This window comes from Brachyhypopomus gauderio, chromosome 5, assembly GCF_052324685.1.
Source record: "Brachyhypopomus gauderio isolate BG-103 chromosome 5, BGAUD_0.2, whole genome shotgun sequence".
In the NCBI taxonomy this organism is placed as follows: domain Eukaryota; kingdom Metazoa; phylum Chordata; class Actinopteri; order Gymnotiformes; family Hypopomidae; genus Brachyhypopomus; species Brachyhypopomus gauderio.
This window is the reverse complement of record NC_135215.1, coordinates 15,550,723-15,622,236: the sequence shown is the minus strand read 5'-3', so window position 1 is coordinate 15,622,236 and position 71,514 is coordinate 15,550,723. Positions and strand designations below refer to the sequence as shown.

Genomic DNA, 71,514 nt, shown 5'->3' with positions numbered 1-71,514 from the left:
TTTGGACATTTCTGCAAGACCATTTCATGATTTCCCTCAGGTGGTTGGTTTGTTTTTTTTGTTTTGTTGTTTTTTTTTTTTTTCGTTTTTTTTCTCACTTTTTTTAAATTATTTTTTCCTAAGTCAAAGTCCTCTTTTCTTTAAAATGTTCATTGCTGGCTTTAAAACAAAGAGCAAATGGAAGGGATAAAAGTGGAGTATGATTTAAGACAAAATGTCCCGGTCAGGCATGTGTGTAAGCAAACCAATCAGGGGCAGGAGGCGGAACGGATACATTCTTGTCTTCAGCCAAAACGTACTTTCAGCCAATCAGGATTTGTGTTGCCAATTCTGGGGCGTGTCCTTATTGTATCACTGACATATTCTACAGAGGGAGATGGAGAATACAAGTCAATCAAACACTGCTGGCCAATCGATGTCCTTTTTCACAGGAGGGACTAAGGGTGGGGGTTCTGTTGTGATTCATTTCATTTTTTTTTTTTTTTTTTGCTATTTTTGCTTTTTTTGTTGCCAAATACCTTTTTATGTTGTTTGTGCCGTCTACTTCCACTGCTGGCCATAGGAATCCTGGGAGAACTCCAGAGTGTCGTTGCTGTAACCGTAGTTACCAGAGTAGTCACCACCCTGCTGTAATGGCTGCTGGGCTATAGGTTGTGACCCCCAGTTCTGCTGCTGGTTGGTCGTCTGGCGGCGTTTAGAATCTGGCTGGTTGAACACATCCGCCTTCCTCTTCCCACCAACGTTCCCACCACGGTTGCCCCGGGCTCCCCTAGTGCCACGCCCCCTCGGCGGCTGGAAGGGTCCGCCACGCCCCCCGCCACGCCCTCCTCGCCCGGCCCCCATGGGAGCTCCCCTTGGTGCGTATCCACCTCTGCCCCGGGATGGAGGGACCCCGCGTGCTCTAGGAGGGGGTGGGGCACCGCGGCTGCCACGACTGCCACGCCCCCTCATAGAATACACATCATCGTAACCGTAGTAAGGGTCGTCATAGCCACCGCGGTAGTCGTGGTAGTCATAGCCGTAGTAGTCGTCATAGTATTCTTCATAGCCATAGTAATCGGGAGGGTAAGCATAGCCACCCCTGCCGCCTCGGCCACGCCCACGCCCTGGGGGAGGCATGCGGGGTGGTGGGTAGTAGTAATAGTCATCATACCTGTTCAGAGGGGGAGGGGGGAGAGATAAACATTGAAAGGCACTATATAAATTGAACATTCATTCATTCATTCATAAACCAACATAAACTTTGAGGACGTGGAGGGTTTTTATGCTGCTCACTGGTAGAGAAGAGTGAATGTGTGTGTGTCTTACTCACCCCGTATTTCTGCTGGTCTGTCTGGCGGCTTGCCTCTCTTTCCTCTTCTTATCGGGCGGCTTGGCCAGGACGATCTCGATCTCTTCCCCACCCAACTCTTTACCGTTCATTTCCTCCATAGCCTGACACACAAATCCAACATTAATAACACTGAAGCCTGGTTAAACTACTCCAACCACAGCTCCTGCACCTCCAACTTCAAACTGACTGTACTTTTACATCAGACATACATGCAATAAGGGAAGCATGTAGCTAGCAGTCTGGTTAACTGCCTACACATTAATAAACCTGCCCGTGTACAGTGGTGAAGTGTCCGAATGCTTTTTAGAAATACCTTCACAGCAGCATCTCGCTCCTCAAAGTGCACAAAGGCGTAATCTTTCAGCTTCTTCACACGCTCCAGTTTCCCGAACTGGGAGAAGGTCTTCTCCAGCAGCTCCTCTGTCACAGGAGTGGCTAGCTTACGAACAAACAACACCTTCACCTAGACAGAGGGCAAGCAAACATTGAGAGAAAGATGGAAAATAAAGTTTAACCTTTTTTAATGTAGCTAACCCTGACTTTTTTAGAGGAATTAACGTGCCATTTGTCTATTGCTTAGCATATCTTGACGATTTGAATTAACTTTACACAGGTTTCACATTAAAATTTTAAAAACAGTTGTCTGACCGAGAGCCCAAAATTCAAGCCATCATTAAATAAAACTACCAAAACATCCAATTAAGGGAATTATACCTACATCAACTATGTTCGGCATCTGAAGGCGTTTTCGCCGGAACGGCACCCACCTTGGCCATGACCTCAGGGTCGGGTTCGGCAACGGGGTCGGCCCACTCCACGGTGACGGGGTTGCCCCACACCTTCACCTTCCCGCTCATGAGCCTCCGACGGGCTTGAGCTGCCGACTTGTGGTCCTCGTACTCCAGGAAGCAGAACCCACGGTTCTTCTTCTTGTCGTCGGCCTGCGTGTACAGGATCACCTCCTGCAGTCCCTCTGGAACGGGCAAGCAGAAAGCGCACGCAGCCACACACACAATACGCATAAGATATTACATATTACCAAACGACTAAATCATTATTGTAGAAACCAAACACCTGCAAATATCATTGAATTAGATTAAGATGCCGATGGAATAGGCCTCTACTTGGTCGTATGCACATATGTGTACATTACAATGAAATGTTTCTCTTCGTATATCAACTTCTTTGTGAGCTGGGGTCACAGAACAGGGTCAGCCATTATATGGGCTGAAAGGGTTATGGATCTTTTTCCAAGGGTCCAACAATTGCCTTTTTTATTTAGCCAACCCTGGCAAACCGGGATTTGAACCTCCAACCTTCTGCCTGATAGCCCAAAGTCCTAACCAAGGTGATAACATTTCAGACAGTGACTTTGATGAGATGGGGTTCTGACCTGTGACTTTCCCAAAATCTTCCAGAATGCTCTCCCTGGTCTTGTTCTTTGGAATTGAGCCCACAAACAGGCGGTTGTTGGCCACAGAGATGCAGACACCCAAATACTTTCCTGGCCTGATCTCGTAATTATCACACTGGACATGGAAGAGAGTTAGACAAGAGAAAATCTTTAACTAACAAACAGGGTCACAAAGCAAAGCTGGGACTGCTGCGCTGAAGGCAGAGGGATCAGTGGGCCAATGCTTCAGACAGCATGACTTCCAAACAAGGAAATGCCAAGAATGAATCAATCCGTATACATTTAAAACAGCTTAGTGTCGAAACAAACGCGTTTTTCAGTCAGATGGAGGACTCCACTAGCACCAAGACATCAGTCCAGTGGATGATGTGCAGAACCCTCACCAGTTTGACAGCCTCTTGTGCAGCCTCTTTGCTGCAGAAGGTGATGAAGGCGTAGCCGCGGTTCTGGCCAGACAGCGGGTCCATCATTAACCTCAGGTCCCATATCGGCCCAGCCTTCTCAAACAGTGGAACCAACTCGTCTTCGTACAAGTCACGGGGAATCTTTCCTACAAACACCTACATTCACACAAAACATTTACAGTTATAAGTAAGATTTTGTGGTGATCTAAAGTGATAAGTGTTAGAGGTGACAATGCCGTATAATAAAGAACAGGATTTTAGAGCGGCAGATTAGCCACAAGGTGTTTGCTGACACCTTCATTCTTATACATACAGTTTTATTGTTCAGCGATGGGAGCATTTAATTCTGCAACCAATCACATGCGCTAATATGCCCGATGAGCTTCTGCCTGCAAAACTGCACCGGATGCAGTGAAAGTGAATCCGTAGAGTTCGTCACCTCAGTGCCAATGCCAGGTTGTGTGCCAGAGAAGACTTCCTCTGGGGGCGGGCCGCCGTATTTCCTCTGGCCTGTGGTGACATCCAGGGTGTACCCCGTCCTCTCCAGCAGCGCCTGGGGACCAGCAGGTGAGGTCATCAGCAAAAGACACAACAGAGCGCAGTTTGCAGGAACACGAGTCCAACCTGAATCCAAGCATCCAATCCAGTTTTGACTCAAGGAAAAAGAAGCGCAACACCATTCACCTTGATCTTTGACTCGTCAGGCCCTTTTGTGGATTCCTGTATTTTGCTGCCTTGCTTTTCCCTCTGTCTGTATGTCTTCATGACACCACACAAGAACGCACTCTTATTCTGCAAGACAACCAGCACACACTTCATTGCAGGCACCAAAGCTAAGCAAATTCAACAGAAATATCCACAATGGTGCAAAAAACAAAAAAAAAAACATTTTACACCTATTTTATTTAAATGTCCAAAGAGCATGCTGCTGCATGTTGGGTATGGTGGGTACAGACCACGAGGTCTCACCTGCACGTGGGACAGGTCGCTCTCTTTGAACTGCTGCAGCACAGACAGAGCTCCCTCCTCATTGAACTCCCGCAGAGCATCTATAGCCCTCTCGTCCAGGTCAGCATAGGCCACCAGACCTGCAGTGCACAAACACTTCACATGTGCACACGCCTTACTAATTCCAAAAGGAACGCCGTTGTACTGGCTAATGGCGTCCTCCAGACTCTGGTCATTCTGTTTTAGGGAGGTTAGTGTCACCAGGTGAAAATGTTTACGCATTCTTGGTCTCAGAAAGCACTGCAACATGACAAAACGTCTTTTCTCTAATGCTGAACAATACTTCAGAAATTTCTGTGCTTGCAAATTGAATTTCCCAAAAGAACCAAAGCAGTATATGCAATGGGCTTATAGAGAACAAAAACAAAATCTACCATTTAAAATTTCTAAAATAAAAAAGGCATATTATTCAACTATGGGGAGCCCAGAACCTTTCAAATTGGTATTATGGTTATCTTGTGTCAGCACAATGCAGCTCAGCACAACTCAACATAGTGCAGGGAAAAAAAAAAATAATAATGAAAAAAATATATATAAACAAACCCACACAGAGCCAAAACATCTGTGTACACTCCTCTCTCCTTCATCTACAGTGATAGATTGATGAAGGAGGTGAACATTTGCACTGAGCAACAGATGTTGGTACTTCCTCCCCCAGTAAATTAGATAACCAATAACTGATGGTATCAATAAAAATAATTTCTGGCATGTGATCCAAAGTATGTGCATCCAGTGTTCTTCTGACACATCTATTTTTGTTTCCATCAAATGATCAAGTGATTTATTTTGTGCCTTATGGTTCACATACTTGTTTTTTTGCACTTGTGTCAGTGACAAATACACACAACATAACGTGCCTTGTACAATCCCACAGTATTGTTGTGGTCCTATTAACAAGTCTCGTCTACAACCCACCAGTCTGAAATATGTTGTCCAAGCTCTCTGCTACTTTCTGGGACAGACCAGCGTCAATGAGCGTCTGGTAGTTCTCGGAGTGTGCGGCAGAGACGTCCATGGGCTCCTCCTCCTCCTTCGCAGGTGCAGAGCTGCCATTTACCTCAGCAGCCATTCCTGTAGAAAAGGTGATAAAGGGAGAGAGAAATAATATCTTGAGCTTGAGGTGCAGCCTTTGGATTGCTAACCTGCATACCTTTCCTTCTGACAATTAAAATTGTGATTAATGATCAGCTGGATACAGAACATCATAAAAGAAAATCTGAATGATATTATGCCATTATACTCCATCCCGAGTGAGGGTTGCATAAAGTTGTTCTGATAAATAGCTAGAAGTACAGAATTTATTGAACTGTAATTAACCTTAAATCAACACGTCAATAAAAAGATTAATAAAATCATAATTGTTAGCTATAGATGACTTACTGAACTAAACAATGTTATGCACAAGCAATTATGACTCCTGTCAACAAAAACAACAACAATGTCAGGTTAGCTGGTCCGCTAGCGTAACTGGCGGAGTCTCCATCTGCTTTGTTCATTGTTAAAACCTATACTGGATCACTGGATCTTATATTACGCTAACGTTTACATTAAAAGGACAGTGCGACAAAAAAAGCTTTTTATTACCTCTCAAATGACACCGAAATGCGGAAACCTGTTAACTACGAGTGATGCATTTCAACAGTTCTGTGATCGCTATGTAATCAAGACCAATGCGTGTAGCTGAACGGGCTAGCGGGGCTAACACACACAACAGCGTTCCGCCCCCCTCGTGTGTGAGGTGAAGCGACCCGACTAGCACCGTGCAACCGCTAAACATACTCCGCAAATCTTCCCGAAAAACACAGATAGCTCACTTCGGCCACCACGTTACGCGCGCCGTCCACCTACTGGCTCGCGGCGTGAACGGATATGTGCGCGAGCGACTAACGAACCGCCAAACGGAGACCGACAGCGGCTAGCAGCGCGCGCGCTGGCCAGGTAGCGTTAGCTAGCGGGCTAGCCGAGGCCTAGCTGCTAGACGCCTCTCGGAATTCAAATGAACCACCCGCCAAAAGAACAACGAGAGGATCGATTAGCGGAGCCTTACCGATATTTTTTTTTTCGCCGAGCGACACTTGCGAAATCGATACCTCGACCACTTTCTTCCTCCCGACGCCACAGCCACGAAAATATGAAAAAAATATTCTCAGGGTCTAATCCACGAGACAAAACGCAGACAGTCCCGTCGCTCAAACGACGCCACTTCCTCGCGCGGCGGCGCGGCCAACCCCAGAGCGTCAGAGAACACGCGCACATTGCGCGCGTGTGTAGGCGCGTGTGACACTCGCGAGCATAAATAGATCGAACCGGATAGAATGATTGACTTCCATTGGGAGAAATTGAATATGGTATTTACAGCTATAAACCACGATATGTTGTATTCCAAACGGATCATATGTATTATTCACACCTAATTTGTGTATGTATAGTCAGGTCTGTTTTTTTTTCAGACGTGCCTATACATAAACCAAGATAACAGTGTGCCAATGCCATACTTTCACTACATAGTAATTATACTAATGATAGAAAAGTATCTGCTGAGTGCCTTTTAATATGGTGTAGTATGGTAGCTACGGTGACATTTCACTTCATGGAAGTGTAGTGAAAGTGGGATGTAAAAGAACACTGGCGGTAGCACTTAATTTCTCTAGTTACAGAGAGTGAAAACCAAAACTGATCACACCATGACCATTAGCTAAATACACCACAGTTTAAAATGGCAAGTTTAAATGCACTAGCTATCAGTCATAGCAGCACAGATATTTGCATAACGTACCAGTTACTTTTGAGGTATAATAAAGCAGTTTGTTGCATTTGGCCCCTGTGCTTTTTTATATTGTAACTTGTTGGGTTTGGTTTGCAGTCTGTACATACACTAATTTGTTTTTTTGGATTAAACATTGAATCATATAATTTTCTTCAATTTAAAAACACTGAAACTAAAGATTTTAGTTTAGATATTATAGTTAATGTTCATTAACTACAAAAATAATACAATTTACCACTGCTTAGGGTAAAATGTATTTGACGAATGTTGAAAATGGAAAAAAATGTGTATTTCAAACACCATATAAGTCAGGAAAGAATCATATGGGCAAGACCTCGTGGCGCAACGGTAGCGCGTCTGACTCCAGATCAGAAGGTTGCGTGTTCAAATCACGTCGGGGTCAACTATTTATTTCGCCTGAAACAGGGAATTGTTTATATTGCGATAAAATTAACACTCACTCCTCCAGCACGTAACTGCATGTTTAAGTCGCTGACCCCGTTTGAATATGTTATACAAGTAAAACATGAACATCCCACTTTGTCGTGTGCGATTTACAATGCGTACATTTATGCAAAGCGTCTATAAATGAACGGTGTTAGTATTACACTATTTATAATATAATAATGACTAATAGCATTTCACAACTTCTTCGAAGGGAAATTAAATCAATCAACTTTTGCATCATTACAAGATAGATTTACAATAATTGGACAGCTGACAACAGTTGTTTCTTGTCCGCACTAATAAACGAGACCATAATTTCACATTATGTTAATTCTAAATTTCACCCTCTACCCCCAAAAGAGAGGGGACGAATATAAAATGCTCAGTGATTTCTCTATTTACAAAAGACAGAGATGCACAGGCCCTTAACTACTAAAAGTCAATGCTAGTCATACAAGCTTTTCAAATATTCATTAAAATACCACTTTTTGGTAAAATGCCAAATAATGAAATGGACTTTCTGAAAGTGCATCAATGACAGCTCTCATCTTGAGCCTAATTATAGGCTGCACGATAAACATACAGAACAAACATTACATTATGGGCAGAGCAGGTCCAACTAGGGATTTAAACAGCTTGGTTCCTCTCACACATCCTGAACCAGCTATTTTTACAGCAAAGCTCTATTTTGTGGGGGATCAGTCAGCATCTTAGCATAGATACAAAAAACAAAAGATAAGAGGAAGCTAACGATAATGAGCCCCTCATTAGCAGCCAAGATAGAGGAGAGGGGAACACTGTTTCAAAAGGCTGCACACTGCTACGCTCATCAGTAGCAAAACATCAAAACCCCTAAACAATTTGAAAACAAGTCAGAAAAGTGTTTTCCTCTAAACATTTGATACCCTAGTTTAAAATAAAGACGGTGGAAGACTTTAGTCACTTTGAGAAAAAAAATTCTATAACCTTTATTCATCCACCAAATCAAACCACAAGAGATTACAGATCAGACATGGAACAAGTTTGGCTAAAATGGAGAATGACATTTAGGCCAGTGGCGGCTTCAGCTCGGTCGTCATGCCCGAGTTTGCGGATCTTGAGCTCAGTCGTCATGTTTGAGTTTGCGGATCTTGCCCTTGTGACGATCGATCTCGCGTTGCAGCCGCTCAATCTCCTTCTTGTGGTGCTCGATCTCCTCCTGGTGGTGGTGTCTCAACGCAGCCAACTGCTCCTTCTCTTTTTGTCTGCAGGCAAGGAAGAGAGATGAGAAGTGAGGGAAACAGGAAACAAGAGACAGACAGAGAGGTAAACAAAAAGCACAAGTACATTCAAGAGGGAATCATTTTAAGGATATGTGGAAACAGTATATACTAAATTTTGTACCAATACTAATTTGGTAAATGGTTAAAAAAAGTTAAATGGCTATACACCTAAAACAGCAGCCTCTGTCATTCTAAAGCAATTTTTAAAAGAGAAAACCTCTACCATGGTTCAGAACAAAGCTAGCTCTTCTGTGTCCACCAATCAACAGACAGCTGCTGTGTGATTTCAGGCAGGTTGTTATCACAGCATATGAACTATCAGACATACCCGGTCTGAGACAATCTTTCATATTAAAAAGATGGCAGTAAAGAGAAACCAGAGGTGGTAGCCAATACCCTAAACACACATCTGGGATAGCTCATGATCGAGATACAAAAAGGCCATATATGGACATCAATAATAGTAAAACAGTTTTAAAAATAATAAAAAGATGCATTATGTGTAGATTGCTAGGCAGCGTACATTCAAGACTTGAGAGGATATTTGTGATGTGGACTCATGATACTAGCTAGTTTCTCACGGAGATTTAAACAGCATTATTGTAAAACTTAGGCAAGTAAGTGGTGGGTGGGAGTGGTAAGTTGACAGTGGCCACCAGCTCCCTCTACTGGCCAAAACCAGCACAACGTTATAAGACTGCTGGTCTGTTCTGCTGCCAGGTAGGACTTTCTAGTCAAATCTTTAATTCAGTTAAAAACAGGGGCAGGACACCAAAAATCAGGGACTGTCCCCTGAAAACATGGACCTCTGGTCACCATATTTTAAGAATGTGTCAAAATCAACTTTAGCATTATCCAGACATGACACAGATATGGAGTCACCCAAGTGTGCAAATGGTTTGAGGAAGTTGGACAGACATGCAAGGGAAGTTTTTGTTTCTTGGAATGACGGTTATTTAGTCATTAGTTTCAGACTGCTTTTAATGTTCAAAATCTGTATCATTTTTGTCTTCTTTCTGGAATGCCAATTTCCCCAGATTTATATTTTTACCAAAAGGTGATTCTGTTCCCTGAAATCCCTGAATAATAAACAGTAAAGAACAATATGTTTAGAATATGCTTGTTAATCCTATAGTGCCATTATATGTAGCTGTTGAATCACCTGCATTACTGGTTCTTGGCAGAATCAGTTAGTTATCCACTAAGAACCTTTAAGGAATATATTCTACAAATAATTAAAAAATCTGTTCTCTGAAATACCATTAAGTTAAGACTTTTTATAAGAAACATATCTATTTATGCAACTGAAAATAGTTGCATTGCAACATTGGTTCTCCATACTAGGTTATGGAGGTTAAGGTTACTAGGTTAAGGTTTCAAACCTAAGACTTCTAACCATCTAGTAAACACAACAAAAGACAGAAAGACAGGAAAATCACCACCCCAGCAGGTAAGGGTGTCCAGCTCACGTTACCAGATAGGTGAAAAGTGAAATAACAAGCATAAAAGTGTGTTACAGACATCCAAGACGCCAAAGTTCATAACTTAAATAGCTTTAGTGATTACACCGGCCGTTCCCCTCCATGCTGGGAGACAGAAGTATCACACCAGGAGCAAAGTCACGTGACACACCTGAAGTAATGTTCTTCTTCGGCCGCCTGCTTCTTCCCGAAAGCGCCGCCAGCTTCTCTTATCGAACCGCCTCCTCCTCCTCCTTTCCCGGCACCCTTCCCCAACTCCCCGAGCTATAGAGAGAACTTCCAATTAAAAACACCAGTGCGCTACACCTGAAGTTAAATGTTCATGTTAATACTACTAGGCAGTATAACCTTGGGAAAAAATGGTGTCAACAATCACAGGAGAGCACAGGTGAGCCCCAATGGAGCCGCAACCTTAACCGGCTAACGTGAGCTAGATAGCAAGTCTTATTTTCCAATCATGCACGTTATTTTTGACTTTCAGCACAGGCTGACAATCGGCCTACACATAGATTCGTTGGATATGCAGCTTTTTAGGGGGCGTAATGTATCAACTCATTGCCCCCCCCCCCCAAAAAAAAACAACAAAACATCAAAAAGCACTCAATCTATGGAGCGACATAAAGCTAGTTCGCATAGTTGCATCATGTAGCGTTATGTAGACCCAGACAAACGAGGTGAACTGATTGAAGTGACTGAAGGCTCAAGGTAAGCCAGGCCTCCGTCTGCTCGTGCATGATCATCACCAGCTAAGGTCCCTAGCTACATGATTGCGTCAGAACTGAGTGAAAACGGACATTAAAACAACAGCCAACAACAAAAGAGATGCCTAAAAGCATATTCGTTTAGTACCTGATCCGAGCTCATCCGGATCTGACTCGTGAAATATGCTCGTAAACTACTCCTTAGCAGCCGTGCCATAGCTACACTGGAAAGCCTAACAAACTGGTAACGGCTGTGCCCTTGTCTTCTCTAACCACGGAAATACTGACGTTCCTCCGCGAGCTTTGAAAAATTCCACATCCAAGGGCGAATTGAATTACTGCCATCTAGTGTCTCGGAAAGGGAATATGTGTCCTTTGTCTCTCGTGTCACTTCCAAATTATTCAGAGTCCAGAAAAAAAAACCAAATTGATACTTGGATATTACCTACACAACACCTACAAATGTCATTCATGACAACAAACATAAATATACATAAACATTTATAAATGCTTAAGTGGGATTGCATGTTTTGTTCACGTTTCATCTTGTTTTACACATGCCTTTTTTTGTTTTGGTTTTGTCCCACCTCCCACTTGGGTGGTGCATGCTGAGCCTCACGAAATGCCCCACCTGTATGTGTGTCGTCCTCTTTATCAGCTGTTTGTAAGGACCATATGTTCGTCCTTATATGTTCTTATATGTCCATGACATCTAATGTATTTTGGTTTATCATACCAGTATATTGCAGAACAGGGACTCCATAAGATGCTGGATGCATCTCGTGTACGTAGTTGTTCTACCATGTGAAAATGTCTGTGTTGCTCTGCAAGAAGCTGCAATGGCTGTACAGTACTGCTGCAAACAACACGTTCCACCTCATCTCAAAGACCTGAAGAAGGTCGAGAACCGGATGGCTGAGCAACACAATGAAGCAAAAAAAAGTGTCATGTTCCTGAAGCGTTCTTAATTAAACATGCCTCGCCACAGGCTGCATTGTGAGACTGGAAGTGTCGATCAGTGGAGAAGCTGTAGCTATGCAAAGAGAAAGCAACAATGTTCTTGTACCATTCAAAGGTTCTTCAAACAGGATCAGTTTCATTTGGATTTTCCCATTAGCATTATGCAAAAGGTGCATGGATCATGGATTGGTCAGACCAGGGACATTTTCTCCACAGCTCAGTGACGATGCTCCTATGCCATGTGCTTTCATACTCTTGGTTGGCACCTAACACAGGTCTGAATTCCTTCAGTTTTTAGACTGGTTGAGGATTTAAGCTTAAACTCGTCGGGCTGCTGTCCCAGATATGGATTAAGTTACAGTGCCAGTCGAAATTCGGCTCTGGAAATGTTTCTGTCTGGGGTTTGGCTTAATCTGGGTCTGAGAAACCAACTTGTTGGGTTTCCTCCTTCAAAATGCAGCTGTTGTTTAGAGTTTTGTCAGTCGGTTATGATGTGGAATTGGACTCTAATATGCGGGTTAGGATCACAGCAGTGTAATCAACAATGGAGGATATTTTAACTTAAGAAATTTCTTCTGATGAAGTACTTTCCAAGCTTTCATTCCATCACATTATTCTGTAATATAATCAAGCCAGCAGGTACAGTTAATTAGTGATGCAAACTAATTAATTAATTAAAGGGCATTTGCCTTTTTAACCACTGACAAATGTATTCACCAATGCTAATACATGTCCAATAGCCTGTAATACAAGCATGTGGCTCTAGTAATGCCTAGGATTGCCAGGTGATTTCACTGACTGATTTGTTATACATCATCATCATCATCATCATCATCATCATCATCATCATCATCATCATCATCATCATCATCATCTTCTTCTTCTTCTTCTTCTTCTTCTTCTTCTTCTTCTTCTTCTTGTTCTTGCACACCCTTCCCCAATATCAAGAAGAATGTAAGAAAAGTCATAAAAGCTGATCATGAAGTGTAACGTGATTTGCCCACTGTGAGAAGGCTGACATTAGACAATCTGATTCATACTGACTCACCCGACATTTCACTTCTTCTCTCCTAGGACATGCACTCATTTTCCTCTGTGACCTTCTTTGCTATGGTTTCTGAAGGTTTCTGAAAAATGGAGAGAGAGACAGACAGAGAGAGAGAGAGAGCAGCCTTTCTCACATGTGGTTACCCTGTCCTTGTGAATATAAAACAAGGGATACAGCAATTGTGAAAGAGCCTGAAGTGAAGCTTCATGTTTTCTACACATCTTTATAAGGCTACAAAAGTGCCATGATTTGGATGGTCCTTAGAGACAGATTACATCACCAAGAAAGGCACAGCTCATAAAGAAAAAACAGGGGTCTTTAAATATTTTTGTGAATGCAACATTTTGTATAATTACATTGTTTTTCTCAATTCTATGCCCTCAAATCAGGCATTTTAGCTTGAATAAGATTTGAGCTTTATATGCATAGACATGCATTGACAGATGAGTGAAGGGAAATTCTTATTTATGAAAATATATCCAATCCATGTTATACATGAGATCAACTGCACAAGTGTCTGCTACAAAAGTCCACTATATCAGACCTTAATCTATTCAGGCTGACTGAGTTTGTCTCTCAGGTTTCCTTGTTTAATATAAAGAAACAAAAAATACATTACAAATTTGATAAATAGTTTATCGATGCTTAATACAGTACACTATTCTATTCTATTTTATTCTATTCTATTCTATTCTATTCTATTCTATTCTAATCTATTCTATTCTTTTGGGTCCTGGTGTACTCACTAGGTGTGGGTGTGTCAGAGCTGAGTCACTCAAGGTCTGTATGGAACATGTTGCCTGGACGACACCTTCCGGAATCTGTTGACCTTGACATTCTACATAATTCGTCATCATCATCTTCATCATAATCTTCATCATCATCACTACCATCATCATCATCATCATCTTCATTAAGTACTAATTTTGTCCCTTGTTTAACGATGGAGCTGCACAGACTTTACCTTAATGTGTAGATTACTAGTTAATTGCTGTTCACAAAAAATTATGAAATGTCTGGTGTTCTGTTCATCATCAAGCATAGTTATTCTAGTTATTGTTATTTGTATTATTGGATGGAAGCTGTGTGACAATCATATGTGCAGCTTGAAATTGAGGATAAAAGAAAAATCTTACCAGATGGTGGCAGTATTTACCAACAATTGTTTTGCAATTAAGCGCAGGATTTTAATTTTTTTTACATATCTGCATATGGTACATGTGTGTTTGCACACACGCGCACACACATGGGCAAGCACATACGTGCACACATATGTACCTACAAACATTTAGACTTCAGCGTAATCTATTGAGACCAGTCTGACACAGTAGGTATCTGACAAAGAAAGCACCCAACATAACAACATCTAACATGATATTTGTAAAACTACTTCAACCAAAAACGAAATGAAAATCCAATAGAATGCAGAATTGAACACTGGGTAAGGCAATGAGTTAACCTTAACCCAGATAACAGGGACACTGATTATGATGAAACACAGGCACAAACTACATTCTGTCATTTATTTGATTACTAATTGCTTTAAATTACATATGCTCAAAATTAACATGCAGTGTCTATGCTGCATTAATGCACCCTATCTGGAAGTCTCTCTCTATTTTTTTCATAGCATAGTAATTATTTCTTTGAAATGGACATTACAACATTCCATAACATCAAATGGAAGGCTTGTAAGAAATCCAAAAGTGGCTGTAAAGATGTTTTCCAGATGTGAGTGCTCTCGTTTCCTTTCTCTGAGAGTGCTATCTGCTCTGATTCTTTCTAGGGTGGTGTGTAGATCTTTTTGTTTTCACTGTGGAGACCAGCACTTGAATCAGTTCGATAAGCATTTTAATTGTTGCTTTTCTAGTGCTCAGAGATTGATTTTATGTAAAGAGAAAAAAAAACCTTTTAATCCATTTCATTGTTTAGTCACCAAATGATAAAACGATTATGCAAATTGTCTGCAAAACGTTTAACTAATGTAGCGGACCAGGCTGTCACAGATGTGTAGAACATGCAGTGTATAAAGTCAGTCATATATGCATTATAGCACATGGAAGAGTTAAGAAAGTGAACTGAATACGCGTCAGCAGTTATGCACTTCTGTGTAAGAACTTTATAGTGCTTCCACTGCCTTATATGGGCTTCCTGTCTGATCTGTCCTCCAGTGCATCCTCTCCCTCTCCTGCCCTCAGCATTCTATTTCTTCTGTTGCCATTGGAAATAGTATCCTGGCAACCATATGCAGCAGTGCACCGATGAGGTAAGGTGACTGAATGTGTCTGACACTCAGAGCTTTCCCATAGAATTCACCCTCACATAAGTCGTATTGAATCAGAAATGACAAACAATATCATGCCATTTTGAATGTTTGTGCAGAAAACTGTATAGTTGAATTCTAATGTTATGCAGGATGTAAAATCTATGCAGGTCCTGCATGACTGGCATTAGCACTTGTAATGAGTCTTTAAAATATAATTCAGAGGCTCTCATGCCCATTAACTACTGAATGCATGATATGCATGGCTGAAATGGCTAATGATGACCTTTACACTCCCTTAACCTTCATCGTAGTTCATCCTTAAACCTGAACATATCTAATAGTGATGCTTCTACAGGGAGATCCATGAGACACTCAGGTAAGGCCATTCACTGAATCAGTGCCTGCTTTAATAGTCTATGGAGTTCACTTCAGGGCCAATGCCTTGAGTTGCCCGGAGACCTGATGGAGTTGCTCACATGACAATGACAACTCCCTCTGAGTGGTTGGCTTCCCTTCAGGGGGAAATGGCTTTAGGATAAGACTTACAGCACACGCATTACCCCTGCAAGCACCACTGAACCAAGTCTGAACCGTGCTGGACAACCTTCCTCCAAAGCACACCTTTTCATCACTTGTCCAAGAAGTGTCTTTTTTAAATGACACATTTTTTTTGTTGTTTAAACAATTTTTAATATCCTTTTAATATCCTTTGTCTGTTTATTATTTATGCCGTAGTCGTTATGTTACATACCACTTGGCAGTCGTTTCTGCAAGTGCATGGTTTATGCTTCACAGTGTCCTGTGGAGAGTAAGGCGTTACCTGCAACTAACACGAGGGACGGATGCACGAGGAGAGTGCCCTAACCCAGGCAAAGCAAAGAGCCTGCGTCATGACTGTCAGCATCGCACACTCCAGGTGGCGCTGTTTGCATGGGTGTATGCCAAAGTGGATGGAACTATCTTTGTGGACTACTGGAAGGTAACCAGAACTCCAGCCTGCGCAGGACGTGTGTGAGGAAGTGAGGCTGCGTTTGTTTGAGTGCCTGGAATCCGGAGTCTGCAGAAACAGTGCAGTGGGGTTGATGCACCGAGGACCTGAGGGATGGGTTCACTGAAGGACCCAGTTATATAGCGGCTTTCACGGTGCCCAAGGACGCTTTCCATATGTAGAAAACAAAAAATATGCCAACTAACAACAATACAAAAAGACAAAATAAATTGAAGCTGGTCTAGGATGAAGAGTTTAGGTGAAAATATTGAGAAAACAGGTGAGTTTTTAGTTGTGTTTTGAATGAATTAAGAGATGAAGAGAGACGGAGTGATGGCGGGAGAGAGTTCCAAAGTGTTGGGGCAGCCACACTGAATGATCGACCGCCCATAGTGCTTAACTTATATCTAGGGACAACAAGGAGACCGGTGTCAGTAGAACGCAGTCTACTTGTTGGGACATAATGGTGGAGGAGGTTGGCAAGATATAAGGGGGCCGCACCAGTGAGTGTTTTAAATGTAAGCACTAGGAGTTTGTACTGGATACGCAGGTGTACAGGGAGCCAGTGGAGACGTTCTAATACTGATGTTATGTGCTCGTATTTTCTGGTTTGAGATAAAACACGAGCAGCAGCATTCTGAATGGACTGAAGGGGTCGAAAAGATTTAGAGGGAAGCCCATAGAGGAGGGAGTTACAGTAATCTAACTTTGAAGTAATGAGTGCATGCACCAGGATCTCAGCAGATTTTAGAGAAAGGTGTGGGCAGAGGCGGGAGATATTGCGAAGTTGTAAAAAGGCAGATTTACTAAGTGAGCGTATATGTGGTTCGAACGACAGAAATGGGTCAAATAAGACTCCGAGGTTATGGGCTGTAGGTGATGAGTCAATGTGGGTATCATCAACTGAAAGGTGTATTGGCAAGGGACTGGACCACAGATTTAGTACCGATGACAAGATACTCGGTCTTATGAGCATTTAATTGGAGGAAGTTGGAGCGCAACCATAGGTTGAGTTCTCTGATACACTTGGTAATGGATGGATGTGGGAAGGGGCCAAATGGTTTGAAACTAATATAAAGCTGGGTGTCATCAGCATAGAAATGAAAGTTTAACCCATATTGGCGAATCAAGTTACCAAGAGGCAAAATATAGATGTTAAATAGCAGTGGACCAAGTACAGAGCCCTGGGGGACACTGTGAGAAAGAGGGGATAGGTCTGATTTGCAGTTACCCAGGCAAACGAATTGACATCTGTTTGATAAATAGGAAGTGAACCAGGAGATGACTGTACCAGAGAGACCTAAATCACCAAGCCGTGAGAGCAGAGCTTTATGATCAACAGTGTCAAAGGCAGCAGTAACATCAAGGATTAGGAGAATGGATGCGTAGCCGTTGTCAGAAGAGAGAAGAAGATCATTAAGTACATAAATGAGCATTGTCTCTGTGCTATGCTGAGCACGGAAACCAGACTGAAAGATCTTGAAGAGATCATTAGAAGACATGAACTGGAGTAACTGCGAGGCAACAACACGTTCTAGAATTTTTGATAGAAATGGGAGGTTTGATATTGGCCTATAATTGCTTAAAATTGTAGTGTCCAAATTTTAGTGTAGTGTCCAAGTGTTTTTTGATAACTGTGGTTATGGCAGATGTTTTTAACTCTACAGGAATGTGTCCAGAGGTGAGAGATAGATTAACTATATAGACAGATATAGGGAGCAAGTGAAGAGACGCCCTGTTTGAGCAGAAATGTAGGAACAGGGTCCAGGATTGAGGTAGTTGACTTAGCGCTGGTGAGATGTCTGGCTATAAGATCAGAGTTAACTATTGAAAAGGAGGAGAGAGACTGAGGAAGGGGCAGGATAGTAGTCAAGGAGAAAGAGGAGAGAGAGGAATTGTGTGACTGGTGCTTCAACAAATCCTGATAAATAAGGGATACTTTCCCTTATTGAGATATTAAGAAATTCGTTGCACCGATCAGTTGTGGGGAACGGGGACAATGATGGGGGACGCAGAAGGTTGTTAACAATATTGAAAAGTCGCTTGGGGTCAGAGCCAGCGCTGTTTATTGCTGATGTGTAGTGAAGTGTATGGGCCCTATTTAAAGCATCCTTATATTTGGCCAAGTGATCCATGTATGCCTGGTAGTGAACAGATAAATGAGTTTTCCTATATAGACGCTCAAGGCGCCTACCAGTGGTTTTCTGGGCACGAAGTTCAGCAGTAAACCAGGGTGATGTGTGAGAGGAGGGCACAAGGTATGGTAATAAGTAATTCAGATCCTTTGCTCAGTATTGAGAAGAAGCACCACCCTTTTGAACTACTTTTGAGTCTTCTTGGGAATAATGCAACAAATTTTCCACACCTGGATTTAGGGATCATCTGCCATTCTTCCTTGCAGATCCTCTCCAATTCCATCAGGTTGGATGGTGAATGTTGGTGGACAGCCATTTTTAGGTATCTCCAGAGATGCTCAGTTGGGTTTAGGTCAGGGCTCTGGCTGAGCCAGTCAAGAATGGTCACAGATGTTCTGAAGCCAGTCCTTTGTTATTTTAGCTGTGTGCTTTGGCTCATTGGAAGGTGAACCTTCAGCCCAGTCTGAGGTCCAGAACACTCTGAAAGAGGTTTTCTTCCAGGACATCTCTGTACTTGGCCACATTCATCTTTCCTTCAATTGCAACCAGTCGTCCTCTCCCTGCAGCTGAAAAACACCCCCATAGCATGATGGTGCCACCATGTTTCACTGTTGGGATTGTACTAAGCTGATTATGAGCAGTGCCTGGTTTTCTTTATACATACCGCTTAGAATGAATGCCAAAATCTTCAATCTTCATCTCATCAGACCAGAGAATCTTATTTCTCATAGTCTGGGAGTCCTTCCGTTGTTTTTGTGCAAACTCTATGTGGGCTTTCATATGTCTGCCATAAAGCCCGTACTGGTGGAGGGCTGCAGTGATAATTGACTTTGTGGAACTTCTTCCCATCTCCCTACTGCATCTCTGGAGCTCAGCCACAGTGATCTTTGGGTTCTTCTTTACCTCTCACACCAAGGATCTTCTCCATGATTGCTCAGTTTGGCTGGATGGCCAGTTCTAGGAAGAGTTCTGGTCATCCCAAACGTCTTCCATTTATAAATTATGGAGGCCACTGTGCTCTTAGGAACCTTGAGTGTTGCAGAAATTCTTTTTTTACCTTGGCCAGATCTGTGCATTCCCACAATTCTGTTTCTAAGCTCCTTAGGCAGTTCTTTCGACGTCATGTTTCTCATTTGCTCTGATATTCACTTTGAGCTGTGAGGTCTTATACAGACAGGTGTGTGAGCTGTGAGGTCTTATATAGACAGGTCTGTGAGCTATGAGGTCTTATATAGACAGGTCTGTGAGCTATGAGGTCTTATATAGACAGGTTTGTGAGCTGTGAGGTTTAATATAGACAAGTGTGTGAGCTGTGAGGTCTTGTACAGAGAGGTGTGTGAGCTGTGAGGTCTTGTACAGACAGGTGTGTGAGCTGTGAGGTCTTATACAGACAGGTCTGTGAGCTGTCAGGTCTTATATAGACAGGTGTGTGAGATCTTATATACTTATACACCTTCCCCACCAGGTCTCAGTCGCGAAGTATTGTCGACTCATGCCGCATACCGAGCATTACTATTACCTGTCTGATCTCCCGTGTTCTGACCCTTGCTCACTCCCCAGGCCTCGTCTCCTGTCTAGCCCTTCTGTGCCTCCTGGATTCTGCTTCCCTGTTACGACTCTAGATGACTCTACCACCCCAAGAGAACGTTATCGCTGCCAAACGTAATATTAGTGATCTACCTGTCGTTCTGGTGTAAATAAAAGCAGTCTACTTCCGCAGTTGAATCCCTCTTCATTTGATCAATACGTTACAGAAATACCCGCCGACGGTCGTGATGTGGGAGATCAGCTCTACGAGATCCAACAAGGACAACATAGTGCGGCCGATTATGCAAGGGAGTTCCGTACGCTGGCTGCAGGAAGCAGTTGGAATGACTCGGCCTTGAAAACTGTATTCTGCCGTGGTCTAAGAACCGACGTACAGGTTGAACTCGCCTGTCGAAGTGAAGCCCTCACATTACCGGAGATTATTCAAGCTGCTGTAAACGTTGACAAAGTATTGTTGACCTACCGTTCAGGTATAGCTGACGTTCCCATCACTACGTCCTGTGCACCACCTTCCCGTGTATGTGATACAAGTCCTCAGAGAACTGATGAGTTCATACAGCTGGGCAGGTCCCCACTCACATGCCAACCATTACTGGCTATTAAAAAATATAACCAAGTAACCAAGTTAGTTTACCCATACAAATATCTTGGGGGGGGGGGTATAGATACGGACCTGTCTGCTTTAGTGGATATGGGAGCAGCAGGCGATTTAATACATTGGGACCTAGCCTACCACCTACACCTCCCCACCGTACCTGTAGATCCCCCCTTGAGAGTAAACTCACTGAATGGACAACCTATAGGCGAGGGTGTGATTACTCTTCGCACCTGCCCCATAGAGCTACGCGTAGGTCTGTTCCACAATGAAATGCGAGAGTTCTTCCTCATATCCACGCCCCGAGACCCCATCATACTCGGTTTTCCGTGGCTGTCAATGCACAACCCTGAAATCTCCTGGAAGAGACGAGAACTCATACGGTGGAAAGACAGTTGCCTCAGTAAGTGCATTCACCTACCACTCCGGTCCTCCTCAGTGGAAAGCCCGGACACTCTTCTCTCTGACGTCATCCCCGCGCAGTATCGTACATTCGAAGGACAGTGCCTGTCGTCTGCCTCCTCGTCGTCCCTGTGATTGCGCAATCGACCTCCTGCCTGGAGCCCCCTTACCTCGTAAGACGAAACCTTACCCTCTGTCACATCCTGAAGATCTGGCAAAGGAGTCCTACCCGAGGCTCTGCAGAAGGGGTTTATTCATTTACATTTACATTTACATTTATGGCATTTAGCAGACGCTCTTATCCAGAGCGACTTACAAAAGTGCTATGTAGTTGCTTGGAATCTCCAAGGTAGAATAGATAGTCCTGAACACAAGGTACTCTAGGCTGGAAAAACCACTAGACGAAAGTCAAATGATACCTAACAATTATACCTGAATATACTGTACACATCCCCTGAGGAAAAAGACAGTAAACAATTCCTATAACCCAATTATGCACAATACCTAAGGAAAGAGACGATAAAGTACAATAGACAAAGCATAATTATGCAAAGTGCACTTGAAAGAGGTGGGTCTTCAGTCGGCGTCTGAAGACAGCAAGTGACTCCGATGTTCGGACACACAAGGGAAGTTCATTCCACCACCTTGGAGCCAGGACAGAGAAAAGTCTGGATGCTTGTCTCCCATGTGTCCTGGATGATGGAGGGTCAAGACGAGACATACTTGAGGCGCGGAGGGCTCTAGGTATGCATCTGGGTTTTACCATGGGTTTTACCATGGCCATCAAGTAAGGTTATTCAACCATCCACCTCTCCGGTTGCTGCTGGCTTCTTCTTTGTAGAGAAGAAAGATGGGGGATTGTGCCCTTGTATAGATTATCATGCTCTTAATGCAGTCACATCTAAATATGCGTACCCTCTCCCCTTTATCACTGCCTCACAAGAACACCTGATGGGGGGTGAATGTGTTCACCAAGCTGGACTTACGAAGCGCTTACAACTTGATCCGTATTAGAGATGGTGATGAGTGGAAGACTGCCTTTGTTACTGCCAGAGGGCACTATGAGTACCTAGTCATGCCATATGGACTAACAAATAGCCCGTCCAAGCGTTCATGGATGACATTTTCCGTGACATGATAGATGATTTCACATTTGTTTATATTGATGATATCCTGATTTACTCCCCGTCTGTCTCAGAACACGTTAAACACGTTTCTGCAGTTTTACAACGCCTACAGGAGCATAGTCTTTATGTGAAGGCGGAGAAATGTGAATTTCATCGCTCCTCAGTGACATTTCTATGTACACTGTCCCCTGGCCGGATCTCTATGGATGCGCAGAAGGTGGAGGCTGTCACGAACTGGCCGACCCCTCGTTCCATGAAAGAACTGCAGCGATTCCTGGGTTTCGCTAACTTGTGTCGCCGTTTCATCCGAGGCTTCGGTGAGTTGGCAACCCCTCTCACTGATCTCTTAAAAGGAGGGAGAAATCGTAAATTCGCCTGGGCCGCCGAAGAGGAATGAGCGTTCTCGCTCCTTAAGAAGGCTTTCACGTCAGCTCCCATACTGCACCTTCCTGACCCCCAACTCCAGTTCATCGTGGAAGTTGACGCCTCAGAGGTAGGAGTGGGCGCTGTTCTTTCTCAGAGGCAGGGAAGCCCACCGATACTATACCCCTGCACCTACTTCTTTAAGAAACTGACACCCGCTGAAATGAATTATGACATTGGGACCAGGAACTCCTGGCCATCAAGCTCGCACTCGAGCAGTGGCGTCATTGGTCGGAAGGAGCAGAACACCCCTTCATTGTATATACAGACCACAAGAATCTTGAATACCTTAAGTCAGTCAGACGCCTGAACCCGCGACAAGCCAAGTGGGCACTGTTTTTCTCTCGGTTTTGTTTCACTGTGTCTTACAGACCCAGGTCAAAGAACATCAAAGCTGATGCTCTATCACGGATCTACGAAAAGGATGAAGCAGTCCAAAAACCTGAACGGTTTTTTTAATTTTTTTTTATTAAAAAAATCGTAGATCGATTCTCAAAAATGTGCCATCTCATTCCTCGCCCCAAATTACCACTGCCATGGAAACAGCTCTTGACCTCTTCCAGTATGTATTCTGTATTTATGGCTTACCTGAAGATATAGTCTCCGATAGGGGGACACAGTTTACATCTCGGGTTTGGAAGCAATTTTGTAAACTTCTTTACTGTTTACTAGCATTACTGTTAGTCTGACTTCAGGCTACCACCCCCAGTCTAACGGAGAAGTGGAGCATTATAATCAGGAGTTAGGGAGGTTTCTCCGACAATATTGCGTCTCTCAGCACGACTGGCACAAATACCTCCTCCTCTTCTTCTTCTTTCGGCAATTCCCATTTAGGGGTCGCCCCACAGTGGATCAAACTCCTCCATCTGGCCCTGTCCTGAGTGTCCTCCACTGACACACTAAACACTCTCATATCCTCTACCACTGCATCCATAAACCTCCTCTTAGATCTACCTCTCCTCCTCTTGCCTGGAAGTTCCATCCTCAAGACCCTCCTACCAATATACCTCTCCTCCCTCTTCTGTACATGTCCAAACCATCTCAATCTCGCTTCTCTAACTTTATCTCCAAAACATGCTACATGTGCTGATCCTCTAATAAACTAATTTCTGATCCGATCTTTCCTCGTCACTCCAAGAGCGACTTACATTTTTATCTCATTTTGTTTATACAAGTGAGCAATTGAGGGTTAAGGGCCTTGCTCAGGGGCACCTCAGTCATGGCCTCAGGTCTGGGAATCAAACCCACGACCCTCCGGTCACAAGACCAGTTCCCTAACCGCCAGCCACCCTGCCTGCACTCTCTTCTTTACCTCTCTTTCACTTCCTCCATTACTCTGTACCCTCGACCCTAAGTAGGTAAACTCATCAACCTTCACCAAATCAACTCCTTGTAACTGGACCTGACCAACGTCTGCTCTCTCATTCACACACATGTACTCTGTTTTACTCCTGCTCACTTTCATTCCCCTGCTCTCCAAATCATATCTCCATATTTCCAAGCTCACTTCCACCTGCTCCCTACTCTCACTACAGATCACAATGTCATCAGCAAACATCATAGTCCAAGAGGACTCCTGCCTAACCTCGTCCGTCAGTCTGTCCATGACAATTGCGAACAGGAAGGGACTCAGGGCTGATCCCTGATGTAGTGCTACCCCAACTATGCAGAAGCGCCCCCTAGTGGGCCCGCCGGCGGGCCCAGCTCCTTTACGGCGATATAAAACATATTAAACATTAATGAATCTCCGAACAACAGCGCTTAAATCAAAATTTCCTATCCCATCTACATGCCTACCGAGTTTCAGCCGTCTACGTGCAGCCGATCGCGAGATATCCGGCTTTGAAGTTGACCACAAAAGTGCACCCCGCGAGGGGGTCTCCCGACATATCCGTTTACAAAACATATTTATGTTGTGAAATGTCTTAATGTTTTGTCACCTAAAAATCGTTTACTAATAAGGCTTTCATTTAAGACCTTAACAGCGTAGATCCGTTGTGGTTAAGTACCTTAAAAAGCTTGCTCACCTCACTGCAAAATTTTCCAAAATCCGCTTCCTGAATGAGACACTCCGACAAATCTGCCCCCTAAGCGTCACAGAAGCATTCTTAACGCTGATTTGACCCCTCATTACAAAGCTGCAGCGGTTCTGCTTTGATTTGAGTGGTTTTTATTGGTCTAAAGTGGGGTAGTGACTTTGAGTGACAGGTTTTACAACCTCTCCCACGGCGAGGTGCGAAGGGGAGGGGGGGAGGGTGAACCAATAAGCCCACAGAGACAAGCTGGCGCCTCAGAAGTGATTGAAAGCTGTTCTAACCAATAGTGTACATCCTTCCGAAGCTAGCCAGCCCTCATATGACATGATTGGTCAAGTATATTTTTAAATTGAGCCCTCGGAAACTGGCGCTTCATTTCCAATTTCGGCCGCTAGCATAGCAACATAAGCTAACCCTTTGCTAACCTAAGCTAAGCTCCCCAGAACACACTGTTCGGCGAAACTGAAGCAGCCATGGATTATTTTGTTCGTTTTTATGCGGATTGTGGATACTTTTGAACATAAACGGATTACTTTGTGTGGAATATATGAGCAATTTTCGGAATTTTCGCCAACCCGGAAGTAAGACGGTACACCGGCTACGACGCGATTCTACGTACTGTGAGTGACAATGGATAATTTTTCATAAGCGATATTGTACAAAATATATATTCTAATACTAAACATTAACTAAGCGTTAGATTATAAACAGTTTTAGAGCGTTTGAGTGCTGCAGCACTCTGTATCGTGTCGGATGCTACCGGAGTTGGCTACGGTAACCTAGCTTATGCTGTCGGACTATATTGGACATAAATATGATATCATAACGTTCATATTTGGACATGGAATTTATTCATTGGAATTTTCTGGTCTTTCTGTAATATGTGCAGCGTTGTTGTTTGAAATGGCTCATCGGTTTCGTGTATGGAATTTGTTAGCATGTTAGCTTGGTTGACTAAGGGTGTGTACCGGGTGTGGCATATTTAGACATGGGTGTGGTGCACTTGACATACCTTGGATAAAGCTGAATAACTTTTCAATGCTTGCATGGATTTGCTCCATTTTTTCTGTGTTGTTAGAAAAGACCCTAGCGAAATTTATTGTAATTTCTGATACCTAATTTGAATAACTATGTGAATATACATTCCAGTCATGTTCAAGTTCAAGTCAGCATTTGTGACATTCCTGGCATATTAGCATCTGCAATAGAGGCTCTAAAATAAACCAAATTATGTGAATATGATACTGAAGTGTATTAATATGTTCCCCCAACTGCCTACTTCAGTTTGAGCCATGAATGATAATTTTCCTATATGTACAACTTGAGATATCTAGTTTTAATGTGAACTATGTCAAAAATGTTAAAAATGGCCACCGGGCGTGCGAATCTGCAGTATAAGGTTAAACCTATCTGTCATTCCTACCACACATCTCACTGCTGTCACACTGTTCTCATACATATCCTGCACTACCCTCACATACTTTTCTGCTACTCCTGACTTCCTCATACAATACCACAGCTCCTGTCTTGGTACTCTATCATAAGCTTTCTCTAAGTCAACAAACACACAATCTAACTCCTTCTGTCCTTCCCTATATTTCTCCATTAACACTCTCAAAGCAAACAAAGCATGAGACAAAGACAAACAAAGACAGACTGAAGATGGCAGCGCGCGGTAGTGCAGCGGCTTCTCAAGCTCCCGGTAACTACAATGTTTTTAGTTGTTTATTTTGCGATTCTGAGCCAGACTTCACATGCCTTAAGCGTGTGAGTTATAAACAAGCAGAACTTTTTAAGTTTAAGGACAATATATCAACAACAGCGGCTACAATTGACAATAATCTCCGAGCCACGCTGGGTAGACTTCAGCTCCTCCGGACAGCGGCTCGTCCCAGCCAAACAAAGAGCAGGAGGAGGCGGTGTCAGCGGCTGCAGAAACGGGGGGTGCGCGGAGGAGTGCTAGCCAGGCTAAAGGCTAAAGCTAACCGACTCCCGATACCGTCTTTATTCCTGTCCAATGTCCGCTCTCTGGATAACAAACTGGACCTTCTGCGGCTGAGGATGAATGTTTCTGGGGAGATGAGGAATTGTGCGGTGATATGTCTTACAGAGACTTGGTTAAAGGACAATATTCCCAACTCTGCACTTCAGCTCACCGACCGGCAGCTCTTCCGAGCAGACCAGGACCAGTGCTCATCTAAAACACAGGGAGGAGGTGTGTGTGTTTATGTGAACAATCGCTGGTGCACAAACTGTGTAGTGGTAAACAGTCAGTGCTCTGAGGCTGCAGAACAGCTGACTGTAAAGTGCAGACCACATTATCTGCCCCGCGAGATTACGGCTGTGTTTATCATTGCTGTTTACATAGCACCGGATGCTAACACTAACATCGCACTGAAGGAGCTCCATGACAACATCAGCTCTCTTCAGAATAAGCATCCGGAGGCGTTCTACGTGGTTGCAGGTGATTTTAATCACGTACATCTTACTGACCGTCTCCCACGTTTTTTCCAACATGTGAACATTCCAACACGCGGAGACAATACACTAGACCGTGTCTACACCAACATCAAAGACGCATACAGAGCCGTACCCCTCCCCCACCTTGGGATCTCAGACCACATATCCATAATGATGGCCCCCGCTTTCCACCCCCGACTGCGACGCTCCAGACCCACAAAGAAGACCATCACAGTGTGGCCTAGCGATGCAGATGCTGTGCTGCAGGACTGTTTCGGCTGCACGGACTGGCAGGTCTTCAGGGACGCTGCTGAGAGTGAAGGGAAGCTAGACCTGGAGGAGTACACATCTGCTGTCTTCGGGTACATCAGCAAATGTGTAGAGGACATCACCACCACAAAGACCGTGACCTGCTACCCGAACCAGAAACCCTGGCTGAATGCAGAGGTGCGTTCCTTGCTGAAAACCAGGGATGCTGCCTTCAGGTCCGGTGACTCACTGGAACTCAGGAGGGCTAGAAGAGAGCTGGACACAGGAGTCAAAAGAGCTAAAGCTTCCTATGCTCAGAAAATCCAGGAACATTTTTCATCCCAGGATCCACGGAGCATGTGGAAGGGCATTAAATGCATCACAAACTACAAAATCAAAGATGCACAATGCCCAAATGACCCCTCCCTGCCAGAAGCCCTCAATAAATTATACGCCCGCTTTGAGGACCCAGACACCCCCCCCCTCCAGCACTAGACTCCCCCCCTCACCTGGAGAAGAACCCTTCAGCGTGACTCCAGTGGAAGTAAGGAGGACCCTCAGAAGGATCAACCCCCGGAAAGCTGCTGGCCCAGACAACATCCCCGGACGGGTACTATGAGAATGTGCCGGAGTGCTTTCAGATGTTCTAGCAGACATTTTTAATGCCTCCCTCACCCAGGCAGCTGTACCCACCTGCATGAAGGCTGCCACCATTGTCCCGGTAACCAAAAGCTCCACAGTGACCGGTGGTTATCGACCAGTAGCCCTCACACCGATAATTGCAAAATGCTTTGAAAGACTGGTCATGACACACATCAAAGCCACCATCAACGTCACTGTGGATCCACACCAGTATGTTTACAGGAAGAACCGGTCCACAGAGGATGCCATTTCTTCTGTGGTCCACAATGCACTCACCCACCTGGAGCAAAAGGATTCTTATGTACGTATGCTTTTTGTGGACTTCACATCAGCATTTAATACAGTGATTCCTCAAACACTGGTAAACAAACTTTACTCACTTGGACTAAACTCCTCCCTCTGCAACTGGGTCCTGGACTTCCTGACCAACAGGCCACAGTCAGTGAAGATCCACAACATCTCCTCCTCCACCATAACCCTCAGTACTGGCTCTCCTCAGGGCTGCATGCTGAGCCCCCTCCTGTTCACACTGCTCACGTATGACTGCTCACCTACCCATTCGAGCTGTCATATTGTGAAGTTTGTGGACGACATAGCAGTGGTTGGACGCATCACAAACAGCGACGAGTCCAACTATAGACAAGAGGTGGAACATCTGGAGAGTTGGTGCAGTGACAACAACCTCTGCATCAACGTGAGTAAGACAAAGGAGATGATTGTGGACTTCAGGAAGGGCAGTCACACACACACACCTGCATGTCGGAGGATCAGAGGTGGAGATTGTCTCCAGCTACAAATACTTGGGTGTTCTCCTGAGCAACAACCTCAGCTGGAGCAACAATACTTCTAGTCTGGTGAAGAAAGCACATCAGCGACTGTACTTCCTCTGAGGAGCATAAAGTGGCTGAGGAGCATAAAGGCTGAGGAGCATAAAGTGTAGGACAACCAGAATGAGGAACAGTTTCATTCCGGAAGCTGTGAGACTCATAAACCCCACCTAACAAACTCACTGCTCTGACACTGTTCAAGTCACTTTACTCACTATGATCACTTTATTTAACTCTGGTCACTTTACATCATGTTGTTGCTATTGTGGACTTACTGTTTTGCGCTTAAATTCTTCTAAAACATAGCGTCCATTACTGCTCTTTACTTTAAATTGTTTTTAGATAATTAATGTATATTTGTATTACCGGGACCTTGAGTATAAAAAATTTCGTTCCACCCCATGCAAATGTGATGTGAATGACAATAAAAACTCCTTGAATCCTTGAAGCATCTGTGGTGCACTTAGCTGGCATGAAACCATACTGCTGCTCACAGATCTCTACCTCTCCTCTAAGCCTAGCTTCCACTACTCTTTCCCAGATTTTCAGGCTGTGACTGATAAACTGTATTCCCCTGTAATTACTACAGCTCTGAACGTCACCCTTATTCTTGAAAATCGGCACCATTATGCTTTGTCTACACTCCTCAGGCATTTTCTGACCCTCCAAGATTCTGTTAAATAACCCAGTCAAAAACTCCACTGCTGTCTCTCCCAAACATTTCCATGCCTCCACTGGAATATCATCCGGTCCAACTGTCTTACCACACTTAATTCTCCGAATTGCAGCCCTTAGTTCCTCCTTGCTCACCTGAGGCACTTCCTGATTCACAATCTCTACCTCTTCTAACCTTCTTTCCCTTTCATTCTCTTGATTCATCAGTTCCTCAAAATACTCCTTCCACCTTCCCAAGACACTCTCCTCACCAGACAACACATTTCCATCTTTATCCTTTATCATCCTAACCTGCTGCACATCCTGTCCATCACAGTTCCTCTGTCTGGCCAATCTGTACAGATCCTTTTCCCCTTCCTTAGTGTCCAACATCTCATACAGCTTGCTATATGCCTTCTCTTTAGCTTCTGCCACTGCTCTCTTTGCCTTACAACACATCTCCTTGTACCTCTGTCTACTACTACTTCATCTCGCTGAAAATCCCAATTCTTTTTAGCCAACCGCTTTCCTCTCAAACTTTCCTGAACTTCCTCATTCCACTACCACGACTCCTTGTCTATCTTCCTCTGTCCTGAGGTCACACCAAGTACCTTCCTAGCCATATCCCTCACTGCATTTGAAGTCTCATCCCAGGTATCCAGAACACCACCACCATTACTCAGTACCTGCCTCACCTCATCCCTGAATTTTACACCACAGTCCTCATCCTTTAACTTCCACCACCTGATCTTAGGTTCCGCTCTCACTCTCTTCCTCTTCTTCACCTCCAAAACCATCCTACATATCACCATCCTATGCTGTTTAGCTACACTCTCCCCTGGTAACACCTTGCAATCACTAACCTCTTTCAGGTTTCGTCTCCTACAGAGGAAATAGTCGACCTGTGTGCATCTTCCCCCACTCTTATATGTTACCCTGTGCTCCTCCTTTTTCTTAAAGTAAGTGTTAACTACAGCCATCTTTATCCTTTTAGCAAAATCTACCACCATTTGTCCTTCTGTATTCCTTTCTTTAACACCATATCTACCCAACACATCCTCATCACCACTGTTCCCTCCACCAACATGTCCATTTAAACCTGCTCCAATAACCACTCTCTCTTCTTTAGGAACCTGCAAAACAACTTCATCTAACTTTCTCCAGAATTCTTCTTTCTCCTCCACATCACAACCTACCCGAGGAGCATAAGCACTGATGACATTCATCATCACCCCATCAATCTAACTTTACACAGATCACCCTGTCACTTACTCACTTTACCTCCACTACACTCTTACTAAACTCATCCTTCAGGATCACCCCTACTCCATTTCTCTTCCTGTCTACACCATGATAGAAGAGTTTGAAGCCACCACCAATGCTCCTGGCCTTGCTCCCCTTCCACTTGGTCTCCTGTACACACAGTATATCTATCTTCCTCCTCTCCATCGCATCAGCTAGCTCTCTCCCTTTACCTGTAATAGAGCCCACATTCAACGTACCAACTCTAACCTCCACCTTCATGCTCTGCCTCCTCTCCTTCAGCTTCAGAATCTTCTTCCCCCCTCTCCTCCTCCTCCTTGTCCCAACAGTAGTCCAATTTCCACTAATGCCCTGTTGGACAACAGCACCAGTGGCGGTCGTTGTTAACCCGGGCCTTGACCGATCCAGTATGGAATTTCTATTTTTGATCCGCATCATTTGATTTGGCGCAGTTTTTACACCAGATGTCCTTCCTGACGCAACCCTCCCTATTTATCCGGGCTTGGGACCGGCACTAAAATACACTGGTGTGTGCACCCTAGTGGCTAGGTTGACTGGCACAAATATCTCCCATGGGCGGAATATGCCTGGAATTCTATTGTACACTCCGCTACTAAACTCACGCCCTTTCAATGTGTATATGGTTACCAGCCTGTGTTTTTCCCCTGCGACAAGACACCAGCTGATGTTCCAGCCCTAGACCAGTCTACTTCCGCAGTTGGATCCCTCTCCATCTGTACGTTACAATACAATATCAATCAATCAATCAAATTTTATTTATACAGCGCTTTTTACAATAGTTGTTGTCACAAAGCAGCTTTACAAGTGCAGAGTCCTAGCCCCCAGTGAGCAAGCCAATACATCAATACGTTACACTGTGTTGTTCACACTGCAGTTTGTTGACTAACAAATCTTATTGAAATTCAGAAAGGACAGACAACTGACTGGAAAACAGCAAAATTACAGTAAAAACTTATTCTACACATTCAAAACAACCTGAGCACATACAGCCTCCTCTTGTGTGAAAATAGGGCAGTCATGGCCTGGCGGTTAGGGAACTGGTCTTGTGACCGGAGGGTCGTGGGTTCAATTCCCAGACAGGCCATGACTGAGGTGCCCTTGAGCAAGGCACCTAACCCCAACTGCTCCCCGGGTGCCGGGCTAGGGCTGCCCACCGCTCTGGGCACGTGTGATCCACAGCCCCCTAGTAATCACTAGTGTGTGTGTGTGTTCTGACTGCACAGATGGGTTAAAAGCGGAGGACAAATTTCAATTGGGGTGTAAAAATCACAATTGACAAAATATGGCACATTTCATTTCACATTTCAAAATAGAAACTCTGCTAGCCCTATAAGCTACACTGTAAAAAAGAAAAAGTTGAGAAAACTCAAAATTTCAAGGCAACTTACTGCACTCGATTTTTGAGTTTTGATCCCAACTCAAACTCTTAAGCTTTTAAGAAATTCACTCAGTTGAGCCAACTTATTTCTTGTTCCAATTATTTATTTTTCACAGATATATAAACTTCAGATTTTAAGTATTGCCTACAAATAATTCCAAATGATTCAAGTTATGCTAACTTACTATATCTTGTTCAGATAATTTTTCTTGCCCATGTATATAAACCTCAAAATCTAAGTTACATACCAGGAGTTCCAAGTTTTTTAAAGTTGTGTCAACTTATTATACTGTGGCATGGTGTGGGAGCAAAAGGCCACAGACAAGACCATTCTCACCTCGCAAGAAAATTGCCACTCACAGGCACAATTAGATCAAACTCGAGGCCTTAACTAACTTGGCCTTGCGCATGAAACACAGGGGGAGGTCATGAAGATGACAACGTTACACATACATGGAGGGGTAACTCGGATAATGCACATGTACATTAAAAAATGGACCGGGGTGACTTAACTAATAACACACAATTAATAATCAATAATATATAACACTATACAGACATAAACACCACATAATACGCAGTCAAGGGCTCATGGGTAATGACGTCACCCCGACGCTACAATATCTTGTTCAGATAATGTATATTTCCATACCTGTCAAGTGTCCCGTTTTGGCCGGGAAAGTCCCGTATTTTACCGCTCTGTCCCGGCGTCATCCCGTATTTTTATTTTCCAGTATTTTCCTGTATTTTCAGTTTTCAATTGTTTTTTTTTTAAAGCATTCATGTGCCGCTCCAAACAGAATTCTGTCACTAGCCTCGCGAGAACTGCTACCCAGACTACTGCAGGTGGCAGTTCTCGCGAGGCTAGTGACAGAATTCTGTTTGGCGCGGCACATGAATGCTTTAAAAAAAAAAACAATTGAAAACTCGCGGGTTTAGTCACATTTGTAGTTCAAAACATATTTGGGTTGTTTTTTCTTCACTTTTTGCCACTCCAAAGATGTTTTCGTCTCTCCTACAGCCTCGATTGCAGCTATATGCAAATAACCGATTATGCAAATTACGTGATACGCGATTACGTCAGATACGGGAAATGTCTCGTATTATTAAATACAAAACTTGACTGGTATGTATTTCACATATACATAAATCTCTAAATTCAATACTAAGAATAGCTAACTGAAGTTGGGTCATATAAGACAAAAGACAAAACACATTTGGACGTTAATATTCAGTTCAGAGTAGCGTAGGTCGCTGCTTGCTGCAGGTGAAATCCATTTCAAGTTGTCCGGAGTCAAATTCTGGCAGAAATCGCAAACCCCGCCCCGTTCTCAACTAAGGAGTCAAATTGAGCATGCGCAGAGGAGTTGGCCTGGCCTTAACTAGGGTTCAACTACAATTTGTATGTTTTGACAATGAAGGTTGTAAGGTCAGATCAACTTTTAACAAGAAACTCAATAAAGTAAGCCGATCTAATTTTATGGTGCAATTAATTATTTTTGGCTCAGCTAAACTAAAAATCATAGTAAGGTGAGCAATTTTATGTTCTGTTTTTTACAGTGTAGTCTTGATATCCTATATGGTATAAGAATGCAAAAATGCTAAACAAAAAATTGAATAATATGTCAGAATGTATGTCAGTGTGCAGGATTACAGCAGAGAACACATTTCTGAATTACATACATGTTTTCTCTATGAAATATTTGAAAGATTACAGTTTTTCTTAGTCGATTTGGTTCATTTCTCAGATCAGAATTGATATTCTCAAAACTGTTCATTCAGTCTCCACATCTCCTTGTCACTTGTGCACATCATAATTGCATTTCTCCTTGTGTTTAACATTTTGCAAATGCTTTTGTACATATTGCAAATGGACATGGACAGTTGTCTGTTGTTTTTTTACAGTCAAACAATACAGTCAAACAATATTGCTGTACAAGTTTGATTCCAGTCCAATTTCTTGCTATCAGTCTCCCACATACAGTCATGTGTAACTTTGACTCGAGTGTAACTTTGTGTTCCATGTAAGTTTGTATGTGTGTAACATGCATTTGATATACCACAGAATGTGCAACGTTCTTGAAATCAAAAGCCTAGCTAGTTTCCACCAGAATATACAGTCTGCAATATACTGACTGTGACTTATAGTTGCACTGACAACATGACTAAGTATTTTTCATAATAAATAAGTCTTGTTCATAGGCAATGGCACACAGACTAGATATTCTGATGACACTGACAAATTGATTGACCTAAATATTTGATTTTGGGGCAAAAACAAAGAATTTTGAGTGAAGTATGTGCTTTGCAGGTATTTCATTGAGTTTTGCTGTTTGCACTAACTGTTTTGAGAAATGCACTAGTTGTGATGCCAATGTAAAGCATGGTGTGAGAAATGAACCAAATCAACTGAGAAAAACTGTAAAGACACAGTTGTTCTTCCAATATTCAGCTGCACCCAGCGACCAGCTTCAGCCAGTGTGAGACCATGACTTACATGTAAAACATGGTCCACAATTGTTGCCCTTACTGTATTTCACTGTTTTGTCCTCAGCCTTACACCACACTGCAGTGTTTAGCGTCTATAAATGTTTGCCAATTAAGGTAAAGGTTCATGAGAAGAATGAATGAATATTTCAATTTATATAGCACCTTTCAGGATACCCAAGGCGCTTTACAATTGATTACACAGCTACAAATCTCAGACAACCAATCACACACCGGTGAGAAGCGGCAGCCAATTGCGCACAGCATACTCTCTACTGGGGTCCACAGCCCCCTGGGGGACTGAATGGGGTGCAGGAAGGGGAGAGAGAGGACAGACCCTAGTGGCAGAGCACCATCCACCACTGGGCATACAAGCACACACACTCAGACAACAACTTGTTTTATTGAACAGAGAGAGATAGACAGACACACTCAGGGAGAATTTGGGACTGCCAATTTACCTAACCTCCATGTTTTTGGACTGTGGGAGGAAACCGGAGACCCCGGAGGAAACCCACACAAACACAGGGAGAACATGGAAACTCCACTCAGATAGGGACTTGAACCCAAGACCCCAGTGCTGAGAGGCAAACGTGCTAACCACCAAGCCACCGTGATGCACCGCTGACCTATGGTTGAGACCATTGGTTGATCTAAGCCTTCACCAATTCCCTTTCTTACTGTAACTGAATGTTCACTTGCAAACAATTTAATCAAATTAGGATAAATTACCAAAATGTAACAAAAAATAAACTAAATAAATGAATGTAAAATGATGCCTTAGAGATTATGACAATATGTTCAGCACTTTTGCATGTAATGACCTAGGCGATGACCTAAAGACTAAATGTTTTGGAGGGTAAGACAGACAGACAATCCAAAAGACAATCCATACAACACATTTTGATAAACATGACATAATCAACTCATAATGTAAAAAACAACAGACAACTGCCCATGTCCATTTGCAAAATGTACAAAAGCATTTGCAAAATGTGAAACACAATGAGAAATGCAATTATGATGTGCACAAGTGACAAGGGGATGTGGAGATTGAATGAACAGTTTTGAGAATTTCAAATCTGATCTGAGAAATGAACCAAATCAACTGAGAAAAACTGTAATCTACTATAATAAACTACCCGGTACAGCTGTAGCTCGACTTTTGGAAGGTCCTAGAACTCTTAGCTAGTTACACACTAACCTTGGTAGTTTACTGTGTGTGAAGTCTGCATTATCCCTCCACCATGTTTCATGATTCATATCCTTCTTTTTCTTAGTTGTTCCTACTCTATTCCTTTATCAGCAGCTCCTGAGCTCTGAGGTTATGGCAATATAACACACATCCAGTTGTACTCTAGGTTTATTATGTACAACTTGTTATGTACACCTATCTAGTAATGTTTCATTCATATCTAGTAATGTTTCATTCATATGTTTGCCATGCATTTGGTTGTGGATTTTACAGCATGCTGTATGCATTATACAGGATTGTGCAACTCCTACATATTGGACAGCTTCTAATACCCAACAGCTATTTACACCAGGTTTAAAAATTCTTGACTGGCTGAAAATTCCAGGATTGTAAAGCCCCAACCACCCACCTGAGCTATGCAGTCATGTTATTGGAATGCTAGACTGGCTTGAACTGTCTGAGTCTGGACAGACAGCAGGTTCCACACTGCCAGCTGGGTGGTTGACACCAAACAGCAGTCTCCCCCTCACGTTGGCTGCTCAGTCAATGTCTGATTCTTCGATCAGCTTCAAGCAAAAGGAAACGGGATTTTTTTTCTCCATCCGTCCAGATTCCACCTTCATCTGTCCAGATTCAGTCATGGCCTGGTGGTTAGGGAACTGGTCTTGTGACCGGAGGGTCGTAGGTTCGATTCCCAGACCTGAGGCCATGACTGAGGTGCCCTTGAGCAAGGCACCTAACCCCAACTGCTCCCCGGGCGCCGGGCTAGGGCTGCCCACCGCTCTGGGCACGTGTGCACCACAGCCCCCTAGTAATCACTAGTGTGTGTTTGTGTGTGTTCTAATTGCACAGATGGGTAAATGCGGAGGACAAATTTCGATTGGGGTGTAAATTCACAATTGACAAATATGGCACATTTCATTTCATTTCATTCCATCTTCAACTGTCCAGTCGTGCTGCTACTTTGTGCACTGATGACGTGATTCACTGTTTTTCTCTGACGTGGTCTTCATCTGTAGCAGCCTGTTTGCATCACAGTCAGTGTCAGTTTTGCTAGGATTACCCCTCTCCACAGATTTGCTAATTCAATACAAAATATAGTTTCTGTTAGACGTTTCCATATTTAACATGAACATGCAACAGACAGTAGTCAATACATATGCACAACAAACTTTATGCACTACAAAAGCCCTTACAATAAACTACATAAACCACTGTGATAGACTAAACCATTAAGTACAAGACAGGGGTCCAGACAGTAAAAAGGTGCAGTTGGTTACCACACTACATGTGCAAGCTGATAACTGCTAACAGACCTTAGCAACTTTAACATTATTAGAGAAGCATAAGTATGTACAGAAGAGAACTAAGGTCACAGTTCAGGTCCAGACAGGAGGGTTGGTAATAGTCTTTGTAAGGGATGAGAGAAAAAGTGGACTTTCTCTAGAAAGCGTTTCTGCTAAATCTTTTAAATCCACAGATGTTGGAGACCTAATCAAGGTCAGGACCCTAGTCAGGTCTGATTATGCCATTCTCAGTAAACCCTTAAAACAGGTCTGTGTGAAAAGCTGGTGAAGACCACTGGAAGACGCTCGTGTCAACACTCGTGCTACATCTGAGCTTGCTAAGATCACTCAGTCTGCTCTTTGCAACTCTCAGCTGAGCACTAACAGATGGCAGAAGGACCGTCAGACCTGATTCTTACCTCACAGTCATGTGACATGTTGAACTGTGGGATCTGTGTGGAGGTGTGGGATCTGTGTGAAGGTGTGAGATCTGTGTGAAGGTGTGAGATCTGTGTGAAGGTGTGGGATCTGTGTGAAGGTGTGGGATCTGTGTGAAGGTGTGAGATCTGTGTGAAGGTGTGGGATCTGTGTGGAGGTGTGGGATCTGTGTGAAGGTGTGAGATCTGTGTGAAGGTGTGGGATCTGTGTGGAGGTGTGGGATCTGTGTGAAGGTGTGAGATCTGTGTGAAGGTGTGGGATCTGTGTGAAGGTGTGGGTGTGCCTTAGAATCCGAGGTTACATTAAGGGCTAATATCAGCTATTAGTGCTGGCAGTACAAAAAAGAAAATCCATGAGAATTATATCTCTGGAAACCTACAACCAAACACTTGGCTTGATATGGATTGATATGGTCTGATATGGATTGATATGGTCTGATATGGATTGATATGACCTGATATGGATTGATACAGCTTGATATGAATTGATATGGTCTGATATGGATTGATAAGACCTGATATGGATTGATACGGCTTGATATGAATTGATATGGTCTGATATGGATTGATATGGCCTGATATAGATTGATATGGATTGATATGGCCTGATATGGATTGATATGAATTGATATGGCCTGATATAGATTGATATGGATTGATATGGCCTGATATAGATTGATATGGATTGATATGGCCTGATATGGATTGATATGAATTGATATGGTCTGATATAGATTGATATGGATTGATATGGCCTGATATGGATTGATATGAATTGATATGGCCTGATATAGATTGATATGGATTGATATGGCCTGATATAGATTGATATGGATTGATATGGCCTGATATGGATTGATATGAATTGATATGGTCTGATATGGATTGATATGAATTGATATGGCCTGATATGGCTTTTATTCCATACTATTTCTGCTTCCTATTATCTCGTCTGGTCTCTTTTATTGTGCAAATAAACAATGAACAATTATTAAGTTTATTATTTATTCCATTGTTAAAACCCTTGCTGTGCATTGAGGACCCCTCCCCTTCCCCTCACTAACACCCTGCTCTATGGTGGGATTCATGGATGCTCCTCCTGTTTCCATAGCAACGTTGCTGTTGAAGAGAAGCTGGATGCTGAGTGTTTCCCAGGTGATCATGGTGCGAATAATAGCATGTGCGCAAATACACACATGCATGCACGTGTGCGCACACACACACACACACACACACCACAATTGTTATGTCACACAAGTTGCTGTCTTTATCTACAGTTATGAAATGAAAATGTGCCATATTTTGTCAATTGTGATTTTTACACCCCAATCGAAATTCGTCCTCCGCTTTTAACCCATCTGTGCAGTCAGAACACACACACACTAGTGATTACTAGGGGGCTGTGGATCACACGTGCCCAGAGCAGTGGGCAGCCCTAGCCCGGGGAGCAGTTGGGGTTAGGTGCCTTGCTCAAAGGTGCCTCAGTCATGGCCTGTCTGGGAATCGAACCCACGACCCTCCGGTCACAAGACCGCCAGTTCCCTAACCGCCAGGCCATGACTGTCATACAGCTATGTAAATACAAAACCAGTCCAACCTGTTGCCTTGATTATCCTAATAACCAGTTATAATGTGTGGTCTGAGTTATCCTAAAGGTCAGTTATAACCTGGTGAAATTGTTATATGTATTAATGATGAAACAGAGACATATGTCAGATAATACTCAAGTTATTAAAAAGGTCTTAGATTTAACACCTTTTAAAAGAGGTCCTGATGCCAATTTTACGAGCCCTGACATCACTACTGCTCTGATGCTCTGCTGGCTACACACAGCTATTACACACACATCCTTCTATGGTGACAGCTGAACTGCAAAAGTGTACAAATTTTAGAATTCAATTTGTTTGTTTTTGTGCCGTGGTGCTCTTTTAAACCATGCATGAGTAACCGCTTTAAACTAGCTTCAGAACCACAGCTGGTTATTACCACCTCTCCCAGCCATGCATGTACATGGATGCACACTAACACACACTCACGCGCACACACACACACACACACACACACACAGATTCACTCATGCAAACACTCCTCCACCACATACGCTCAGCTTCCGACCAACAGACCATCACTCGGGGTCCGTGAGTGGTTCACAGACTCATCCCCCACAGCGGAACGCCACTCTGGGGACTGCTGGCATTTGCCCGTGACGCACATGCCCAGCTGTAATCCAGACGCGGTGACACTTTGTCATTCATAGCTGAAGGATTGCATGGGAGGCCCTTTTCAACAGTGCAATTAGCTTCTCTCAATCAGAGCTAGTGAGACAAAAAAGCCTGACCACAGAGGTTTAAGTGCTCCTATTCAGAACGCCACTGCACACACTCCCCCTCCCCCTGGCCCCTCCCACCGGCCCCCAGTTCACTTTCTCTCGGAGTTTCTAAAGTGCGACGGTGACTGTACGGTCCCATTTCCTGTTGGCCTTGCCGACACACGAGTTGTAGTGTGTTGCACTACGCAAACGAGATGGCATGAATGGAGTTCTAAACCTGCTTCAGGTGCCCCGTTAATGCACATGGACTGCAGGGTCCCCCACTCAGGCTGACGGATAAAGAGATAATTGATGGTTTGTGAAGTGGAGATTGCTCGTGCGGCCAATAGCTGTTGGGTGATTATTAAGGAAAATGCAAAAATATTCAGATATGCCCAGATACTGCAGTCAAATTTGACGGCTCGCTCTTCCTCTTTGTTTTAAACCTTGTTGGGCTCACAGAAGAAGGGACAGTTGAAGGACTCGTGAAGTGGAGACTGCAGAGAGTTTCACTAATTGTTGGGAAATAATTGGGGAATGTTAGAAATTCATTTTAATCCCTCCTTGTTCAGGGACATTAAAGACTGGAAGGGTGCATGTATCTGTCAAAACATTCCAGATGGGAACATCTCCATATATGATTCAGTGTCAGGTCTGCCAAAAATGTATAAGCGCCTTTTCGAAGTTCTGGTTCCTCTTGAGGTGTCTTTCATTCTATCTCATGGAGCTCTACCTTGCCATGGTTGTCCTCAGCTTGCTCAAGACGGGCATTTTTGGCATGGCTATGACAAAATAGTTGGGGAAATACCCTTAAACGGAACTGAAGTGAATAGATGTGAATTCACATGAGTTAAATAACATCTCCCTGCTGTCTCAGCATAGACTTTGGTTTGTAATAAATGAATTGCTTTGGAACTTTTGCAGGTAACCTAATATTTTCTCAGAAGATCTGAGGCATCCATTAGTCTACTGTAGGGCACTACTGATTTAAAATCTGATTTCTGTTCTCAACGTATACCATTGGCATGTAGTCTAACAAAATGCCTGAATAATTATTGTTTTGCACATAAAAGAAGGCTTCTAGTAGCAAAATAAATAATAGCAATATTTAAAAATGCTATTTGATATCCACATCCTGACATGCAGTTCAGAGGGCTGTGCAGCAGTATGTCATTTAGAGACTGAAGAATCTCACGTCTTAATCACATCCTGCAGGCTCAAGGGCGTCATCTCGGTGTTCCCACTCTCTTTTCAGATTACAGTTGAGCTTCTTGGCCCAGTTACCTTGGCAACCTGCCAAATGTAAGTGACAGCACAGAATCCCGTTGTCACTGGTGACGAGGTGTTAATTGAGATTAGAGGAGAGCGGGTTGGGGGGGGGGGGATTGCAAGACAGAGAGAGAGAGACACAGTGAGAAAGACAGAGATAAAGAGAGAGGTAGAGAGAGAGGTAGATAGAAAGCAGACAGGAAGTGAAAAAGGTTAAAGGTCTATAGCACTAATAAGAATAACTCAGAGTCTGCTGAGCCTGTGAAGAAAGTTTCAGAAGTTGAGTTTAGTTTAGTCTAGAAACGTCATGCTTGGTTACTTTAACTGTATTTGCCTCCGTTTAGGTTCTCATTTGTCTTCACTCCAGCAGGAAGTCTACGCAATGTTATCTACTTCATATAGATACAGTATTTAAGTATTTAAAGTGTATTTGTACCCAGTCAGGGGATATGAAATATGACATTGATATGGAAGGACCAAGGGAACAAAGGGTAACAGACACAGGGACAGTACCAAAGAGGAAGACAGACACAGGGACAGTACCAAAGAGGAAGACAGACACAGGGACAGTACCAAAGAGGAAGACAGACACAGGGACAGTACCAAAGAGGAAGACAGACACAGGGACAGTACCAAAGAGGAAGACAGACACAGGGACAGTACCAAAGAGGAAGACAGACACAGGGACAGTACCAAAGAGGAAGACAGACACAGGGACAGTACCAAAGAGGAAGACAGACACAGGGACAGTACCAGACACAAAGAAAGTTCACCCTAGGATGTCGGCTGCCGGGCAGCAGGATTCCTCCGCATGGGGAACATCTAGACGTCCTTGGCTGCAGGGCTGACTGGGTCTGGGGTGGAGTCTGAGACACTAGGGGGCGCTCCTTACCCTCCATACCACTCTCCTCCAAGTGCTCCAACTGCTTGTACCTAGGAGTCATTGTCTCCATTTCCTCTAGCTCAGAAGGAAGCTCAAAAAAGCCTCAGAGAAGCAGGTCCCCCTCTTCCTCTGAGCTATACTTGAGGTTGGGGGGGGGGGGTGTGCCTCAGGGTTTGAGTACTGATCCTCCCCCTCAGGGCACTCTGGCCAAGAGCACCCCTGAAGAGCAGACGTGCTCGGGACGTGGATCCATCTTTCGGACGAAGTACCCCGAGCTGACAGCGCTAGGTAGGGCTCTGTGAGTGGGCTGTTCTCTTTGAGCTTCCTCCCCCCATTTCTTCATTTTACAGAATGGGGCCGGTGTTTTGCTGCAGGAGCAGCTGGAGGCTGTGGTGCCTCGGGGGGAGATCTTGCTGCTTGTGTGCATGCTCTGCTTGTCGCTGGCAGGGAAGGATCTCCTGTGCTTCATCCCCAAGGCAGCCACTGACGGAGAGATGGGCACCCTGATCCCTCAGTGCTCCGTGTAGCTGCAGCAGGATGCGGAGACGCTTGCTTTCAGTTTTAACACTTTATTTCAAGTAAACACGAAGGAGCCCACAGATGAGGCGTAGAGGGTTAAATACTGACACAAATGAAACACACACGCTTAAATGCACTAATGATAACTACACACAGGTGCAGCACATGACACTAATGAGATGAGACAGGTGAAATGGATAACACACACACACACACACACACACACACACACACAGAGAGTGATGAGGCAAACGCATGAGGAGAACCATAATCAGAGTCAGGGTCACGGTTCAGGCTCATATCACCAACACACACTCATAATAAAGTAGGCAAAAGGAAAACTAGGCAGACTAAACAGACCATTAACTAGAAGATAACAAACAGGCAGAGTTTACACAGTCACAAGAAAAGATATCAGACTAACTCATAACACTCACATGACTATATGCAATCAGTGCAGTCAATATATTCAATACCAAACACTGAACAAGACAAAGAACAGGGTTTAAATACACTGGACTAACAAGGGAAACAAGTAGAAACAGGTGGGAATGATAATCATGGGGCGGAGTTACTAATGTCATTGGAGTGGCAGGAGAAACACATGGGGAACCAAAACATAGACATAGTTGGGGCGGAGCTAGCCGTGACACACACACACACACACACACACACACACACACACACACACACACACACACAAGCACACAAGGGAGGTGTCAAGATATCCTGTACATAACTATACAACTATCTTGAACAAAACTCTGCAACAGGTATGATGCCACTATTCTGTCCCAACATCCTTATTAATTCTGGGTCTGAAGCACAAAGTAAAGGAAACATACTTTAAATGATCTGTCTCCTAAAACAGGCAACCAAAGCCATATGTTATCATAAGTATCTAAGGGTCGTATAGGCATGCTCAAGGAGCATGATACAGTTAATTGATATAGTTAAATCCTCCTGATTAGCTGCTAGCACTGCAAGCCTTTGGCACCAAATGATGACATCATTGTCCACCACATTTTGTCCTCTCAGGGGAAGTGTCTGTGGAACAGAGTACATACTGGACAAAACGCTATTGAGGTGAGCATAAAATGCAGAATGTAAAATGACATTTGATTCACTTATCTGAGTTACATTTATTGGTGTAAATGATTTTGCACTGTTTTCCAATAGTGTGACAAAGCATGTTGATTATTGAATAAAGTGGAAATCTTCATGTGTTGTTGTGGGGAAATAAAGAGGCACTTCACATTCTTTAGTTGATTTAATTTCTGAAAACATGCACTGTGTAGCCTATTTTCATAATATGCTAATTTATGACCTACAGGGGTTGAACAATGAAACTGAAACACCTGGTTTTAGACCACAATAATTTATTATGGTGTAGGGCCTCCTTTTGTGGACAATACAGCATCAAGTCCTGCACAGTGGTCAGAGGGATTTTAAACCATTCTTCTTGCAGGATAGTGGCCAGGTCACTATGTGATGCTGGTGGAGGAAAACGTTTCCTGACTCGCTCCTCCAAAACACCCCAAAGTGGCTCATTAATGTTTAGATCTGGTGACTGTGCAGGCCATGGGAGATGTTCAACTTCACTTTCATGTTCATCAAACCAATCTTTCTCCAGTCTTGCTATGTGTATCATCCTGATACACGGCACTGCCTTCAGGATACAATGTTTGAACCATTGGATGAACATGGTCCTCCAGAATGGTTCTGTAGTCCTTGGCAATGACGTGGCCATCTAGCACAAATATTGGGCCAAGGGAATGCCATGATATGGCAGCCCAAACCATCACTGATCCATCCCCCTGCTTCACTCTGGGCAACAGTCTGGGTGGTACGTGTCTTTGGGGCTTCTCCACACCGTAACTCTCCCGGATTGGGGAAAACAATAAAGATGTTTCATATTGTCCACAGCCCAAGACTTGCATTCCTTGCACCATTAAAACTGACGTTTGGCATTGGCATGTGTGACCAAAGTTTTGGATATAGCAGCCCGGCTGGGTATATTGACCCTGTGGTGCTCCCGATGGACAGTTTTGGTGGAAATAGAAGAGCTGAGGTGCACATTTAATTCTGCCATGGTTTGGGCAGCCATGGTTTTATGTTTTTTAGATACAATCCAGGTTAGCACCCGAACATCCCTTTCAGACAGCTTCCTCTTGCGTCCACATTTAATCCTGTTGGATGTGGTTTGTCCTTCTTGGTGTTACGCTGACGTTACCCTGGATACCGTGGCTCTTGATACATCACAAAGACTTGCTATCTTGGTCACAGATGTGCCAGCAAGACGTGCACCAACAATTTGTCCTCTTTTGAACTCTGGTATGTGACCCATAATGTTGTGTGCATTGCAATATTTTGAGCAAAACTGCTCTTACCCTGCTAACTGAACCTTCACACTCTGCTCTTACTGGTGCAATGTGCAGTTAATGAAGATTGGCCACCAGGCTGGTCCAATTTAGCCATGAAACCTCCCACACTGAAATGACAGGTGTTTCAGTTTCATTGTCCAACCCCGGTATGTCTAATAATTGGGATATTTGCATATGGCCATATTTAGATGGTTGTAAGGTTTTGTTTCCATATAAACTAGTGCTCCGCATATGTTCATCTGAAAGTATTACAATTGATCAATACATCTGCAATGCTAGATAACATGACTGCACCACTAGATAAAGTGAGGACTCTGTGTTTTTGTGGTAAATGCCTCTCCTAATATGTGAGGTTGTGATAGGTGATCTGCTTCAAACTGATCACATCAAACCACCACTCAAATGTAAACACTATGTAAAGCAGCTGTCCCAAAGATGTTTCCTTCCCATTCTGTACAGTTCATACCACAAGACTGCATTGTTTTTTCTTTTTAATATAATCTGAGTCTTACCACATTAATAAGTTGCTTATTTTTGGTTTGACAGCTGTTGGATGGCTTCTTGTATGCCTTTCATAAAAGCAATGTAAAAACATACGAAAGATAGAAGACAACAAATTTGCTTTTGGAAATGTTGTAACCTATGGAATAAGTGTAATGTTAAAAAAAGGTTTACACTAAATAATTTGGATGGCTGAATGACGTGAAACAAACCATTTTCTTGTTGCTTCTTATTTGAGCATCGTAACACATTTCTGAGGTCACATACATATTTCATGGGAAATGTAAGAAATATAAACTCATAAACATCACAATGGTTCTGTGCATCAAAGGTAGATGACTTTGCATCTGAAGTTGAAGAACCAATACATGTTTTCATATGGATATGTTTTTATTAGAAATTACACACATTCATCTTGTGCTCTGAAAACTGTACAATCAAAAATAAAATGAAAAGACAGAAAAGTAAAAGAGGTAAGCAGGTGGGATTTTGATCACCTGTACTGTGCAAGACTGAAACAAGAGGGAAGATTATTGCCACATGGGCTTACAGACATAGTTACATAAACAGGACAATACAGAGGAACAGTTGTTCAACAATCAGGGGGCATCAAGTAGAAAACCAAAGGTATTTTCCTGAAACACTATATTCTATAATTCTTTATATGTAATATCTCTATATTTCTTTTGATCACAGGTCTCAAAGTCATGTGCTTTCATCCACCACCATTTAATGGAGAAAGAATCTTTGATAATTGCTAATGCAGAGTCCTTATACACAAATGTGTCCATATGCTCTATAAACATGGTACAAAATTCCAAAAATAAGGAAAACCTGCCATCGGATCTGACATCGGCCTTGCTTGAGCATCAAGCATCTGTCATCATATTGCACAGTTGTCTTTCACTCTGTCTGCACAACGTGAGAGTCTGTTTGTAGTCTCTGCAGTTGGTACTGTGGAAGTTTGATGGAGTTCAGAAGAGGGCGAGAACAGCCTCGGTTAACGTGCCCGAGGTGCCTCAGGGCCCAGTACTAGGGCCTTTGAGGTTATGTTTTTTCTTTTTAACTAGTTCGCAAGGCTGTAGAAAGAGCTGGTAGGAGAAATGGAGGAAACACAAAGATATATGATCCTGTGGGGTGTTCAGCAGAGAACCAGCTGTGTGTTTTATTCTCATCGTGTCCACCGGAACACAGGCCCATCTTTCAGTACCCAGAATGCACTGGGGATGCTCCAGGCGATGCTGCTGTGTCATGCAAGAGGGCATGTTGTTGGTTCAAGCATCTCTGTGAGGCCCTGCCTCCAATTCCTCTCTTATGCACTCTCTCATTACATGCTTGATGCTGTTTTGGGGAATTGATGAAAATGTATCATACGGGACCGAAAAACATTATCAAAAAAAAAGAATAAAGAAACAAACTCCTCAGTAGTGATAAAGACAACAAAAAATATGGCTAACAAATTACAACAACAAAAAGCAATTACAAAAACAATATTCAAAATAGTAATGACAATACATAATAAGAATGATAATTGCAACAATCATGTTCAGCTCTGACAGTCCTATTCAACCTTGCTGAGTCGAGGAAAGTTATGCTGGGAGACTCTGAAGAGAGTTCAGTGGAAGAGTCCATAATAAGCTCTGAAAAAGCAGCTCTACGCAAAGCGATTAAAACCAACAACCACAGCGTAAACGGTTCGCAGACATGCGTCCTTCTACAACAGGTTGAAAACACCCCAGGGGCTGCTGGGATTCCACTCGCCACTTGTCCTTCTCCCCTGGCTGGAGGAGAGATGCTGGACGAGGGCCCAGGGAGAGGCCCCAGGGAGAAGCCCCAGGGAGAAGCCCCAGGGAGAGGCCCCAGGGAGAAGCCCCATCCAGGCAGCTGAGCCACTGGTCAGCCCTCCGGCCGGAGGGCCCGGCCATACAATGCTGAAGTCGAAGGAAAAACTGAAAAGGCACAGGCATGAGACACCTCTCCTGGACCGGACGGAAGAGTTATGAGAGAACCTCTCGAAGGAACAACTGGAACCTTTTTGTGCTCAGAGGAGAACCAAACCCAATCTACCATATCTCACCTCCTTCTCATCCACACTGACATTAATGCTACTCCCTGACTGGCTAACTGGTGAAGCTGGAAGAAACATAAATCGATACTACACAAGCTTACACCTCTCTTTCCTTCCCTCGCTCTCCTGCAATTCCTGTCTCCTTACTCTCATTACTCTTTGGATGTGTGGACATGGTTTTTGGTTCTCTTCTTTCTATCTTTCTCTCCTCCTTATACCCTCTCCATCCTCTGCTCCTCAATTTCCTTCAGATCCTGTCTTCCTTCTCTTTCTCTCCCTCTTTCCCAAACCAAAATGAGCCAAGGGTGTACAAGGTCTGGTCACCGAAGCTCTCATACTTCTGTCTGCAGGTCAATGATGTCCTGGCCCACCAGAGGGATAGTGGCCCCTGCCTTCTCCCACTCTACGGTGGGCAGCTCCAGGGGGGATGCCTGCAGTGGCTCCAGGTCCTTTCGGACCCATGCTGGTGGTGAGGTCTGGGACCTTGGCATACTCTCCCAGGAACGCTCTCCTGGGGCCTGCTTGTCCTGACATCGCAAGAGAGAGACAGAAACAGTTAGAGAGTAATCAGCAGTAGCAGTGCATCATGGTTAAATGTGTTTTAAAGAAGCGCTTTGAGCGCAGTCATATAACGGCCACTGGCCAGCAATGGTTAGCACCGTGAATAGCGCACATCTGATATGGGCTGTGGACGAGACTAACAAGAAACTTACGCTGTGGCTGGTTTTGTCGCTTCCTGCAGAAGACACGCTCCACCTCACAGACTGCAATGAAGGGAAAATAAATTATTTTAACCATCTTTACAGAAAACACACATAATTTCAGTATGCCAGATCTAAAGAGCTATGGTGAGGTCTTTCCCTCAATCTCTATCTACAGCTTCTTCTTCCAACCCCTCTAACCCTCCTGTTTCATCTCGGCTTCTCTCTGCAGGAGCAGTTTAAGATGAAACAGAATGAAGACGTGAATAAACATGAGCGTGCAGTTCCGGATGCCTGATGGAAGGACTGGCCTGCCTCCCCTCTGAGTGGCACTGCTAATTCCAGCCTGCAGTCTGACAGAACTGGGTCTTCATGATAAACACGGTTTCTGATGCAATCCTCAACACTATACTCAACGTCTCATCACCCAACACCATTCGCTACTACTCAAAATGTTTGGATTCGACACAGTCTAGATGTTTGTGACTCACCTTGCTGTCAGAAGCAGGTGACTCTCTGTCCTTCTCAGCATGATGTAATTTCCTGTTGAGGTCTTGGAACATGTTCTGATGGCGCTTGCGTGTGTGCATGATTTTCTGCAAAAACAACAAAGAAAAAACCATTGCCTTCAGTTACAAATAATCAAAAGGCATCTTATATTAACAACTCTCACTGAGCTAACAATAGCTTCTTACTGCATAATCTCTCTCTTTTTAAAATTTATTTATCAGCTTTTATTGTATTTTATAATCAGCTGTAAATTAATGTTACAACACAACTGGGCATATTGATGGTTTATTCTACAAAAGTAGAACCCAAACAGGCTAATGTCCTGTTGCCTTCGTAAGGTGTGCAAGTGTGCTAGCAGTGTGCAGGAGGGTCATGGTACTTACCTCAAAGTCTAGCTCAGCATAACGGGACTTCTGTCTCTGTAGGGAGGGAGTCGGAGGGCAGGAGAAGAGGGAAAGAAGAAAGGACAAATATGAGTGAAATACAAAGGACAAATATAGATTAAACCACAGGACTGCTGTTCATGGGCTTTTAACTCTGTTGAAGCTGGACATTTGAAGACTCCTCCTCTTTTACTGAAAGAAAACTGTCTGATTTTGTCGCGCAGCCGAGCACTTACCCCCTCACTGACTTCCAGAGAACTCATGGACAGCGTGGAGATGGTCTCGCTCTTTGACATCATGGAGTTCATGGAGTCGAAGGTGTCCCCCAGGATGCTGGTCATGTGACTCTCGCTGGAGATGTTGTGCAGGTTCTGGACGGGCGAGTCGCGCTCGGAGTAGGAGACGCTGGAGCGGTCGGTGGGCAGGGTCTTGGTGGCGTAGGCAGCCTGTGGCTCGGCGAAGCCTCCACCCAGGTGCACCAACCGCGCCTGCGGTAGCTGCTCCACGCTGATGTTGTACTTGGCGGTGGAGGCAGCCTCGTCCTTGGGCTTGGTGCGCAGCGTGGACGTGGTGTTGGGCAGGAGCATGTAGCCACCGGCGTCGGGCACCACGCCCTCAGCCGGCCCGCGGGCCAACTCGGCATCCAGCTGCTTGAAGATCTCGCTGTCGCACACGTAGACGGGCTTGCCGCAGGTCGGGTCGGCACCACCACGCTTCTCCCGCCGCAGGGTCAGCGTGTGGCTGGAGTAGTCAGGCACGGCCTGCGTGTGGATCTTCCCGCTGGGGTTGGATGGCAGTGTGTGGAAATTGGGGCCCATGGGCAGGGGTAGCTGTGGAGGGGGCATTTTCTCTTCAGAGGGGCTCTTCATACCACCTGAAGCAGGACAGGAGAGGAAGACGTACGGTGAGAATACGCATGACTTAACACGCTCTGAGTGCAATAAACACGTGTGTATGAACAAGTGTGTGTGTGTGTGTGTGTGTGTGTGTGAGGGAGTGTGTGAAAAATGATAACAAAAGAGCAAGTTGTTTATCTCACCTGGTCTCTTGGAGTCAGCATCTTTTTCAAAGTCTCCCTGTGAGAGAGACAGAGAGAGAAAGAGAGACAGAGAGAGAAAGGGGAGCGAGAGAGGGGAAAGAAATAGGAGAAAATAATTTAACAGCTAGTTGTGACTGCTGCAGGCCATGCATATAAAATACATGAGAATACTGAACGTGTGTGCGTGTGTGACTCACCAAGCGCTGTGTGTGGCCATTCTGTAACGAGCTCCCAGAGTCCCCGTTCCCGTCATCCTTGCGATCGACTACACGACATTTTACAGCCTCCTGGACCTGCGACACACATACACACACACGGGTGTGTTATGGCAGACGGCCTCTATACGGCACAGTGTGGATGGCGTACAAGTCTGGGTGTCTGGCTGTTGTCCTCGGGCCCTCACCTCTCTACGCAGGATGCAGTGCACCATGACAATGATGAAACCCTCCAGCGAGTCGAAGACGGCGAACAGGATCTGGAAGAGAGCCGAGCGCCGGTCCGTGATGGCCAGCACCGCCGACATCCACGTCAGGGCCAGCAGGGGGAGCACCACGCATGAACTCCACAGCGACGCCCTGCGGGAAGAAGAAGAAGCACCCATGTTAACCAAAGCCAAAGTTTGCTAAGGTTTTGGCAACTTATTAGTATTTATGATCTATTGAACTGCTACATAATAAGGAAGTGAAGTATTCACCCTGCTCTCTCCTTCAGCTTCACATCTGTGATTCCATCCTTAGACACCAGCTTATTAAACACCAGGATGCCAATCACCATGTTCACCTGAGACAAACGGAAGCACACAGTGAGGCTCAGAGGACATCCACGTACACCTGTACCATGCACACCTCCGTATGTCTTCACAGCCTGCCGCTGAGTCGCAGTGCGTGCGGGTCCACTTACCAGGACGACGGCAGCCGCAGGTCCAACAAAAGAATACAGGAGTCCTCCTTCGAGAGACAGCCAGCAACTGCAGAGCACAGGGAGCTCGCTTAGGGCGGTCGAGAAAACAACAACAACAACAACAACAACAACTGGAGAAGAGAGAAGCAGGGAGGGAGGTGGACTCAGTACTCACTAGTTGACCGTGCCATAACCTTTGGCTTTGGTGAAGCCCACCGAGACGGCCACCACCAGAGCGGGCAGACCCCAGCCCAGGCACAGGAAACGCTTACGGATGATGCGGTTGCGCAGACGGCCGGTGACGGCCATGTAGGACTGCCACGCCTCGGTCAGGACCCAACAGAAGGAGGAGAGGAAGAAGAAGTGCAGGAGGGCCGCCACCAGAGTGCACATGACCTGAGGGGAAGGAGGAGCAGCGTGGGTGAGTCTCCCGCTGCCGGACACACCCCAAACATCCACAGCACACACAGCAGGAGGCGGTGGAGGAGAGAGAGGCGTGGCGATGCCGTACCTTGTTGCGCGCCTGTGTTTGACCAATCAGGATGAGCGCATTGGAGCAGATGATTGACAAGCAAAAGTTGATCAGGATGACTGAGCGTTCCGAGCGGATATACCTGAGAGAAAACAACCGATCAGTCAACCAACCAATCAAATGCGCGTGTGTGTGTGTGTGTATGTGTGTGTGTGTGTGCGTGTGTGTGTGTGTGTGTGTGTGTGTGTGTGTGTTGTCTTACTTCCACACAGAGACATATATGATGATGAGCAGCAGCAGTGTGAGGGATGAGACTCCGCATCCAACAATCATTGTAACCGATGGCAACAGGTTCTTATCCATGTTCTAGAAAAGACATAAAAAGACACAAATTTTTGAGTTATAGAGCCATCATTTATCTGAGGAAGAACACACTGACATGATCTCTCTCTCACACACACACACACACACACACACACACACACACACACACACACACACAGGCACCCACTACTGTCCCTTCAGGCAGCATGAATGTCGGAAGTAGGGCAATGGATGGAAGGAGAAATGAAGGTGAGAGAACCAGACTGCATGTGTGTGTGTGTGTGTGTGTGTGTGTGTGTGTGTGTGTTCTGTAGAACCTGCATGTGTGTGCGCCTGTGTGTGTGAATACTGCGGAGGCCAGGTGGGCTATTCTCACCTCTGCATTAATCAGTGTTGTTATGCAGAGGACGCTAAATGCTCCCTGAGTGTGTTAATGCGTGCTTGGACACACACAACACATCAAATGCCCGTTGCTGGTCCTTGCAGTTACAAACACACAGAGCCCAGATCAGGCAAGTCATCCCCTCTCACCTAAACTCCATCAGAGGAACTCAGAGAGGCTGATCTGAGAACAGTCTACACTGGCTTAGGTGTCAGATATTATGAGGCGGAGGGAAGAAACCAGTTATTGTGACCCAAATAGAAGCTCTGCTGCCTCTGCCCTTGAAAATCTGTCTGTCTCTCACATGTGGAAGTGGGCCGTGGGGACCAGTGTGTGGCTGGGACCACCATGGGTCCTGTTCCACCGGGTCTAATGGTGTATAGCTGGCAGAGGGCATTTATCACGCCGCACAGAGGATTTTACTCCTGCTTTAACAGCGCGTAAACACTACTATTTGCTAGAGGCCGTCCATATCGCATTAGAGACGAAAAAACATCTCATGCTGCAAAATTTGGTCTACATTCCTGTCTGCTTTGATCTCTCTCTCTCTCTCTCTCTGCTTTCCCTCATCTCCTTCTAAGGTGATCATATAGCTCACAGGCGAGAAGTGAAATGGCTCCTGCGCCCATTACATGTGGGGGGGGGGGGGGGGGGGGGGGGGGGCTGCTCCTATTGGACAGACGTTCTGCATTAACTGAGTGGGACGAGTTTCAGCTGCAGTTGACCTACTGATGTTGTGTAGGTGTGTGTGTCTCTGTGTGCATGTGTGCAGAGAGAGAGTGATTATGTGGCTAAAGGAACGTTGTGGTCTGTAGAAGACGACAGAGTGAACTCTGGGGGGTGCTGAGTGTAATTGCCTTTAATGTTAAATCAGGTAAAGTGACTCTGAGATAAACAGGTCTGGAGACTCAGAGCCAGTTGACCAAGTAACACACACACACACACACACACACACACACACACACAAACGCACATACAAAGTGAGGTTGATAATATTATCCTCTACCATGGTCTAACAATTATTAAACCACTAGAGATGCCGTGTCTGGCCACATACTCAAAACATACACTTCCATGAAACAATGCTTGAAAAAAGTAGAGATAAGTATAGTATATGAGATTTTTTAAGGGCGGGGTAATGATGTTTTTCTTTCAAATTTCTCGGACAACTACATCACACAGAGTTGCGCTGCGGATGCCGTTGCTAAGGCAACTGGAGAGCAAAAGCTTTCGGTGCTGAGAGGCAGCCTCCAATCAAATAATGAGTAGCCAATCTGCACGACGCTGCGCAAACCAGGTGTATTTTTAAGATGCTCAAATGTTTAAGCAAATACCAAATAGATTACACGATTAAAAAATAATCGGTTTAATGATATTAAAAACAATGCAAAATGCGATATGCTTCCTCCGATAATGAAAAAAAGGTGCAATGCAAAACACATGCAAACAATGTTTTGTTTTTTTTACAGATACATTGTAAAGTTTTACATCTCACAATACGTTTTATCGTAATTGTGTTGATTTGATCATCTTTCAATAGTCTTTCATATCTGACCTTTATCAGTCAATCAATAATCGATCAACAACCCAAGCAAACAACGCACCTGCGCGCCAAAGGTTCAGTAATAAAAGTCCATTTGATGCGAATGTATAATGTACAAAACGAAAATTCAACATTACTGGCTTCCATTCGTTACCATTTATTTTCCTGTCCCTTTGCGACTAAAGCAGGTAAAACTGCGCTCAGCAGCACCAGTACATGCCGAGACAAAGAGAGCGAGCCCGTGCCATTCGAAATGCAACGAACCCGCTTTAAATTTGGCTTTCACCAGACAATAAACACATTCATTACAGATTACAACACATAAAACACAAGAATTGGACTCACCGATTCGGGATTTGGCCGCGCTAAAATGGCGAAAGTGGAGAGACCGTCACACACGCATTTGGTTCTGGTGGAGTCGACCGTGAACGCTCTGCAGCCGCGCGCAGACCACGAGCCCAACAGCGACGCGCTGCACGAGGACAGAAGAGAGAGAACGGCGCGAGTCAGACAGAGAAATCTCACTGAAAAAAACATCTCAAATTAACCTTTCTCCAACCCTTGGGATTTCGATCTCTTCCCGTATTTAGGTTAAGCTTAATTTGTGTCAGTGAGAAAAGAAGCACGAAAATGACAGATGGAGGATGACAAAACACAAATACTCCAGATTCTGTAAATAATTATTATAAATCGGTTACTTTTCTGCACCTCCTTCTTTTTTATTAATTCAGTCCATGTTTTCATAAACTTTCATAAACTATTTTTTTGTGTGTTGTCTGCTTTACTTGTAAAGTAGCTGGTTTCAGATTTATAAACAGATGAATAATTTAAAAGGAGCTCAAGATAACGGTCTGTCAGTACCATTTAACTAGTAAAACAGTACCACCAGCCTTAATCCACAAATGAGCGCTGGGCTCACGGGTCACACAGAGATCATTTGCGTATGCATAATGTGGGTTAAGTGTTCGCTACAAGCAGGCAAAATGCCCTCCGTTCTTTGCTCTTTCTCTCTGAGAGATGGTGTGGTTGCCATGGCGTTGTGGGTGGAGGGGAGGGGATGTCAGGTCACGTGAAAGACAGAGCCCATCTGCATGAAATGGCATGAGGTTCGGATGGAGGAGGTCGGAGGAGAATCGGGAAGATGACTGGTGCAGCCCACAGTTTGCCTGTGTCCTGGGCCTGTGTGAGTGTGACAGTGTGTGAATGTGAATGTGTGTGTGAGTGCGAGTATGTATGAGAGAGTGGGAGTGTGTGTGAGTGTGAGAGTGAAAGTGTCCCCAGACTGTACAAGTCCTACTGGTGTGTGCCTGTGTGTGGGAGTGCAAGGATGACTGTGTGTGTGCTAGTGTGTGAGAGAGTGAGTGTGTTGGTGCTAGTGTGTGTGAGAGTGTATCTCTCATGTCAGTGTGACTATGTGTGCGTGCATGTGTGTGTGTGCTAGTGTGTGAGAGAGTGAGTGTGTTGGTGCTAGTGTGTGTGAGAGTGTATCTCTCATGTCAGTTTGACTATGTGTGCGTGCATGTGTGTGTGTGCTAGTGTGTGAGAGAGTGAGTGTGTTGGTGCTAGTGTGTGTGAGAGTGTATCTCTCATGTCAGTGTGACTATGTGTGCGTGCATGTGTGTGTGTGTGCTAGTGTGTGCATGTTCTAGTTCTTTCCTCAGCTGCAATGCCTCCACTGCACTATTAGCCCTTCACCCAATGTGTGTGTGTGTGTGTGTGTGTGTGTGTGTGTGTGTGTGTGTGTGTGTGTGTGTGTTCTGAAGACTGGAATATGGAGAAAAAGCATTTTAGTGTTGAATTTGAGTGTAAATATGTAAGTCTATCTAAATGCAAATGGAGCACTGGTGTTTCGGATAGTTCTGGCTTTGTGTTTGTGTGTGTGTATGTTGATGTTAATGTTTCTCCTGGTACACTACTGAGCATATGTGCTAACAGCCTCCAGAGAAGAACCGAATACATTTCCCTTGCTCTTGATATATTTCTCCTGGCTGTCCCACAGAACTCAGTATGACCTCTTATGGACCCCAGGAAAAGGTCCCGGGTATGACCCAAACATGCCTGTGGTAACACACGGCACTGGTGACTCTGGAGTGAGTGTGTCCTTTCTGCTGTGAAGGCATGACGGACAACTGGCATACTAACGTTGGAACATCCACACACATCAACTCACACAACTCATGACAGACTAGAGAATTACACTTACGTTTCACTCTCATCCCAAGCAATACAAGTCTCATTGATAGTGCCCTGCAAAGAGAGGGAGGGAGGAAGAAATTCACATCAGGGCTACAACAGTACATGCTGCATCAGATTTAAGTGTTGTAGAACTTTCAGTAAGACTTTTTAGCATGTGTTTCTTTCTTGTACATTCTGGGATGCTGGCTACCATGGCAACGTACATTGTGTTGGTGAGGGAATTCGATCTCCACGGGTGCTGACAGGAAACCTGGGTTAGGCTTCACAGTTACCGTGACAACTTTAGAATTCAACAGGGTGCTGTTGCTGGGGGAGGAAGAAATATGATGTTTCAGCTCAAGTTATCTTTAACATAACTGTAAATGTTATCTTTTAATCATTTTTTAACAGTTATAAATAACTAGTTTCCAAAAAACTGTAGCTTGTGATCAGTGTGTGTGTGTGTGTGTGTGTGTATGATATTTATGTGTGTGTGAGTGTGTGTGCATGTCTGCATATATGTACCTTTGTAGGGAGAGGATAGGGCCCAGGTTTCTGTACAGAACAATGCCAGTCACAAAGCCTGTGCTCTCTTCTGCATCTACAAATGAAGTTAGCAAGAATTCACATGATTACAAATGTGAAACACTGGAAAATGTATATTCATACCTACTGTGAGAGAGAGAGAGAGAGAGAGAGAGAGGGAGAGAGGGAGAGAGGGAGTACCTGGCACATCCAGACTCAGAGCGTTGCGTGACACAATGATCTTCTCCTCTGAACTGCGGACCCATTCCATCATGCCCCTCCATCCCTTCATGGGAAATGTCACATCTGAGGTCATCGCTTTGGGACGCTTCTGGATACTCAGCTCTGATTGGACGACAAGAAGTGGAGAGTCAGACCTGCATTTCAGGCAATGCAGCATTTCAATGGCCGCCCACCTGCCATTTCTGGCAAACTCACCAAAGTTCTCAGTCACTTCATAAATGTCTTGGAAATCTCTCATCTGCTTTCCAATCATGTCAATGAAGTTTTCAATCAAACTGAAGAATTCCTTGATGTTCGCCCCCATCTGAGAGATTGACAGGTAGAGACAGAGACAAATATCATGAATGTGTCCATAAAGGAAGGAAATCACACTAGTTTTACTAGTTTAGGAGCACATGCCACCAAAGGACCGAGGGCTGAGCAGACCTTTTGCTAAAACTTTACACAGACGGCACAATCGTTTTAAAACAACACGCGAGGCGTAGGGTGTGGGGAGAGGAACTCTTCCTTAGCTCCATAAATGGCGCAGTGGCTGATTCACTCGTACGTGTGGAGTACGTGCGAGGGATTTCGTACGTCTCTCTGACGCAGACGTGCGTGTGAGCGCGTAGGCGTAAGGTGTCTGCCACCGCGTCCTTCCACTCTCAGCCTATACAACTCCTGCTCTCTCGCGGGCTGCCATGACAACACGCAGGCTGTTGTGTGGGCCGTGTGACTCTCCCGTTCTTGTAGGGGTTTTTTTTTCTTTTAAACACTCTGCATTTGTTTATCTTGTTAATTCTAATGACACTGAGTGTTTTTAGAGTCAGGTGTCCAAATACCCTAATTCTCCCCACCTGTTGGGGGTGCTGTCAGAGGTAATGATGAGGGGTGGCAGCTCCTGATTTGGTAAAGTATGAGGCCTTGCTTGTTCCCCCTGATGATATGTCATTCTAGGACCGTGTGCTGTGCAAAAAGAACTCCTAATAGGGGTTGTAACAAGAACACTGATGTGTGTGTATGTTCTAGTCTCAGTGTCGCCATGACATAACATGTGTGTGTGTGTGTGTGTGTGTGTGTCTGTGAGGGAGACAGAAACCCCATCTCAGGAAGCATCTGGGAGGGCTTTTATTTTTGGACAGACATATTCCAAGTGGCCCAGATGATAGAGCTCCATAGGAGAGACCAGTCTAAGAGGCTAATGAATCACCCTCCTCTCTTAGGTACAACTCATCCAGAATAGCATCTTAATATTGACTAATGGCTGTCCATGTCCAAGTGGGAGAACTGTGAATAGAAGTGACACGCTACACCCTCCCAGGCTCACGATGGGTTCCTCTCACACTCTAATGAGTCTGTTCCTATATTCACTCGCAGTGGATGACCAATAGGGCAGCAGATGATAATGTGGACGGCGCTGAGGGAGACACACACACACACACACACACACACACACACACACACACACACACACACATACACTCACCAGCTGTGCTTCTTCCCACTTGTCATGGTACTCATCCTTCAGCAGGTTGCTAATCGTCTGGGCGTAGTTCTAATTGGAGGGAGACAGCGGTTCTCAGTTGTAAAGTGAAGGAAATGGTGTGATGTGATTGAATCGAGCTCTACCAATGTTACAAAACAACACTAGAAGAGATGGTTAAGAAAATGTCTCTTTCTTATGTGTATTGTTTTGTGGGAAAATTTGTTTCATGTAACACATCATGGGGCTGTTCAATGGCTTGGTGCGGTGGTTACCTCTACATCAGCGTTGCTGAGGCTGTAGCCGGCCCCTCTGAACATCTCTGTGGTGTTACGCAGCACCTCCATAACGGCCAGCAGGTCTCCACTGTACTTCGTTCCATCGTCAGAGGTCATCCTCAGCCTGGACAGTGTCTCAGACACGCCGTTCACTGTCAGGCCTTTCTGGACCTTAGAGAAGAGCTCGCGTGCCTGAGGGTGGAATGCAGAAGACAGAATGATGACATTTTGAAAGTGAACTGCTTTTGGAAGGAAGCCAATAGCATCCATGGTCTGCTGTGTTTTTGGTCCTGTTCATGGAGGGCACCTACCAGTGCTTGGATGTCCTGGTACTGTTTAGAAATGCATTTGATGTAGGTGGGGTTTTCCCAGAATGCCAAACCCACAGCGTCCAGGGTACACCGGCGAAGGACCAACCCTGCAACACGGTCAGAGGGGTCACCCACCCAGTGGCATATAAGTCGGGTTCATATATACCAGTGGGAAAGTTTGCACGTTCCTTTTAAATCGCCTGTACTGACCCACAAATAAAACCCACACCACCGACTGCAGAGAAAACATCAGCATGTTCCATGGTGCAGACTGAAGCTAGTATAGTGGACGCTCGCTTCTGGGTCTGCAAATGTCCTTATTACAAAGCATAGCGTTGTACCTGTAGCATCGGAGGGGCAGGAAACAGCGGCAGTGTCTCCAGCTGGAGTTCTCTTCCACACTACATTGCCATCATTCTCTTCACCACAGATCTCATGGGGTTCTGCAGGGTACAATGTTTGGCCCAGTTCAGTTTCTATATTTGTGTCTAACAAACAGCACTGTACGCAGTAAACAAAATTGTCTGCCTCAAAGGATAGCACAAGCATGGCATTGTGTATTTCAGTGTTTTTGTGTTAGATTGTTGCCTACCAGGACATCTCTTTTCATTGCAGCGTCTAAGATCAACTTTGTCCCCAAGGCAAGGTTCTCCACCAAAGAACGGCCCCTCACACACCCTCTGCCTCTGCTGGCTGCCTCCTCCGCACGTCTTGCTGCAGCTGCCCCAAGAGCTCCAGGAGAGCCACTTCCCGTCCACTAGGGGGCAGTAACAAGTATATTTAGCCGTTGCACCTACACAAGCCATTGTCCATGCTGATTTAATTCATGTCTCCTATAGGCTGCCAGGTCTTGTGAAACAGCTCAAGCATGGTCTGCAGTTCCATAGAGTGCCGAGGTCACAGGTGAGGTCACAGTTGAGGTCACAGGTGAGGTCTTAGTGGTCATACCTGGGCAGTCTTTGAGGAAGCAGTTGCTAGTCTCGCGCCAGTCGCCTCTACACTCAGAGCCACCATACGATGGACCGTTGCAATCACGAGTGCGCTGCCTTGTGCCATTGGAGCAGGAGGCAGAGCAAGCAGTCCAGGCTGACCAATCGTTCCAGGAGCCATCGACTGTGGGGAGAAGACAGGAACTGTTTGCATCACAGCCAACCACAGTTCTTTCCCAGGCAACCTATGCTGACTACGGTAATGAATGTAGCACTATGTGTGCATGTGTGGCCATCCATGAAAGATGTGTGTGTGTGTGAGATAGACAGAGAGAGAGAGGGAGAGACAAAGAGAGAGAGAGAGAGAGAGAGAGAGAGAGAGAGTTGTATGTCCTTCTTTATTCTGTACGTTTCAGAAGGGGGTCAGAGCATTTCCTTAATCCGCTCATAAGATGACCCTTCAGTGCAAACTCCCCATAGAACACTTTATTTTTTTCTTGCCTGACTCTTGGCACAGAATAAATTGTAGCACTTTTAGGCTCTGATATAATAATGTCAATAATGTAATCTAAGTAATCGAATTCACCTACACACACTGCCATTTTAAATAACACTTCTATGCACAGACTTTGGAGGACAGTGCCATCTGGTGTTTAAAATGGAATATGATTTCTAACATCTAGCCAAAAAACATAACAAAACAACAGACAGACACATGAACACACTGACCAGGGCACACAGCGATGTTGCAGAACTTGGTCTGTGTGCTGGGGCCAACACAGGGCTGTCCTCCATTATTGGGTGGCTTACATACGCGGACACGGTCACGGTAACCACGACCACATGTGGATGAACACAAACTCCAAGGAGCCCATTCGTCCCAGGCTCCATTCACTAGAGACAGAGAGAGAGAGAGACACACAGAGAGAAAGACAGAGAATGTGAAAGACAAAGAGAGGCAGAGAGAGAGAGAGAGGGAGAAACCGGGAGGGAAGGAGAGAGGGGAAACAAAAAGAAAGACTTAAATCATGTTAACATTATGCGTTGTCAGTGTTAGGACTTCAGGGCTCCCCAGATGTGTGTGTATGCATATGTGTGGGTGAGAGATTTACCTGGGCAGACGACTGAAGTGTTGCAGGGCCTGTTCTCTCTTAAAGGGCCAGTGCACAGGGTGCTGTGAGCAGATGTCATGCAGGTACGCGTCCGGCCCTGCCAGCCCTCACCACAGCTTACAGAACAGGAGCTCCATGAAGACCACTGGTCCTGAACAGCATCTGTGGGAGAGAGAGAGAAAGAGAAAGAGAGAGAGAGAGGGAGAGAGAGAGGGAGAGAGAGAAGGAACAATGAATAGAGTGCTTGACAAACATGTTCCTTGTTCTTTTAACTTCATAAGATTTGTGAGGTGAGTGATAATGCTTGTGTGTGTGTGTGTGTGTGTGTGTGTGTACCAGGAGTATGGCTGGCTGGGTTCTCGTCACCGCTGTCTCTCCTCAGGCCCACGATGGAGCGCAGACCCTGACTTCGCTGACGCATTTGACCTGTTCAGGTAGAGAGCAGCACCGTGAGCCGTCACTTCTGCACCTGTTGCTGCAGCTAGACGTTTGCGTTTGATGGACAGTCACGCTCACCAATGCAGGGCTGGGGGTTGCAAGCCCGTGCCTCCTCGACCACGCCCTCACAGATGCCGTCTTCAGGTTGACACGCCCTGCTGCGGACCTGGACTCCGCCCCCACACTCGCTGCTGCACTCAGACCAGCGACCCCACCCAGACCAGCCTTCTGCCGGAGAAAAGAACAAATGCAAAGTTAACACTTAATGTAGCAATCACTTCAGATTTGTTTGGGTCAGAAATGAGTTTGGTAGAAATGTGAAACAATAAGCTATTGGAGAAAACACTACGAAATAGTAAATGCTGATTCCACTGGGACTGGCACAAATCTAAATGAGGGACTTTGTGTTCTACAACACTGCCACCTAGTGGAGAAGCCAGACTATTCACAGTATTGCACCACAGGGGATTAAGTTTTTATTGTGACATGGTGTCACTTGTCTGCCCAGAAAAACAAGCCTTAGTGTCTTATGATGAATTCAGTGCAGCAGTCAATAAAGCTGAAAGGCTCTGTCATTACAGCAGGGAAGCATGAAAACTCTGAAACACTGAAGAAAGTTAAGAAGAAAAACAAATGTTGTTTGGAACAGAGCCGAGGCTTTGAGCCCAAAATGCCAGCGCGCTGCATGATGAAACCACGTGAAAAAGCCTCCCGTGCTCACGGCTGCGCCTGTGCACGCTTCTGTCGGGGACCGGCTCGTTGCCACAGCAACCGTGAGCGCACCGCATCGACCGGCTGCTCCCCCGCCGGCCGGGGCGGCATTGTGCGAGCTCCTCGCCTGGGCCGGGCTGACGGGCTGAACCAGGCTGAACCAGGCTGTGGGCCTATGGGGCCCTTAAGGGCAGACAGGGGAGTGTGGGGCTGGGCCTTTATTCCACACCACTGCTTGTACATCAGTTGTTTACAGTCTGAGGGAAACTGCTGAGTGTCGGGGGGGGGGGGGGGGGTGGATCTAGCATGCACATGGACTCACACACACAAACATACTTACTCATGATCTCAGCGTCACGGTTGTTGTCTCTGATGGTGGGTGTGCACTTGTCCATGTAGACTCCGCCCCTGTAGCAGCCTGCTTGCCTCCTCTTGGGCGGCTCCCAGCACTGGCAGGGCGTGGCCATGATGCCGCAGGGGTTGCCATGGGTACTGCTTACCAGGCATTCTTCCAGCCACTTGCAGAGCATCTCGCAGGCGGGAACGCTGGGGTTTCTCTTCCCCACCACCAGGAACTCGGCGCCGAACTGACTGCCTTCGTCATCGCTCACGTCCTCTTCCTCAGACAGCTGCGCAGAGATGTGAGGCACCACCTTCCTCAGCTGGAGGAACTGCTTGCTGGACTCCAGGTAGGCCACGGAGGAAGAGGCGTCACACAGACGCACCACCTCATCAAAGCTTTCCATGCCCAGGTAGGTGCGGGACGTCTCCAGGAAGGAGTCGAACTGGAAGGTCTTGATCTGGCGCGGCGTGCAGGACTCAGTGGGCTTGGTGATCTTCATGTAGACGGTGTAGCGGCGGGGGTCTGGGTTCTGCAGGGTCCAGGAGCAGGGCGCTGAGGAGAGGGCCACCTTGGAGGAGAACACACCGAAGAACCGGCTCTGCTCCAGGGTAGCACATGTGGCGGAGGCCGGGCCAGAGGGGGTAGCGGAGGTCACGGTCAGGTAAACACACGTGCACAAGGCCAAAGAGAGGCCGGCCAATGAGAGAGGCCTCCACTCCATCTTCTCGCTCCTGGATGCACAAGCAGGGATGATCTAGACTTCTTTAGCTCTCTCTCTCACCGTCTTTGCTGTTGAGGGATTTCGTTGGGTGCTTTTATCTTTATGTTGTTATTTTTTGTTGTCGTTGATGTTTGTCTGGATGGAGGGTTGAAGACTTCACTGAAATACCAGGGCCATGTTTATCTATCGTAGATCTGTACAACACAACACAAACACAGACAGAGGAAGCAACATTAGAGAGTTCAGTTCCAGGAGTTATTCAGCTCAATGGGCATCGGTCAGAACTGGTCAGTGACTGAAGTTCTGTAGCACATGGACAGTCATCACAGCACTGCGGACTTCATCTGCTGTGATGACATTGGTTCTACAGTAAGCGTGGAACCTCCTGTGGAGTTTCAGGCCCCAGATTATCATTATCGCAAACGCTCACACATGAACTCGTTATCAGTACATACGCATTTGTAGTCGCGGCCGCTAAAACGCGGGCCCGGTCTCCCTGTAATTACGGCGCGCCTCACAGAACACGTTCTCGCGCGCCTCTCGCTCGGTCCACTGCACTCGCCCACGCGCTAACACGTGGCGCCGCTGAGTGCGTCAAGCTGACGTCCGACAAGACTCCGCGGACGCCCACCAGAGCCCCGTGTCGCCTGGAGACTCCGGCTGCAGTCTGTGCAGTTTTAAGAAACCCAGCGGGAAGTTCTCGCTCCCTCCGCAGATCAAGATGACAACAGGAAAAAAGGAGAAAAAAATGAAATAACTCCTGCTTGAGATTCACAAGAGTGTCTAGGGTGTCAGCAGGCGTAGCAGGAGCTACTGACCCCTCCAGGCTAGAAGACATGATGAGTGCTCAACTGCCCTGGGGGTTAAAACCCAACATTGTTGTTGTAAATGCAGGCACATTTTCCAGATAGTAACAGGGTGATCTGGAACATTCTTCTAGAGCCTCTGTACTTTTGTAGCCAGTAAAAGCAGCTGAGAGCTGCATGGTGCGTGGTCTCTTCTGCAGGTCTGCTGTGGTTCTCCTGTTTGTACCAGAGCTAGAACAGGGGAGAGAGGAGGCGTGGGGGGGGGGGTGCAGCTGGACCGTCTCTCCTTCCCCACTGGCATGAAAAAGGAGAGGAGCCAAGAGAGGAATGAGGAGCAGCAGTCACCACAGGTTCTTCACCATGGGTTCTTCACCATGGGATCTTCACCATGGGATCTTCACCGTGGGTTCTTCTACTCACTCTTGGATAATTGATCATGCTTTGAAGTGAACAGATCACCTTTGTCCTCAGGTTAAGGAGGAAATTGGGTTAACTTCATCTTTACCATTCCTCTGCTCTCTCTCTCTCTCTCTCTCTCTCTCCCTCTCACACACATACACACACACACACTGTGTGCAGTTGCATTAGGACTGCTGACTGAGAGCTGCAGGATGATACATGCGTGTGTTCTCCAAACCCACCCTCACTTTTACCGAGTCTGTGTTCCACTTAACCGGCTCCTGCTCTATTGAATCTCACGCAGCGGAAGCCATTAGGAGACAAACGAGAGTCCTAGAAGTCTTTTTCTCTCCATCTCTCTCTTCCTCTCCCTCCCTCTCTCTCCCTCCCGGTCTCTCTCTCTTTTCCTGCCTGTCTCTTTCTCACCCCCTCTCTCCCTCTCTTCTTCCCTCTCTCTGCCTCTCTTACCCTCTCTCTCTCCCTCCTTCCCTCCCCTCCTCTCTCTCCTTACTGAAAAGCAGACTGAAATTAGCCATTTCATTGGTAGTTATGGAAACAGATGATTTATTTCTTCAGTTCAAGAGAGAGGGAGAGAGAGAAAAGAAAGAAACAGCATGAGGGAGATAAAGAGATGGGTAGAGAGAGGGAAGTGAGCGTGAGACGCCGGATGCCAGGAGGTAATTTATGCTGATCCGAGTGCTACTTGTGCAGCTCAAGTTTGATTATCTGCCTTGGCGGCTGCCTGTTACCCCCTAAGCCCCCTCTCGCCTCTGAGCTGTGCAGCCCCCTGTCTCACTAACTCGGGGCTGGACTGGTCTGCACGTGTGCTTGCGGAGTCTTGTGCTGTTCACACAGGGCTGCCTTGCTTACGGTCAGCCTTGGTGCAGCTGCAGTATTGTATCAGGCGTGGGAGAGAGCACAGCCTGCCAAGTTATACACACACACACACACACAAACACACACGCTGACCACTTTGACTCACGTGGAGAAGAAGAAAACAATTCAGCCGTTGCCATGGGAGCCATGGAACCTTAAGTTACATTTAAACAACTATCAATGCATTTGTGAATGCAAACACAGCGATTGATATTTTAGATAGATAGATAGATAGATAGATAGATAGATAGATAGATAGATAGATAGATAGATAGATAGATAGATAGATAGATAGATAGATAGATAGATAGATAGATAGATAGATAGATAAATAGATAGATAGATAGATAGATAGATAGATAGATATTACAGCACATGATTTAGAAATGAATTACAAATCATTGCTCATGTATCAATGATTAAACACCACCTGTATTGGTTTCATTGCATAGCAGGTGATGAATCATGACATTCTGTTTTAGGTCTTTCTCTTGCTACGCAAGTCAGGATGGCTTTTCCAAACTGGTGTCAGTGTATGTGGAGAAGTGTCTACAGTTTCTACAGGCCCCTTAAATCTGACTCCAGAACAGATAGGAGGCACATAATAACAACAGCCATGTGGTCCCCTTTACCTGAACAAATGCTTTGAGAGGAATGAGTCAGTACGTGCTCCTTCATTCTACACTTGTGTGTGTGTGTGTGTGTGTGTCTCCCTCAGCCTACTTGAGCATGCCATGTGACTGTTCACACACGTGTGTGTGAAAACTCATGCACACACACACTCAAACAAACACACACAAGCGAACAAGCATACACTATTGGTTTGTAATGTTTGGCAGATAAAGTAATTTTCTAGACTGCCATTTAAATGATTAGTCACTTAACAATCACCGCAAAATCTAAGGTGTGTGTGTGTGTGTGTGTGTGTGTGTGTGTGTGTGTGTGTGTGTGTGTGTGTGTGTGTGTGTGTACTGTGAAACAACTCTGGTCTCTGCTGTGTGTGGTATTGAGCAACAAACGCCTTAAGCCTAGTGAGTCTCAATTAAAAACGTTCAGATATGCACAAACACAACCAACAAACAGAAATGAACGGGCAGACGCACGCGCGCGTTACCATGCTGTCCAGTTGGCACGGACACGCACGTACAAGAAAAGTCGCGCGAGACTTTTTGGTTGTACAGAGAGGGAGTTTTGGTAGAGTCGTGCGGGTTCCATTACGGTCACAAGGGTGCGAATCACCACGATAGCATATCCGCAAAATCTAGCGCGCAATATAGCACTTTGACTTTTTTCTTCTTTCGTTTTTTAATTCTTTCTATACTTTTAAATAATCATGGAGCACGATGGTGTTTATGTAGGAAGCGATATAAGCTGTACATATAGATCGAGAAGTCTTCCGTGTACGTCGAATGTTTTAGCCGCACACGCTTTACTCATTGCTGAATTATAAGTCGCGAGAATCAGGCATTACCTGTCGAGCCCAGCGGTACGAAGCGAAATTTTCAGTGCGCAACAAACTTCGACTATCACGTTTAACGAAAATAGGCTGGACTATGATGTATGGTAACCTATTGTTACTTATAGCAAATGTAGTGTACGGAATATCTGGGCAATGTTGTCTTAGCAATAATGTGATTGAAATGTCAGTTTAGCTTCCAGCAGAACGCTGAAAGAGACAGCAAAAAAAGACATAAACATGCAGAATTCCCAGATGGATGTTTCGTCTTTTTAAAGGAAATCTCAAATTTATGTAATATTGCATGCTACACTGAATTGCATTGCACGCATAACTGATTGACATAGTTTGTTAGGAAGCATTTTCGGTTCCTAACATTTTACTGTTTCATTTAAATTTCCTTTAGATTCACTGAAGCATGCGTGATGCCCTTTATGCAAATGTATGTTTCATAAGAGTAAGACTCCATTGTAAACAAACCTAAAATTGAAACGATGCATTCGGTGCCTGCACAAATAAAACCCCGCGCTGCTATTGCAACCGGCTTATTATATTAAAAAAAAAACTAAATATCCAGAAATTACACTATATCTGGCAAACTGTCGTGGAACGTGCGTCATTGAAGGAGTGAAAGAGTTATTGTTTCAGGACCAAGGAGAGCGGCACGAGCGAACCGGTACCGTGGACAGCGGCGTAACGGCAGCAAGCGAACGATGCGCACGTGGAAGCCTGGAGCAACAAGCTTTCAGTTCTCCGAGAGCTTCATCACTGTTAGAGCACCCTTCTTTCGCGCAGTGCCACGAGCCGACACGTTGTTGCATTTGAAGTTGTCTAACTGTTAACAAATCAACAAATCGCAACCCCAGCAACTTTTCAGGTGTTCATCGCAAAGTGACCATTTGTTTTCATCCAGTAATCACAATCGAGTCAATAACACACACGACATTTGAAAACATAAAACTGCGAGGACATACGAAACAAACACTGTAGATTACTTACCTTTAAATATATCTGTGTCTTTGAAGGGTGCTCTCCATCCACAGGTTTCAACGAGAGGAAATCTTCTCCCTTTCCCCCACACGACCGGCTTCTTCGCTCTGTCTTCCCGGTGAAGTTGCACAGCCAAACTTGTGAGCGGGGGAAACTTGAGAAGGTGGTCGAGACGAGAGTCCACAACCAGTGTTCTTTCTCAGACCGATTCCAAGTTTCAGTGCAGTTCACGTCCACAAGCAAAACGGAAATAAAGCGACTCTGACCAAACTCCAAAGAGTTTACTACCAACTTTTCTTTGCAGCTATTCCCAGTGAGACTGGCTATAGCCAAGGGCCGAATTCGCTGTCTCAGAGCTCCAGCAAACGGAAAGCAAGTGCGAGTGGTTTCTTTCTTCCCGACGTTCGTATAACAGCTCCAGTCTTTGTTGGTACTTTTACTCCCGGCTTCGGAGTCTTCTTGCTTGTGGTCTTTGCACTGCAAGTGGGTTCAGTCTCAGTGTGCCTCGTGGCCTCCTCGCGAACACATATATCCTACCCCGCCCCCCCCGCGCGAGTCGGAGTCTTTGCGTGGATCGCACTCAGAAGTGAATGAGACAGTGCGAAGAGGGAGGGAGCGCGGGGGAGAGGCGCGTGAGAGAGAGAGAGAGAGAGAGAGAGAGAGAGAGAGAGAGAGAGAGAGAGAGAGACGTGTGTGCGCTCGAAGAGGGAGAGGAGGGTGCAGTAGAGGCAGAGAAAGACGATGTAAGCGCTAAACTACGCACAGATGAACGCAGGAACAGAGAACCGGAAAGAAGACATCACTGCTCACTCTCCTTCTCTGCGGCATTGCACAGAAAGACCCCGAGGCGAACTGTCGTTGTTATGTGACAGATATACGCACAGCAAACTGTTATAATTACCTCACCTAGTGACAATAGCTTATATGCGTAATAATAATATAAGAGATTTCGTCTTTCAACATGGATGTGCTTGCTTATGTGTAAAAAAATCACAAACAAAAATGTCCGTGTAACAAAATTTAAAGCATGATAGGTGTGCTGTTCACGCAACACGTGATATGTTTTTTGTTCACGCAACAGGTTATGGAGATGTGGGAAAACATATGGGAACGGGATACATTTTGCAGTGAAGAACTTTGAAAATCGTTAACAAACTTTGCTGAAAATAAGATATAAACCGATTGTTAGGTCTTACACAAGACTCAAAAAAGGCTTAAATTGTTTGCTCATGTTCAAACTTTTTGACATTATCGACCCAAATGCGATATTACAATGCAGCCTGTTCCAAGATTCTACAAATCACGCGAGCGCGTGCTGACAGACGATAGCGCGCTCCGCGAAACAGCGGACTCCTTCCTCTCTCGCTCAGCGGAGAGCGAGGGAGATGTGGGTGGCTCTGGGTGCGTGTCGGGTGCGCGCTTCTCGCGAGGAGAACCGAGGGAGCACCGAGCGGGGGCGGAGGAGTCGGCGGCTTCCTTGGCAGAACTACCCACCTCGAACACTCGTGTTGGGTGGGAGATATGTGAGTGCAGAATTCGAAGAACATTAGTCAACGTTACATAAAGATCTTGTGTTTTCAATCTTGCGCGATGACTGTATGCTATTTACAAATACCAAACCCGTAGGTTTCCCTGCTGATCTCGTCACGAGGTAGGATGGTGAAACGGTAGTAAGAGGGAAAGTTGGATCATTTTGGTAATGGCAACGAGAGGTCTCGCATCTATTGTGCTTTACAACGTACCAGGCCTCATATGACGCCCCACCGATTGAAAGACGCCGGATGAAAGAAGAGTAAACGGTTCGCGAGAGAGCTTGCCTTCAGCTTATGGACTGAGGCTGCTTGCTTTGTGTAACTTCCTTCAAGAACAGGAATAAAGCAAAGAGAGTATGATGAGTACATTTGTACCGCGTTACTCATCATAGCGGAAGCCCCAGAGCCTTGGTGCAGGTACAAACACCTGTTAACTCCATCAATTCATTCAGACAATGTGAAATCTTACCCTCTCTCTCTCTCTCTTTTTCTGCATGTCTGTTTCAAGAATGATTCATTAAATTACATGACAAGAGGGCAGACACCCACTGCATACTTACAGTACATCATAACATCAGAAGGCCATAAATTAAACGTCAATTCTCTCTCTCTCTCTCTCTCTCTCTCTCTCTCTCTCTCTCTCTCTCTCTCTCTCTCTCTCTCTTGCTAACAGACTTGGACTACATCAACACAACAAATGTAGGCATCATCGCATGTTTACAGCTCACTAAACTGCATCACCAAACAATATTGATAACAATACCTCATGTGTTTACAAAAGGAACCTTGCCATAGACACTGTTAGTGAAGCCTGTTTGTACCTATGCTGAGGTGGGAGATGACAATCCAATTGACATACTAATTAATACAATTGCAGAATCTGCATGGTTACAATGCTAAATAAGACCTGTTGTGCTTCGCTAACAAAACTAACATCACTTCAGTGCATATTTCAATCAGCTGTGGCAATTCATTGGCCTCTAAAAATATTTGGACAATAACACCTTTACATTAGTATGACTAGGTGCTCCAAAAGCCAGACTCAAAGTGCGGCATACTCTCAGTTGTTTTGTGTGTTTTGTGTGTGTGTGTGTGTGTGTGTGTGTGTGTGTGTGTGTGTGTGTGTGTGTGTGTGTGTGTGCACGCGCGTGTGAGACTACGTCACTTGGACCAGCAACAAGGTTCCAGTAGAATTTTGGGAAAGAAGAAGTATTTTTCTAATATGACAATAATTTGTGTATATAAAGCTGACAGGCTTAGGACTACACCATCTTTAATTGTTTTATTATTCACATGATTTAGAAATCATAGCAAGACATAGGGTACATGTACAAATCTAGTTCCAATATGGGAATGAACAATTCTGTAACTTTTGCATATAACCTTTCATACAGTAAACAGAAGGGTTTCATGAAAAAATAACAATTTAAACAAAGTACGTATAAAGTATAAAAGATAACTAATTGATTATAAGAAATTATTTTATTATGACAGACTTGATATGAGTAAAACTGGCCAGTTCTGAGCCAATAACGAGTCAGGAAATATCTGCTTTACATTTCAGCAGTTGTCTCTGGCCTTTTCAGTTGGGCCTCAAATTATAACAGGATATGGCCTCCAGAGGGCACTGTTGTGGCCAGACACTATAAAGAAGGAAGTTACTTCCTATCAGGACTGCAACATCCACAGAGTTCTCAAGATTCTTGTAGAGTTTAAAACATTTGTATTTTCTTATGTTTTAATAAAGAATTCATTAAATTAAATTGATTGTTAAAAAAAATTTAATCTGATTTGAATGAAAACATTCCTTTTGTTGTCTCCTGTGATGTGACTATTTCATAGGTGGTGTCTCCATAGAGTCCAACTGCAAAGCTGATTGTGGAAACTGTTTTGTAATTCAGACTTTTGTGAGATACTTAGCAGTGCTGCTTTTGAGTGCTGGTTGAGGTGGATGTGTATGTTCCCACATGTGTGTGTGTGTGTGTGCGTGTGTGTGTGTGTGTGTGCGTGTGTGTGTGTGTGTGTGTGTGTGTGTGTGCGTGTGTGTGTGTGTGTGTGTGTGTGTGTGTGTGTGTGTGTGTGTGTGTGTGTGTGCGTGGGTGTGTGTGTGTGTACACATGTGACAGTGGTTTAATTGACCTACAGACACTGCGCAGCTGGAGATCTGGGTCAGAGTCTGAAACAGAAGCAGGTCAACTGGACTGGCCATAGCAACAAACACATATAATTCACTCACCTACAGGATGCGAAAAGGGCAGTGGTCACATGACATGTGAGTCGTACTGCTCAAGAGGGGGAGGAAGACCACGCAGTCAGTGCTCCACACTCCCCGGGGCTCTTCCTCACATGTGACATCATCGCTTGAAGTCTGTGTCTGATCAGGGACCGAGGTAGTCTGTGTCTGATCGAGGCAGAGGAAGTCTGTGTCTGATCAGGGGCAGAGGAAGTCTGTGTCTGATCAGGGTCAGGAAGCTTTGTAGGTTAGAGAGCTGAACCTTTTCACTGAGTTCACATGGTGGCTTGGTGTTAAAGCAGAAAAAGTGGGGCAAGGTCTGAGAAAAATGAGGTTAGTGGTAGAGGGAAGAAACTTAAACTGAAAAGACAGATAGAGGAAAAAATGTAGACAGAGACAGAGGCATAGAGAGATAGAGAGACAGAGTGATAGAGGGAGGAAGATGAGTGCTGGATAAGGTGTAGTTTTGGTGACTTAGCCAGTGATGATGTAGCAAGCAAGTTATATATAAATATATATATGTATATATATGTATATATACATA

The 71,514-nt window shown here is 44.8% G+C and overlaps 3 protein-coding genes and 1 non-coding gene across 25 annotated transcripts in view; 1 reads left to right on the top strand and 3 right to left on the bottom strand.

Moving 5' to 3' along the window:
• Positions 1-6,406, bottom strand: part of LOC143514611 (heterogeneous nuclear ribonucleoprotein R-like) — a 9,643-nt gene extending 3,237 nt beyond the window's left edge. For 16 of the 22 annotated variants that reach the window (XR_013130909.1, XR_013130915.1, XR_013130910.1 and 13 more), the window contains exons 1-12: positions 6,207-6,405; positions 5,075-5,230; positions 4,121-4,239; positions 3,836-3,943; positions 3,591-3,704; positions 3,131-3,307; positions 2,727-2,862; positions 2,101-2,306; positions 1,647-1,796; positions 1,313-1,434; positions 519-1,153; positions 300-364 (exon numbers count right to left, since the gene is read on the bottom strand). Coding sequence is in view for 1 of the 22 variants with exons in the window: in XM_077006020.1 (XP_076862135.1) it covers positions 541-1,153; positions 1,313-1,434; positions 1,647-1,796; positions 2,101-2,306; positions 2,727-2,862; positions 3,131-3,307; positions 3,591-3,704; positions 3,836-3,943; positions 4,121-4,239; positions 5,075-5,228 (1,899 nt within the window). In the remaining 21 variants the exon portion in view is untranslated. Of the gene's footprint in view, positions 365-518; positions 1,154-1,312; positions 1,435-1,646; positions 1,797-2,100; positions 2,307-2,726; positions 2,863-3,130; positions 3,308-3,590; positions 3,705-3,835; positions 3,944-4,120; positions 4,240-5,074; positions 5,231-5,743; positions 5,889-6,206 lie in introns of those variants that run through there. The other 6 variants (XR_013130912.1, XR_013130922.1, XR_013130929.1 and 3 more) reach the window with 3 other exon arrangements.
• An 851-nt stretch (positions 6,407-7,257) lies between these two features.
• On the top strand, positions 7,258-7,329 carry trnaw-cca (transfer RNA tryptophan (anticodon CCA)). The gene has a single exon. It is a non-coding gene; the product is annotated as a tRNA-Trp (tRNA).
• Positions 7,330-7,709: 380 nt separating this feature from the next.
• Positions 7,710-11,126, bottom strand: atp5if1a (ATP synthase inhibitory factor subunit 1a). The gene is made up of 3 exons (XM_077006018.1): positions 10,966-11,126; positions 10,268-10,380; positions 7,710-8,617 (listed from the first exon to the last, which is right to left on the bottom strand). Exons 1-3 carry the CDS (start codon positions 11,032-11,034, stop codon positions 8,476-8,478), a joined length of 324 nt encoding a protein of 107 aa, XP_076862133.1. The 5' UTR covers positions 11,035-11,126; the 3' UTR covers positions 7,710-8,475.
• Positions 11,127-45,485: 34,359 nt separating this feature from the next.
• LOC143514609 (adhesion G protein-coupled receptor B1-like) lies at positions 45,486-67,723 on the bottom strand. The gene is made up of 31 exons (XM_077006017.1): positions 67,215-67,723; positions 61,955-62,872; positions 60,982-61,131; positions 60,802-60,891; positions 60,466-60,627; positions 60,083-60,247; positions 59,373-59,537; positions 59,017-59,181; positions 58,766-58,867; positions 58,425-58,531; positions 58,111-58,305; positions 57,839-57,907; positions 56,569-56,677; positions 56,332-56,475; positions 56,131-56,206; positions 55,830-55,932; positions 55,634-55,677; positions 53,776-53,902; positions 51,444-51,547; positions 51,221-51,323; positions 50,885-51,105; positions 50,710-50,776; positions 50,504-50,589; positions 50,213-50,384; positions 50,007-50,102; positions 49,810-49,846; positions 49,007-49,644; positions 48,771-48,806; positions 48,369-48,473; positions 47,890-47,940; positions 45,486-47,703 (listed from the first exon to the last, which is right to left on the bottom strand). Exons 2-31 carry the CDS (start codon positions 62,676-62,678, stop codon positions 47,509-47,511), a joined length of 4,608 nt encoding a protein of 1,535 aa, XP_076862132.1. The 5' UTR covers positions 62,679-62,872; positions 67,215-67,723; the 3' UTR covers positions 45,486-47,508.
• Positions 67,724-71,514: the final 3,791 nt, after the last annotated feature.

Bases quoted from the DNA above. Each gene is read 5' to 3' on its own strand.
- atp5if1a (XM_077006018.1), bottom strand. From the start codon at position 11,034: ATGGCACGGCTGCTAAGGAGTAGTTTACGAGCATATTTCACGAGTCAG. The intron at 10,381-10,965 runs GTACTAAACGAA...TTCTCTCTATAG, and splicing joins TCCGGATGAGCTCGGATCAG to CTCGGGGAGTTGGGGAAGGG. The intron at 8,618-10,267 runs GTGTGTCACGTG...CCTTGCCTGCAG, and splicing joins GAAGAAGAACATTACTTCAG to ACAAAAAGAGAAGGAGCAGT.
- LOC143514609 (XM_077006017.1), bottom strand. From the start codon at position 62,678: ATGGAGTGGAGGCCTCTCTCATTGGCCGGCCTCTCTTTGGCCTTGTGC. The intron at 57,908-58,110 runs GTAACCACCGCA...CCCTCCAATTAG, and splicing joins TCAGCAACGCTGATGTAGAG to AACTACGCCCAGACGATTAG. The intron at 53,903-55,633 runs GTAAGTGTAATT...GTCCTCGTGCAG, and splicing joins GCTTGGGATGAGAGTGAAAC to CGCGTCGCTGTTGGGCTCGT.